The 60,948-nt window shown below is 46.3% G+C and overlaps 3 protein-coding genes across 20 annotated transcripts; 2 read left to right on the top strand and 1 right to left on the bottom strand.

Annotated features, from left to right (window-relative positions):
* The first annotated feature begins 1,820 nt into the window (after positions 1-1,820).
* On the top strand, positions 1,821-7,545 carry MB (myoglobin). Its single transcript, XM_052790066.1, has 3 exons — positions 1,821-2,073; positions 5,758-5,980; positions 6,678-7,545. The coding sequence occupies exons 1-3, from the start codon at positions 1,979-1,981 to the stop codon at positions 6,822-6,824; spliced, it is 465 nt and encodes a 154-aa protein (XP_052646026.1). The 5' UTR covers positions 1,821-1,978; the 3' UTR covers positions 6,825-7,545.
* An 8,782-nt stretch (positions 7,546-16,327) lies between these two features.
* LOC128143126 (uncharacterized) lies at positions 16,328-39,961 on the top strand. Of its 18 annotated transcripts, none has more exons than XR_008235642.1 (10): positions 16,329-16,469; positions 16,570-16,748; positions 16,915-17,134; positions 20,094-20,182; positions 21,437-21,542; positions 21,752-21,956; positions 23,217-25,158; positions 26,772-26,823; positions 32,372-32,656; positions 39,850-39,961. XR_008235642.1 is itself a non-coding variant. In XM_052790063.1 (6 exons), exons 2-6 carry the CDS (start codon positions 16,741-16,743, stop codon positions 23,788-23,790), a joined length of 849 nt encoding a protein of 282 aa, XP_052646023.1. In that variant the 5' UTR covers positions 16,329-16,469; positions 16,570-16,740; the 3' UTR covers positions 23,791-26,336. The 18 variants fall into 18 exon arrangements, 1 of the variants encoding a protein (XP_052646023.1); XR_008235638.1 differs by adding an exon at positions 20,344-20,493 and having other exon boundaries at positions 21,437-21,956; XR_008235640.1 differs by having other exon boundaries at positions 16,328-16,441; positions 21,437-21,956.
* On the bottom strand, positions 38,949-47,332 carry RASD2 (RASD family member 2). The gene is made up of 3 exons (XM_052790065.1): positions 46,147-47,332; positions 41,839-42,118; positions 38,949-40,307 (listed from the first exon to the last, which is right to left on the bottom strand). The coding sequence occupies exons 2-3, from the start codon at positions 42,107-42,109 to the stop codon at positions 39,778-39,780; spliced, it is 801 nt and encodes a 266-aa protein (XP_052646025.1). The 5' UTR covers positions 42,110-42,118; positions 46,147-47,332; the 3' UTR covers positions 38,949-39,777.
* Positions 47,333-60,948: the final 13,616 nt, after the last annotated feature.

The raw sequence follows: 60,948 nt of genomic DNA, 5'->3' as shown, positions 1-60,948 counted from the left end.
GAGAGTCGACCAACTTCAAATGAAGTTATTACGGCAACTGAGTAGTTTCAGCTTGGGGAATATGAACAGAGCTTGGTGCATAAGCAGCAGCCTCTCGTGTACCAGGAACACATTTCTGTCGTGTCTGAAACACGTGTAAAACAGTAAGGTCAGTATTCAGGATCCTACCCAAGGGCGAGCCTGGGATGGTGCAAATGCTTGTTTACTGCTATAAGTACTCTGGGAGGGAGGCTGCAGGTATGTGAACTCTCCCATCTCAGCCCTGAGCTGTGGAGAACAACATGAGGAATGAGCTGGAGGGGCCCTAAGCTCCCTTCCATCAGTTTAGCTTAGTCTGGGTAATTGGTAGCGGTCTGGTGTTTGCGCGGGTAAATCAGGATGAAATCTTGGCCTTGAAGTGTTTAGGATGTGGATTTTGGGATGTGAAGCGAACTGGTGCATAGAGAAGGGGAAGACTGCAGGGTCACAGGTTGACTTGGCTGACAGAGGCTCGCAACATGTAATGGCCAAAATTCCCTTACCTCTAGGCTTGGATGCCAGCTGACACCTCCATTTGGCTTTTGCCACCTTTCTTACCCAAACTATTCCCTTTAAATTTGTGTGTTTCTGAGGGGTGTGAGGCTCTGTGCCTCCATCCTCCTCGCTGCCCGATTACCCTTGTAGGTGGGCACTTCTCTCCCCTTGCAAGGCTGGAACAACGTTCCCGCGTTGCAGAGAGTGGATGGGTGCAGAGGCAGCGACGCACCTCAGGTTCTGCAGTACTGTGGCAGGGACCGTGGGGTTGCATTCTCTTCTCCTGAGCCCCAAGGCAGATGTCTTCAGCCCTCGGTCGACATTTCTCGCCTGCCAAGGCCTGTGGTGTGTGCCCCTTTGGAAACGTCCAGAGGTAGGTGCATGCTTCGGGACAGCAGCGCTAGCTGGGCTTTGTTATTGGGCTGTGGTCTGACTGCAGTCACCCCCTGGAAGGGACTAATCACCCCGCTGGTGTGCCAGGCTGTTATCAGTCCGGACAGGGCTGGAAGAGAAAGGCTGGGAGATGTCCCAGGGCATACCCACGTTGTTTGTCAGCCCAGTGGCTTTTCCTCCCAGTACTGATATTTGGCTTGACAGAGGTAGCCTGAGACCTTAACCACTGGCTGGGTGCATGTTGAGTGAAGCCCTGCTGTGTCCTTGTGTCTCTGGCCTGCTACAAATTACCCTCCTGGCTCAGCTGTACGTCTGTTAGCTCCGATATCCAGGCTCAGCCAGCGGCTAATCCTGGGCGTTCCCTGGAGGCAGGCAGAAGAGTTCCAGCAGGCAGATGCAGGGGAACTGGCTCTCGTATAGCTTTTATCCCCTTCATCCCTCCTGCAGAGGCTGGTGAGATGACTGGGTCACTTTGAATATGGTTAGCTCTCAAGGACATGTCTCTTCTAACACTGTGCTCTTCCCTATTAGTAACTGGTGTGTGTTACCCCAGGGGAAAAGGAGAGTGAGATCAGCATGGGAAAGGAAAGGCATTTGGAGCAATGGAGCCGATGCTACCGGCTGTCCTGGCCTTTTCTCCTGCCTGCCCTTGGAAGGCCAGGGGAGAGGGAGGCGGGGTGGCCTTGCAGATGACAGTGCTCTTCAGGAATCTCCTGCCATACAGCTTGACACTGTCTCTGGGTCCTTGGGAACCTGGGGCAGGCTCCTGGCACTGTGTTTCAGCAGTGCCCTTTCTGTCTAGAGTGGGACATGTGCCAGTCCAATACGAAATGCAGAAATGATGCCATCAGTGGCACCCACAATAGCACCTGACCCAAAATAGCTTCCTAGAAAAAAATAGGGAGGCTGATTAGGTTAGACAAGCCTGAAAGAGAGCAAGAGGTCCAGCTGACGATTGACAGGTGTAGGTCTGTGAGCAGGGGCTATAAATCCCACGGGTGAGCTCTCCAGACACTCTTTGGGGAAAGGCAAACAGCTGTGGGGAGCACTTGGGACCTGCCTTCAGTGAACCATGGGGCTCAGCGATCAGGAATGGCAGAAGGTCCTGGCCATCTGGGGAAAGGTGGAGCCCGACCTCGCCGGCCATGGGCATGCAGTTTTAATGAGGTAGGCAAGAAGCTTCGGTCCTAAGAGTAAGGCTGAGGGCTTTTGATGAGAGACCAAGGAAGGTGTATATTTAGTATGGGGGCTTGTGTTTGGCAGTGTTTATTTCAACAGGCTGTTTTCTTTGTTATAGGTGGTGGGTTTTCCATTGCTATGGTTTCTGGGTTAAAAATTACTCACTGTGTAAAGTGGCTGTGCTTCTGTCTCTCCATCTGTCTATGGGTGCAGGAGCCGGCCAGTGCTGCTTTCAAAAGATGGTGGGACTTTATCACTCCCTCTGCCTCTGCTGGCAAAGCTCTGCTTTGCATCCTCATTGCCCAAGCACCACGGCAAGAAATGCTGGAGCGAATTGTGTGTCCTGGGCCTTCAGATGCTCTGCAGCAAGGATGTGGGGAGGCAGGGACAGAGGAGAGGAAAATCACCTCTGTGACAATTTTCTTGGAATCTATGATTTCACTAAAATTAACTGTGAAGTACCTGAGTGTTTCCCTCTCCTGACTTTAGTCTCACCTGCCAGAGCCCTGCCCATCCTGCTTTTTGGCCAGAAATCTGGGTGGTAACACTTGTCCACTTCCTGATGATGAATTTGAGGTCTGGGTGTGAAACAAGGCACATCCTTCCCCCTGCTTCCCTCCTTCATGATTCCAGTGTCAGAGTGGGAGTGCTTGTAAGGTCTCCGTCTGAGAAGACCCCTGCTCCCATGCTGTCCTTGCAATCCTGGCCCCCTGAGAGGGGAACACCCTGGGGGCCAGCAGCAAGTCACCGAAATGCAATCTGGAAGGGACCTCAGGGCTGCAGAGTGGGAAAAAACATTGGGTACGTGTTGGATCCTAGCCTGTCCTTAAAGACCAGCAGGGATGGAGACTGAGGAGACTCTCTCCAGATCTCCCTCTCAGCCTGTGTGCAGTCCGATGTGCTGGAAGGGTGCGGACAGTGAGGAGAGCAGTGGGGATATGGCATCCTCCTGGGGAGTTTCCTAGCCTAAGCACAGCTAAAGAAAGGAGCCCACACCACCAGGCAAATCCACTGAAAAGCTTTGGAAAGCTTTTTCAAAGATGAGCCAAAGCAGGGGGCTGTTTTATTTACCTTCTTTATCACGGCCCAGTTCAGCTGCCATTTGAAGGGAAGGGAGAGATGGGGGCAGCTGGGTGGCAATGTGATGGCTCTCCCCTCATGCGGTCCAGAGTGGGCATGCTGGAAGGGTAGCAGGAACCTGAGCCCTCCCCACAATCCATCTCTGTGAGGTGGCTACTTTGGCTCTGGAAGTGCCACAAGACTGTAAAAGCTGTTTCCAACTGAAAAGGTAATACCATTTTTCTTACAGGTACTGCAGGGCAGAGCGTGCCATTAAATAAATAGATGACACCCATCTCCCCTGTGACTTTGTGCTCCCCAGCCAACCCAGGTCATTTCATGTTCCTTCAAGGGTTTTTTGAGGGAGAAGAGAGGCAGGGGAAGCCCAGCAGCTCTTAGTTTAGAAATGTGTCTCAGTGTGCATTGTTAAAGACTTCTTAGGTAGATGTCACATCCTGGGAATATGTTTAGAAAATATTGATTCAACCAGATGTTTTCCAAAGGAAACAAAAAAATACTCCTTGGAAGAATTTTCAAGAGTCTTGGGAGTATATCATATTTGGCAGACATGATTCAGCCATAGCCAGACACAATGGAGGGAAATGTTTAGAAATAACTCCATCCCATTTCAAGGTGCAAGGTTTTTTCATCTTTCTGGGTGGGACACAACCTCTGTCACGGAAAGATACAGGATAAAAGGAAAGGCTGATGGTGGTGTGCTCCGCACCTGGTAGAGTACAGAAATCCTTTGGAGATCTTTGAAATGAAACGCCACCAAAGACTGGTCACTCATCTACAGAATCTTTTTGCCGCAGAACACCTTGTGTTTTCCACGCGCTTGAGGTATTTGTTAGTGTAGTTTAATCTATACTTACATCATACGGTGGAGAGTCTGGCCCTCATGGCAACACACTTAAGAGGAATGTCCAGTTCTAGATGGAACGCAAGCCCTGGTAGTCCCAGCACCAGCACACTCCCGAGGGCAGAGCAAGCGTGCAATCACTGTGCTGTGGGAGGGAGGCTGGTTTCGTGGCTGAGGTCCTGGGCTGGAGCTCCAGACACTGCTGCAGGTAACTTGGGTGAGCCGCTTCACGGATGTAAGCTGTAGGGCCCTGGCTGTAAAGACAGACATTGCTTTTGCCGGTGCTTCAACTAGTTGGATGATGCCCATCAGAGGGTATAATACCTGAAAATAGACTTGTGCAAGGGAGGTGATGTCTCTCAACACCTAATTATTAGACTGCTCCTAATCATCACAACAAGCAGTATCCCCTTTTAACCTCGACTCTAAGAGTCTGGCAGGGAAAAGAGTGAAATTTCCTACTGGTTTGGTTGCTAGTGGTGCCTGCATCCTGTCTCCTAGGAAATGCAGCAGGGAGGAAGCAGAGGGGACAACACTAGCCTGTCTTTTAGACACTCTTCCACCTTCTTGATTTCATTTCCATTTTGGGATCAGAGTGCCTATGTATAGCACTGCATAGCATGGCACCAGCATGCCTGAAGGCCCCGCGTTCTTGTTACCCACTTGCTCCCAAGGACTGTCTGTGAGGTGCCACAGTTCCCGGTGGAGGAACTACACTGCTGGCAGTGAGCTGGGTTGAGTTGGGGGGTGGGAAAAAAGGGCAGGAACCAAATTCCTCCATGTCTGCAATCATAGGGTGGGGGCACAGTCAGGTCTCCCATCCAGCTGGTGTTCAAGAACACTTGAGCTCCAGATGTGAGGGACCTGAGGCTGGAGGCTGCTCCACTTTTTTGTGTATGAGAAGCCTCTAGAATTTTCCTTTCTTAGTCAATGCAGAGGCGGGCTGGGAAGAGGGTCCTGATGAGAGCCAGGGGTCTACAGCTTGGCTCCTCAGCAATAGTAAGGCAATGAAGACAGGTGGTTTGGTTTGGTTTTTCCTTCACATGAATCCAAGAATTTACCTCTCAGTACCATGACCGGCCTTGGCTCCTGTCTCTATCGTAATACAGTTGACATAACCCAGGAACTGGTGCCAAATTGTTAGCAGAGCTATATAAAAAAATTGTGGACACTTGCTCTGTCGCTCTAGTTGGACATGTTTAGGGCAGTGTCTCTGTCGCAGCCAGAGGGAATGGAAAAACACAGCAGAGATCATGTTAGGACATGTGTAAGAGAATGGGATTAAAGTAGAAACAATACTCAAAGGGAGGTATGTCAGGAGCTTCTGCTCTCCAAAGACAAGAGGGTTTTTATCATTTGTTAACGATAAAAAGCAGCCTGTACAAAATAAATAGAAAGGAAACTTCTGCACACAGAGTGCCATCAGGTTGTGAAAGAACCTACCAGAGGAAAGATGAAAAACACTTAAACTAGATTCAGAATAGGGTCAGATGCTTCCCTGGCTTATATACGTGCTAAAAGGAGTAATTGTGAATGGTGGTAATTTGGAAAGGATCTAAAGTGTCAGAGTTCCCAGGTTGAAGTAGCCTCTACTAGCAGGGACTAGCTTAGAGCTTTCTTTGGGGAGAGAAGCGGGTTATCACACCTTTGCCTGCCCATATACTCTGAAATACCTGGAGCAGCTGGACCTCAGCTCTGGTCTGGATGACACCTCTCTCAAGTCTCACAAGTCCCTCTATTTTTGTCCACAGACTCTTTCAGGACCACCCTGAGACCTTGGATCGCTTTGAAAAGTTCAAAGGCCTGAAGACCCCTGATCAGATGAAGGGCTCTGAAGAGCTGAAGAAACATGGACTTACCGTGTTTACCCAGCTGGGCAAAATCCTGAAGCAGAAGGGTAATCATGAGTCAGAGTTGAAGCCCCTGGCTCAAACCCATGCGACCAAGCACAAAATCCCTGTCAAATATCTGGAGGTATGGAAAAGGGCAGGGAATCTTGGTGTCTGATGTGTAGTGAATGTGTGCAAGACAGCTGTGTGAGAGCTGCGCTTTTATTTACTGATGGCTAGTTGGACTTCAGTGAGCTCTCCCTCCAGTCCGAGGTCTCTGCGTACAGGCAGGAAGAGGCACAGAAAGGGCTCATGGTATGCGAATGGTATGTGAATATCCAAGTTTAGATTTCCCATTCCAAACACCACATGCAGTCTGAGCAACCCTTGACAATAATAAACCAGCCCAAGCAGCCTCTGCATGCCTGGGAAACTACATTACATAAGAACTGTCAGTGGCTGGACACGAGGGACGTACAATTTTAGAGTAAGCCCTGGAGGATCCATTGGAGACCAAGACCCACAAAACTAAGTGTTCTACAAACACAGGGCATGAATTTTCAGCCTTAATGGATGAGGCAGACAAAGAGTGGGAAGGGCCATGGTCTACTCAAGGTCATGAAGCAGATCAGCGTCAGAGCTAGGAATAGAGCCCAGTTCTTCTGCCCAGCCCAGGTTCCTTGCATGCTAGACCTCAGTGTCTCTCCAGAGACTGTGGGAAGGGCTACTGAATTAGCTCGAAGATATTTCCAGGCTCTGCAACCTATTTCTTAGTCTGGCTTTTCTGAAAATAAACCTTGAGTGTCCCTTCAGTTTTTCTCTCTTTCTTTCCTTCCTCACAGTTCATTTCTGAAGCCATTATCAAGGTCATTGCTGAAAAACACTCTGCAGACTTTGGGGCTGATTCCCAGGCTGCGATGAAGAAGGCCCTGGAGCTGTTCCGAAATGATATGGCCAGCAAGTACAAGGAGTTCGGTTTCCAGGGTTAGCACATACGCACAGAGGAACACCATGATGGAGGCCTGGCCATGCATCTTAGAGTAGCTTCCCCAGCACTGTTTTGGACATCTCACAATTGGTCACCCAAGATGTGTGGGAAAGCTTTGATGAGAGGCCAAGAGTCACTCCAGGCAGCGTAGGGGCACTCAGAGCGATATCCATGATAAACCATTGTTTCCTGGCTTCATGTATACAAGACAAATAATCTGCTTTCTTAGGAAAAATAATGTAAGGGGTTATCTGTAAGCTTCTGCCTATCCTATCCCCTTTTTCCTTCTCCCTCCCCAAAACCTAGTCTCATCTGAGAGGGGAATGGCATGGCCAGAGATGAAGGGATGTGGAGGAACAAGGGGAGTGTTGAGGTGTGTGGTGAATAAGAGCGTGAAGGGATGACTCAAATGGTTTGAAAGGGATGTCAGGATGGGAAGCAGGGGCACAGTGTCCCATTCCTCCCACAGGAGGTTAGCAGGTTACTGTGGAGAACTTCCAGCACAATCTTACCTTGCTTTGTAGGGTGAATGCAGCCAGTCAGTCTCCAGGGTCTGCCAGCTCAGAAACTTGCATTAGTTGCTAAACTCACAGCAAAACTATAAAAAGCAGTACTCCCTGCGATCTGTAGGTTTCTGGTAGCCGCTGCTACGCATCTGAAGTTCTATTGCACTGGGAAGTGAAGTATGTGTTTCTCAGAAAAATAAAAATTCCTGCACCAGTGTCGTGTGTTTGCTCCTGGCTTTACAGGCACTGCAGTGAGAAGTGGGGGAGATGGAGAAAGCAGAAAGGTGTTTTGCATACGTATCCAGCTGCACCACATCATGCAGTGTCAGTCCATGACTTCAGCGGCACGTGGCATCTCTGTCAGCCAGGGGACTCGGGGCACTCGGATGTCACCATGGGGTCATGGCCTGGTTACTGGACTTCACAACACGAAACAGCAGCCTAGACTCGGTGCCTCGGAGCTGAGAGAAGTGCTCCCTGACTAACGGCCATGGCCACTTCTGTGATGGGGGGAACGTGGTGAGGGAAGGCCCTTTGCTTATGGGGAGGTAGCACGTGCAAGCAGCCTCCGGTCCCAGCAGCAGCACAGCGCGTTGCTCGCTCCAGGCAATGGAAAGCAGGGCTGATTAGCCCGGGAGGAAGGTTGCAACGGCAGCGTATGCTCTGAAGACCCAAGCTTTGGTCTCTGTACCGTTCTGCATTTTTGCTGAGGTGCCTCTGCAGTGCAAGCTGCACTGTGTTTACAGATATATACCCATGTCCTGTGGGGGAGCTTAAAGGACAGACACAGCGGCAAGGCACCTACCTCTGCCCCTTGCCCTCTACCCATCCTGGTACCCCAGTGAGGTACAAATGACCAAATTTTACTGAGGTGGGGGAGAGGCTGAGGGCCACATTGTGCCTAAGGCTGTCCAAGGGTTAGTCAGAAATGGTCGGAGCCTGAAAAGGGGTTTTGAGTGCAAAGTCTTGACCTGACACCCGGGTTCACAGTGGACTAGCTGACTCTTTGGGAATTGTGCAGTTTCTCTGGCTGGACCTAGTCGGAGGGGCAGTTATACCCCACAGTGAGCACTGGGGCCCTCATTCCCTCCTCTTCCTCCATCCCCATCATCCAGCTCAGGGCCTCAGCAGTAGGGTGCTGCAGTCTCTTCTGAAATATGCACTCATGCTGTCTCCATGCAGAAAACAAGGTGGATGAGCAGCATGCTGTCTTTCTGTGTATTTGCACAGGGTTGAGAGCGCTCACGGCAGGGTCACATCTTTGCACAGCAGTGGGATGCTACAGAAGCAAGCAGCTGGGTCGTGACTAGGGGAAATGCGTGGAGTCGACGCGGCTGCTCTTTTCTGGTATGGAGAAAGTAACGTGCCTTATCTCATAGAGATAGTGTGAGGGTAAGCATGAGAAAGAAAAATGAGGTGCTCAGTATTAGAAGCTACTAGCAGGGTCTGGTTCAAAGCACCCCCTGCTACGCTGTGTGTAATGGAGACAGAGGAGGAGCCACCAGCTCCCTTAAAAATCAATCCTGAACCAGCGTGATCTGCTGCGTCTTTGGTCAGGGCAAAGGCCAGAAAATTTCAGTCTCTGAAAGGAGAAGGAATGAATTCCTTCCCAGAACAGAGCATCTCTGATTTCTTGCTCTTTACAAATCCTCACTTTACCTCTGGGAGCTTGCTTGGGGTTCCAGCCTTTCAGAGAGGGTCACAAAAGCATATGCTGTCACCTAGATGAAGTTACAGCCAGGTGGTCCCTGGCTTAAGCAACTTACTTCATCTGACTCCAGTCTAGTCTGTCTGGCTTTGCAGGGAGGGCAACCTATTTAATTAAGGTCTAGGATTGCCTGTCCAACACAATAAGATTTCCTGCCAGTGACAACAGGCTCTGCTTTAGGATTAAAAGCTCTGCTAGAGCAGCTGCCTCTGTCAGTCTGAGTGGGACTGGAGTCGTCTCTAGATATTTTTATGTAGGGCAATGTGGTGGAGGAGGGAGGGTTTGCATATATGTTGTGCCTAGCTACTGGTTATTAGGTACCTGGAATAAATGTGGGTCCATTGGGAGTGCTGACCCTTTGCACTGCCTGCCCTACCCTGCTGTGTCAGTGTACTAGGGACTATCCTTAAATCTGTGTTGGTCAGATGTGGGGCCTGATGTAGGTTTTCTGGTTGTGCTGATGGCCCAGTGAAGATGTGCAAGCTGAGATGAACCAGCAAGTTCAGATACCAGTAAGAGTGGAGCTATCCCCAGCAGGCTCAGTGGGTTGGGATGCTTGTGGTGAAATCCACGTGTCTGCACCTTTACTACTCTGGGTACCGAGTATGCCCTTGGCTGCAGTTCCGACATAGTGTAGCGATATATTTAATTCCCACACAGTGATTCCATAAAGCTTCTGCAACAGCCCTTGCTTTAGGGACAGGGGAAGTTTCCTAGAGGAAAGGGGATGCTGGGGAAAGGATTTTTCAGCTCCATGTTACATTGATTCAGTATCTTTGTTGGAGTCACCCTTTTCACTGTACTACTAGCACATGTGGCTTTTCTGGTTCATGTATGGGACAAAGTCCCTTAGTGGAGATAAACCATATCAGCATAAGCCCAAAAATTTTCCTGCCTCCTTTCCAGGAATAGCTTTACATAAGGAGGATGGGTCCCAGGGGCTTGTGCCCAGCCCCCCTCCCCGTTAGCACTATTTGGTGTCACATACACGTTCCTGGTCACACGATGGGATGTGGAGTGTGTGGCTGCCAGCCTCCTTGCTCTAGCACGTACATACTGACTACAGCCAGGTCTGGCTTATGGCTGTCCTATGCTTTCCATGCATTCCTGCAATTTCTTCTATGCTAATAATGCTGTTTCTGGCAGCAAATGGGTTATGCACCTGCATCCGTCCTTAGGTTGAAAAACATCCTTGCTGCTTTGCACTTGACATACTATTCTTCTCCTGCGGCCACGGTTTCCATTGCATGGCAGAGCTCCCTCTGGCACTGAGCCAGTGACCTGTCTGCGTTCTCTCGGGCTTCGGTGTCAGATGCCGGCAACTCATCAGGATCTCAGACATGGGGAGCAGGCCCTCGCTTCCCAGGCACTCTGCAAATGAGCCAGTCAGCCCAGCCAGGGTGCAACAATACTGCAGGCTGCGGTGCCTGTCCCCCTTGTCTTTACCTCTGCCTGCTGATCCTGCCTGGCTCCGAAACGCCTGCCAACGTCAAGTGGCATCAAGGAGCAAGTGCTGGGGACCATATTATTAAGCCTGTGATCTGTCTCTGGGTCACCTCAGTGGGAGAAAGGGATGGGGCTCCAGTGACTAATTATGTTAAATATTCAGCACATTAGCATGAAGCTTGTGGCATTCTTCATGTTTGCGTCTCCCTGCAGGGCTAGCATGAGGAAAGGGCAGCGAGGTTTCCAGTCCACATCAGTCACTGAACAGATATGTCTGGTTTCTGGGTATTGAAGCACAGACACTGCCTAAAGGATGTAATGTCTATGTGACACTGTAATTTAATAAGGAGACTCAAATGCTCACCTACACCACATGCTTGCAGATGAGGATTATTTTTGTCATGATCCCTACGTTTTCTACCACCTGGCCAAAATCTGTCCCGTATGTCATGCCACTGTGGAAAACAAACCAATGGTGGAGCCAAGTGTTTCTTTAATGTAGACTTGCTTGCCCACAACGTTTTTTTCCAGAAGGTGCATGGCCTCAGAACATGCCCTCCTCCTTCCTGGATTCATTCCTCTCAGGTTTGCTCAAGGCTGCATCCTTGCTTGTTCAGGCTGCGCAGGGCTAGACAATCAGAGTCTGTGCTGCTTCTCAGACTGAGCACACACACACACATGGATATCTATACACAAGCACCAGGTTAACAACACACATCATTAGCAAAGCCCCTCTGTACAAATCCTTCAGATTCCAGAGTGCATGTGTGCTGGTTCCTCATTTGAGAGGATGATATATATTAGTTCTCACATTGTGCTTAAATGAAGTGTGGCTGTGAAACCAAGTTTTGTTAAGGTCTAACCAAGTGAGAAGACAGACTGTGCAAGGACATGGCACCTGGAGAGTACTGGTAAGTAGGGGGCTGTTAAATTTCATGAAGGTGTGCTGGCAGAGTCAAGGAAGCCACCTGGAACTACAGTAAGTGAGAAGAGAAATCCCAATCAGCCTCTTTTATCCAAGAGGCTAATAAATGAGCATTTATGAATATGAAAGAGTCAAAACAATGCAGCCTTCTTGACCAGCACATAAATCCCTCCCCTGTGATCGTAGGCACAACAAGCCCATCTCCCAGTCCTGTGACTTCTAAAAAATCCTTATCCAAATGTCAGTAAAGGTGACCTTGTGGCTTTTTAAAGCAGTACTTTATAGTTACTTGGCTGCACTGTACCAAAGTCCTTTCCCAGTTTGGCTTTCATGCCCTGTAAATATACAAACAGAACAGGCTGCCTCCGCCTTACCCTGCAGCCCTGTAGAGACCACCCGCGGTAAGCTATATGTCAGACAGAGGCAGGTCTGGGGCTCTGTTGGGCAAGGCAAGGCAAGCCCTGGCACAGGGCATACCAGCGTAGCTGGGTACAAGGCAATGTGTATTTGGGATGGGGAGGGTATTGGGGTGTCCGTCCCTCCCCCCATGTCCCAGGAAAAACATTTCATGCTGAGAGAAACAGCAGTTCAGTGGCCCTGAGCTGGCCGAATGGTCATTTGGGTTATGCCCATGCAAATGTAAATGCAAGTGCTGCGAGGTTGGTGGGGACAGCCTGGACATGAGGCTATTCCTCTTCATTTAAAGCACTGGCTTGCATACATGTCATGGGGCTGTGGGGCTGGTTTACTGGATTTGCCCAGAGCTGCTGAGAGGAGGCTGTTGCTGCAGTCCCACAGTTTTCCAGTTAACTACCTCAGGTATTAAAAATTAGTGCAACACAGATACCCTTGTCTAGGAATTTGTGAATTTCCCCAGGCTGTAGGGCTGAGAAGGGGGCTGTAGCTATGCTGTTATTGGTATCCAAGAAGGCTACTTTAAAGCTAATATTGGCATGTATATCTTAGCTGCAGCCTTATGTCTGGAGTAGAGCTTAAAGAAAATTATGATCGTTTCCAGTTTCCCCTCTCCAAGGAAAGCTCCGTATGGATGCAGCTGCTGGGTGCCTGATCTTATTTTAGATCATCCTTAAAACAGGTTCAAATGTTCCAGTGACAGAATAGCTTTGGGTGGAAGACTTTCTGGATTATTAGCACTTAATTCTCTGTGTCTCCATGCTTAACTTGTGGATCTCCTTTTGCTTCCCAGTGTGTATAAGTAATGGTGCTTTTATTCACTGAAGTTTTTCTACCATCTCCTGTCCTCTCCCAACATGTCTATCTGTTTCCTTCTTCAAGCTAAATTCCAGCATCCAAGCTCTCACCAAAGGGGTGGAAAATTCCTGGAACTGATACCCTCACTAAGATCTGGGATTGCTCTGCCCAGGGCTTGTATGACAGCAGGCTTGTCCTCTTGGAGAGCTTTTGGGTTATCTAGAGAGTGAGCTGATATGGTGTCAAAGTAGGTCTGTATTTTTTCACTCACTTCTCAGCTGGTTGAGTAGTCTGGTGCCCTTTGAGGGATGTAGTATGTCATGGATTAACTGTGAGCTGGTTGGGGAGGAAGGAGAAGAAAACCAACAGAGCTTTGCCTAAACCCTGCAAAATTCTGTCCCTGCAGAATCTGTGGGAGAGCCTGCACTGAGCAAAGGGTTTGTACCAGATATGCTCAGACAAGCTGTACAAAGATGGAGGAGAAGCAGGAGGGCATGCCATATGCCACCCTTGCGGTTACCCCCCTCTGAGGGCAGATGGGTCTGTGGGGTCTTTAAGGAAGAATGAAAAATGAAATGCAGCTGGGACATGGAGGCACAACCGCCTCTCCCCAAAGGCTATTTACTGCTATCAGTGCCTTCTGAAGAGCAATAGCATCATTCTGACAATTGTTCTGCTGTAACGCGATGGAGGGAGCTTCCTAACACAACCTGGTAATCTGTGTGGTTTCGTATGGGAAGAAAGATGGACTTGGAGTTTTCTCATGGTGTTAGCACTATGGATGTGACTCTTTCACAAAGCTGGCCCATAAATCATGAGAAAGAAACTTTTTGTGCATTTTGGTTTTGCCTTGATAATAGCACGTATTGCTAACCCCCCAGCTAATTTCAGCATGTCACATTTAAGCTGCTGTCCCTATGTCTTTTGCTATGTTCCCTCCACAGCTGAAATGATCCCTCAGTGCATAAAGTCATCAGTATTTTTCGTTCCAGTCAAAATCCTCTTTCCTGAAATGGAGTTCTTTGTAACAGTAACAAATTGCTAGCTCATGACAACAAGAATCATTAGAAAATAATCTTTAACATATTTCCTACTATGGTTTTTCTAGTTCAGCTGTGCTGTAGCTTCCTTGTCTGTTTTAGATCAGAAACTTGTTGACTGTGAGTCTCATCTGGGACAAGCTCTGTTCTGGTGTTTAATGGTAATTAAGAACTCTGTTTCATCCAGTTTAAAAACCTCTCAGTCTATAAAATGCACTATATCTGAAACAGCACCCTTCTCAAAATATGCCTGAGTTATTTGCTATGCTGTTTTTACCCTAGACCTTAGTAGAGACCTATCTGTGCTTTCCATCTACAGTACTGTGCAATTAGCCCCATTTTACAGAGGGTAAACTGAGGCAAAACCAGGCACTAGCACATCCATTGTTTCATGCTTTGGTCATTCAGCTGTCCACTAGGCCAGGCTGCCAACTGCATGACAGGGGATGTTTATGAGCTTCTTGTGTAGGAAGACATGTGAAGTTGTGCCATCAGCGAGTAAGCAGTTCTTGCTTTGATGTGGTTGCATTTCAGCAGTTGTCAAAGGACATCCTGTATGTAGATGTTCAGTTGAAACAGTGGTGTGGTGTAAATACCCAGATAGATTACAGATGCTGCATGCAAAGCAAAGCAGTGTAAAGACCTTTGGGCTGAACTTGGAATGAAGTGCTCTGGAGATTAATGAACTATGCTGTCACTGCTAATCTTCTCACTTCCAAAGAAAAAGGCCCTGGACTGAGATAATAAAGGACATAAATATCTAAAACAGGTTACTGGCAGAAGTGAGGTCCCTAAATCCAAGTGTACGAACCTCAAATCCTCCTGTGTAATTCTTTACATGCTTACATTTTCATCTGTAACCCCCCCTCCTTGATTTCTAGCATTCTGTTTCTGCTATGCCCTGATCTTCCATCAGCTTGGGTGGGTCTAAGCCAACCAGTGTTCATCTGCCTAAATTAATTTAGGATCCTCAGAAGTGACCTTCCTCTGCCGAATCTGGCAGAAACCAGTCATACTTTGCCTACATTTGACCTCCAAAAAAATGCAGTTCCAGCCACTTCCTTCCAATAGTGTGGTTAGTGAACAAGGTTCAGGTGCACGCCTGTTATCATGTGGAACACTCAGCTCATACTCTTCTGGTCTTTTAAAAATGAGCTGTGCCTTGCAGTCCATTTTGGAAAGGGCTTGCATTCAGGAGACCAGGTCTGGGTGATGAATCCCTGCCTGACTTGGGTGCCTAGGCTCTAAAGGAGTAGGCTTTAAAAAAAGGAAAAAAACAGAGTTGGGTTTCATACTGGCTGTACTTAGATAGCCCTCCCCACTCAACACATGGCTGTCTGAATCCTTTCTGAACGACCAAACTCTCTAGCGGTGTGCTGGAGTCCTGGGCAGGCAAGTAGCTCAGCCTTCATATTCTACTCCAGCAACCAGGGCTGTCTAAAAGCCTTCATACACCTTTGAAGCTGTTACTATCTTGACTGGACCACTCCTTCCCAAAGGGAGTCTCTTTGAAAAGTAAAATGGAGAAAGGAAGGAGAAAAGATTTCAGTGCCTAGCATTAAATTACATACTGCAAAGCATGAAGGATCTGTTTGGGAACAACAGGCTATGTGACACCCTGCTATATGGTGTTCAGAGAGTTTGGTTTTTTTTTCCTGTGAGCTACGCTTGCAACTTCCCCTCCAACCTCAATGACAGTAACATCTGGACCTACCCGCACTCACAATTCTCTATGGAAGAGAGCTAGTGCAACAGGAGAAAGAGGTTTTTATTTCCTCATTGCTCCGTTTTGGGGATAGCTTGCAGCTGTGCCTGACTGGAAGGAATTTACAGATCTCATGTATGATGGTCGAGCAACATTTCCTTTCCTAACTTCATCATGTCCATGTTCATACACATAGTGGCTCATAACTGGGAAGTCTTCAGTTCCAATCCTTCTGGCAATATACAGTGGAGAAAAAATAGATAGAAATGGAAGCAATGCTTTTTCTTTCCATCTACAGTCAGGTTGGAGATGGACAACACTGCATCCACCTCAGTAAAGGGGTTAATTATATCTGTGAAGAAAAGTGTGTTAGAGCCTCTCAACATTAGAAATAATAGACCAAAACAGAGTAAGTGCTGCAGAGTACATCATCCTTTCAAGTGCTGGTGCTGGTGAGATAAGAGATAATACATACTAGAGAGTATATATTGAGAGAGAGAGAGATTGAACATACCTTGCTTGTATCTTGAGGGCACAGCATCTTAGAAATAAATTTGATGAATAACCTTCCTTCAGGCATATAATTTCACTCCTGTTGGGAGTGCTTAGCTTACAATTAAATCTGTGATGAGAGAGTGTGTGTGTGGGTGTGTATGTATGTATAGCAAAGCCTATGGTTAGCACACAGAACTAAATGTTTTGTTCTGGAGCCCCAAAGGTACACAGCCTCTCAACACTCATTAATTTCAGTGGGGGACCTTTCAAAGACCTTCATTCATACAGCAAACTTTTCGCCACAGCTCGGGACCACTCATTTAATTCTGCTCATGATACAGTAGAAACTTGGAAACCAGCTCTGCATCTATTCATCAGGTGCAGTATGAGCCCCTTTTATTAATGCCTTTTGTGGCAATAGCTGTAATCTATTTAAAGGCCTAAGGCTTCGAACTGCAGTTCCCTGCAGCAGAGGTAGTAGAAGCAGATATCTGCGGAAATGAGTCAAAATGAACTCGTTGTGTTGCTGCTCAAAGGCCAGGCTCCATCCCAATCAGCGAGAGTTACCCAACTCCTGCCATGTGAAGATTGGCTTTGGCTCCTTCTTTGGTGGTTTGGAGCTTGGAGGGAGGCTAGGTTTCCTGGGGAAGTCTTGCTGCAACTTATAATCCCTGTTTCATATTCACTCTCTTTCATTTCTCCCCCTTAGAGTGCATTCCAGGAGAAGGAGACACTGCTGTTCTCGTGGCCTAGCTCTGCACCCTCAAAGACGTCACGGCTAAATTCATGGGATATGACTGCCAGCCTCAGTCCTATGTTAACAGCAGCAAACTCATTCTCAACTCAGCAGGTGATCCTTAAACATGAACTTTAAAGCTGCATGGGTGGGTAAGTGTTGCAGGAAACCAGAGGGGCGTGGGCACATCCTTTTATAGGAGAAACTGCTGAGATGTTTGGGGTTTTTTTTCTTTACTAACCCCTTTATTTATCTCTCATCCTCTGCACTAGACTGATTGGTGTCAGAGCTGTATTTATCTCTCATCCTCTGCACTAGACTGATTGGTGTCAGAGCTGGCCAAGTGCAGTGTTTCTCTGCTTGGACTATAGCCTGGTGAGATACCATGGGAGGGCTACTAAGAATTCTGGATAGTAAAGGTTTGGCTACAAATTCCTGTGTAAACCAAGACTCATATTCATCAGAGTTGTTCCCTGTTAGGCTATTCTCATTGGAGTGAGACTGGAGCAAATGGAGAAAGGAGCAAAAGTTGCACTAGGTATGCACTCTGTGGAGGCTGAGTGGTGTCCTTGTGGTGTGTCCTGACCATGTAATGATGTCAAGGGTCCCGCAAGGGTCCATACTGGGACCAATACCATTTAATATAAATACTATTTAATATTAATGGCATAGAGAGTGAGACTGAGCGCATCCTCAGCAACTGTGCGGATGACACCAAGCTGAGTGGTGCAGCTGATACAGTAGTTGGAAGGGATGCCATCCAGAGGGACCTTGACAGGCTTGAGAGGTGGGCCCATGTGAACCTCACGAAGTTCAGCAAGGCCAAGTACAAGATCCTGTACCTGAGCTGGGGCAATCCCCAATGTCAGTACAGACTGAGTGATGAATTGAATGAGGGCTGCACTGCAGAGAAGGACTTGGAGATAGTGGTGGATGAAAAATTGGATGTGGGCCAGCAAAGTCCTGCTTGCAGGACATTGGCTTGCAGCCTGGAAAGCCAATTGTATCCTGGGCCGCATAAAACGAAGCATGGCTAGCAGGTCAAGGGAGGTGATTCTCTCCCTCTACTCTGCTCTCATGAGACCCCACCTGCAGTACTGTGTCCAGCTCTGGGGTCCCCAGTACAAGAAAGACATGGACCTATTAGAGTGGGTCCAGAAGAGGGCCACAAAAATGATCAGAGAGCTGGAGCACCTCTCCTATGAGGAAAGGCTGAAAGAGTTGGATCGTTCAGCCTGGAGAAGAGAAGGCTCTGGGGAGACCTTATTGCAACTTGTCAATATATAAAGGGGGCTTATAAGAAAGATGAGGAAGACTTTTTGCCAGGGTCTGTAGTGATAAGACAAGGGGCAGCAGTTTTAAACTGAAGGAGGGCAGATTTAGATTAGATATAAGGAAGAAATTCTTTACAACGAGGGTAGTGAGACAGTCAAACAGGTTTCCCAGAGAAGTTGTGGGTGCCCCAATATTGGAAGTGTTCAAGATCAGGCTGGATGAGGCTTTGAGCAACCTGATCTAGTGGAAGGTGTCCCTGCCCATGGCAGGGGGGTTGGAACTAGATGATCTTTAAGGTCCCTTCCAACCTAAACCATTCTATGATTCTATGTTTCTTTTCCCTACTGGCTTGTCACTCTGCTTTTCCACTGTGTCCACCTCATCAGTGCCTGGATGAATGTAATGATCTCACCCTCAAACAGGAAACAAGAAATAAAGCATTTAAGTACCATGCACAGTACTATAAAGTACTGTAGCATCACGGCTGCAGCCTTGTTCCTGTAGGCCACATACTGACATGGAAGTTATAAGAACAAATGCAATTTATGCTTGCTCAGAAGGAAAAAAAGTGTGGCTGAGAATCAAATTTTTAAGCCCCTAGTTTTTGCATAGCAATAGCAAAGTATTTTTGTTTGGGAGAGGTGTGGGCCACAGGGAAGAAAATAGCCACTTTTTCTCCCAGAGTAGGTTCTGTATCTCGGTTTTGCTAGTCCAAAAGGGCTTCTCCTGTGTTTTACCAAGCTTTGTGAGGCTAATTCAGGAGACATGAGCTACTGTCAGTATGATACAACCAGACTAAAGAGCCACCTAGACTAACCAGGGACAGTTTTTCCCTTGCAGCCACGCTGTTGGTGCACATCATGCTCAGCTAGGTGGTGGTAGAGGGAACCATGCAGTTCACAACCAAACAGCAAACATCACGGGGGGGCTCAGAGGAGGAGGCTAAGATCACATGATACCAAGGTTTGCTCCACTCTTGAGTTGTAGACCATTGTGTCCTAAGAAAATTCCTTTTCATGGAGTAATTAATGCAAAACCCCAGTACAGCCTCAACTAGTTGTCATGACATCACTTGTTTGGTTGTTTTTTTTTCCTGAAATATGTTGGAATAATTGGGATTTGGCTTGTGACAGGGATAGGAATGGGAAATATGTTTGCCCACCCAGGCTGCAGAGAAAGATTATGAATGACGTACCAAAAATTAGTCAAGTAGCAGTTTGAGTCACAACTGGTACCACAGCACAGCAAACTCAAGAAGCAGTCCTCTGGGGAACTGAGCAAGGAAAAATGAAAAAAAAGAAAGAAAAAAAGAAAGAGCTTTAACTAGGAGTGACTAGTTCTAGTTCGTTCTTCTCTTTATTTCCTTGGGATGTTGTCACCTGCATTACTGGAGGAGATATTGTTTGGCCCAAGTATGAGGGACTTCTTGCTCCCAATCCCCCCAGTAAATCCTAAAGTTCTTTTCAAACCAAGACAGCTATTAAGCTGAGACCCCTGGTTCAGACTCTTTCTCCCACTCAGTCAACTGTTACTGCCCAATGCCCCACGTGTGAGACAGCTGCCCACGCAGCAACTTCTAGCCAGATGTTGGACATCTGGTTAGACACTGGAATGAGAACTGGGGTGGAGGGAAGGACATTTTTATCTTCGGGTTCAGCCTGCTTCTTGACCACAGACATAGCAACGGGCTATGTCCGTTCCACATTCAGATAACTGGCTACATAATTTCATTATACAGCATCTTTCCTAGCTTTCCACAAGACATCATTTGTCTGAAAAGGAAAGAACGAACGTCCTTTCTCAATGAAGAACTTTCGATCTGTTTGAGGTATTACTTTTATTATAATTGGTGAAGGGCTGACAGTGTGTTTGGACAAAGCACAAGGCACCAAAGATGAATAGTCCCAGCTCCACAGAGACCTAGACAACCTTGCTGAGCTGGCTTGTTCTTGCCAGTGAGGGTTGCACCATGACCATTTCCCAATAAGGTAAAAGTAATCTGCTTCACTCTACACTAATGTGAAAAAATGAGATGAGCATGACTATCATTCCTTAAGCTACCTGCCTGTTTTCTGCTGGAGGTTCACCTTTGCATTGACATAACTGTTATAGAAGACCACATGCAGTTTTGTAGAGCAACTTCTAATGTTCCTCAAGAAAAGCTGGGTGTTAGCATAGCCTGCCTGAAATGCCATTGTTGACTCCTGCTGTTTCTCTTCTAGGTGTAACCTGCGCCAGAAAAGGCCATACACTTCAACAACAGACAGACTTTGGCTCATTTGCTTCCAAATGCTACGTTCTGCTGCACAAGGTAATGTGACATTATTTCATTACATGACTTCATACACTCAACGCAGCTTTAAACTGTACAGAAGCAACACCAGTCAGACACAAAATAAACTCAAATGGATCTACTTGTTCTCCACACAACTCCTTTGAGCGGTCGTGAAAGACAACACACTGTATCTGTAGGAATAGGCACCATGACACAAAGGACTCCAAAGAATGATTCAAGCAGATAGAAGGTGTCAGGATAAGAGGCAGCTTGGCTTCGATACAGAGCAGCCAGGGAAAGGAGGTGAAGATTCAAAAAAACTGAATTCAGTTGCAGATAAAAAAAAGGTATGACACAGTGAACATTAGCTTGATTATGAGCTCAACTCAAAGTTTATGGACGGAAATTCTTTAGCTGTGCTATATTGAAGGACAGACAAAATGACCTCAGATGTTACAGAAGATCTCTATTACTTTCTAAAGAAAAAAACAAATCTGTTTTTCTAGTTTAAGATCAGAAAGGCCACTACAGCACTTCTGGTGACTGTTGTTAAGAGTTAACCCAGAGAGGACAGAGGACTGGATGCAGACAAAGCAGGAGATGTGGAACAGCTCCTTATGTTTTCAAAACATGTGCATGACTATGGGATGTGATAATTTCAAGGTACAGGAAAAGAAACAAAGAGATGAGATATTCCAAGACATGAGGTTCATACCTAGCTCTGCCAGAGTGTATATGTATGTCTGTGTATCACTATGCAGCACACAGAGCACAAGAGTTCCTACGAAGAATCTTACCAGGACTTGTCTAAGGCACATTTGCACTGATGTCATAAAGAACAGAAATAGAAAGTTCAAAGGCTTCTTCTATGGGGAATTTTGGAGTAAATGTTGCAATTCCCTTCACTGTCTCAGATTTTAAGGAAAGGTTTTTATGTGAATTTGCGATGGGGAAGGAAAGGCAACAGAAGGACAGATATTTTCTCTAGGGAGTGCCATACCTGATGCCATGCCATATGGCAGCCCATATTACAACACTGGGCTAGGAGAACTGTAACCTCTCAGAGGAGCTCAAACCCAGACTTGGATCTTAGTTTGATAGGAGGCTGCTCTCTGGTCTAAAGTAGCCTTTTCTTTGGCAGAAACAGCAGCACCACCTGGGAAACCTACAGGCAGGAGGGAGTTTGCCTTCCCTGAAGAACTTGAAACAATCTTCTAAGGAGATCAGAGAAAAGAAACTGCATGCAAGAGATTATTTTCCATAGGTCTTTACCTCTCATGTTTATTTCAGAGTACACAAGCAATTCCTTTGCTAAATCTGACTTAACTACATTGTCATCTTTGAAGAAAAGAACCAGAAAAAAAAAAAATCCAAAGGAGATAACTGCACTTGTAAGGTACACCAAAGATGCTGGTGCAAAGATGAATGTCGGGTGAGGGGTGCCAAGTTATACAGATGATGTTGTGGTCGATACTGTCACAACAGACTTCCCTCCACGTAGCAGATATGATGGGTTGCATTGCCACATTTGCAGTCAAGCCAAACAGCATCAAACCATTCTCTGGGAAGAGAAACTTTCAAATGCAGGTGCTCTTACTCTCTCAGCCTTGACTCATTGCATTGAGTCCAATGACTAATAAGGTCAAGAACAATTCATTCAGAAATGAAGGTACCAAACCTTTCTTTCAGTTCTGCTGCTGCACTTCGGGGCTATGCTTGGAATAAAGCTTGAGAACTCATTTTCACCATCTTCTCTTCCCGAGCTTTGGGATCCTCGTCATTTCTCTGAATGTTGGCTGAGCCCTCTGAGGTGAGCACAGAAGATGGTATCTGCCTGACAGCTGCTCGACAGCTGCTCAGAGACTTTTATTTTGCCTCCCTTCTTACTTTGACCAGAATTCCCCTGCCGGGCCATGGAAACCTTCCTGTAACACTGCCAAGGCAAGCTGCCCGTAGACGAAGACCTTACTGCTATCTAATTTCCCAGTTGAGAATTTGCCCACCTGGCGTATGCAGCAAAGGAGCAGTTACTCAGGCTTTTAGTTACCAGCATACCACCGGGCTTCACAGTGGTTAAAGTGGTTTTCCTTGAAAAGCATGAGGTTTAACAAACCGGCATTTGCTAATTATTTGAACCATTTTTTTTTCAGAAAATTCCTCCCTGGTCCACTGGGAAAGCTGCATGCCATGCTCGGTCCTGGGGGGAGAAACATGGCCCCAGGTGAGCGGAGCTGGTGGAGGGGCTGCCATGTTTGCACAGCCGTGCTCCCCTGGCTTGGGGTGCGCGAAGGATGGGAGGAAGGCACCTCTGTGCCCCGAGTGCAATCGTGAGGTGCTTTATTTCAGGGGACCACTTTCAACCCAGCTGCACTGGGGTCAAGACAACTTTCTTTTTTTTGCCGTTGCTAAAAAGGTGAAAAGTCCTTCCCTAGCATTTCAGCTCCTCCCTGCCCCCCCAATAACCCAGTCCCTCCGTGCAGAAATCTGCAGTTTGGTTGCACCCTGGAGGGAGAGTGGCGTGGGGGCCTGGCCCTCGCACGGAGCGGGACAGCCACCGCCCGGGCAGGGGGAACGAGGTCCGCGGGGGAGGAAGGCCAGCCGCCGGCCTCTGTGGACTGTCACTGGTGGGGAAGGCGCCACAAGATGGCGTTCTGCCGCTTCCCGCCCCTCACCACAGCCACCCCGGCGAGCAGCCGTGGCGGCCGCGGGTTAACAGGCCCGGCGGTCACCGCGGTTCTTTGTGGGGTTTTTTCCTCCTTTTTTTTTTTTTTTTTTTTTTTTCCCCCAGCCTCTTCCAGAGACAGCCTACGGAGCTATGCAGCAGTCTCTGGGCGAGGCGGGGGGGGGCTGCGCAGCGCTGCGGTGCCCACACATCCCCGCCGGCCGGCTGCGGAGGGCAGCTGGAGCCCCTCTCCCGCACACCAACCCCCGCGGAGGGGCTGTGGCGAAACAGAAGCCCAGCGAGGCTTTTAGGAGGCTGGTTGACTTTGGGATAATGGTTTCCCACCGTTTTGCAGACTCCTAAATGTTTCTGAGGTTACTGGCAGCATGCTTTTCCCTTCTCTTGCAGTAATCACAAGGTGGCCCCCGGACAGTCGGGGGGGAGCACCCACAGTGAGGGTCAGCCGGACCCCGATTGCATGCTGATATCCAGAGTGGCTCAAATCCATATTATGCGTGGTGAAGGCGAATTGAATCTCCCGTGTCCTCCTTCGCATCCTCTGGCCCCTGCTGGCACCTCCGCCCGCACCGCTGGCCTCTCCTGCATTTGTGATTGCCCTGTACCATGGCTCACGCACTGGGGGATGAGGAGCCAAGAAATAATGAGGGCTGAAATCCTGGAGAAACCTGGTGCCAAAACAGCTGGACAACTCCAGCCCAGCACTCCGGCAAAGCACGCTTCTCTGGGAGGATTTTCGGTTCCTGCTGGAGGCCTGGGAAGGACGGGGACCCTCACCTCCATCCGACTCCAGCACTCACTGAAGAATGGTAATCCTGAGCCGCTAAAGGTGGAAAAGCCCAGAAGAAAGATGTGGCACTCAAACACCCCAAGTTACCAGACCTGCCTAGCATGCACCTGCCCCAAGCAGCTTCCCCTTCTTGTCTCCATGTGTCCTGTTGTCTTCACCACCTCCAAGGAATGACTGCATGTGAGGAGTGCAGGGATCTCTGCTGGGAAGAAGGATCTGCTTTGTGAAGTCTCAGCCTTTTTTTCCTCATTAGAGGTCATTTATTTCATGTCAGGACTGTTGGATTGTCGTGGTACTTTCTCAGGGGTGTAAACTAGATCATTGCACTAACCTCATCTTAGAAATTTTCACGTCACTTTATCATCCTTAAGAGCACTTAAAAGCTCACAGGGCCTGGTTTTGGGTCTTCTGTAACAGATCTTGGATCCACTGAATTACAATAGCACGAAAGGCTTTGGGGCAAAAGATGGAGTGGAAAATGTGATAGCTGTTCTGTGATTAAAAAACCAAAAACAAATAGCAGAGACTGTTCTTTCTACACAGGGGGTTTCGTGTATAGGAGTTTACTAACTCAGTTAAAAATAAACCAGCCCCAAATTGACTGACATGAAAAGTCAGTTTAAAAAAAAAAGAGAGCTTATAAACTGTAGGAAACAAAATGATTTTTGGAAACATATTTTCCCTTAATTGGACATCTATTTCTAGATGGAGTCATTTGTGTATGGAATCCAGCCGTATGGCTTTTGTTTGACAGTGAGATGATCAGTTCCTCGAAGTGTGAACGTCACGTGGAGAACCCCATCAGTGCCTTAAAAAGGATTCCTGCCCTAGCAGGGCTTTGTCAGCAATGTCAGAGGGTGCGGAATCAAGCTGTGTTGTAATCCCTAATTGTATGTCATCACATAATGACCTTTTAATGGTAGTGATGGCTTTGTGGGTTGTAGTTAGAGCCCCAGGGAGGGGTGGACTCCCATGTGCTGGGTGCTGCAAAGGGCAGGTATAGCACAGAGGCTGTTGGTTTTACAGGCCTTACAGGAAAGGCAAGTTGATGTGGATCTGGGTATAGGCAGGACAGGCAGCTGCCTTGAGCAGCAGTCTGCTGGATAGACATAAGGCAGCCCTGCTCCTGCAGCTGACCTTGCCTCTGCCAGGACCCTTGAGGAGGGCTGGGGCTCCTGACAGACGTTGGTGGTGGGGTGATAACTAATGCTGGGAAGAGCAGCCACCGCCCCCAGTACTTTCTTTCCTCCAAATGACTGCAGGAGCATCTACCCCTACTCTTAAGAGCTCTGCCAGCCCTCCATCTCCTTTTACATTCTCTCTTCTTAACTCTTTCCTTCCCACAGCAAAATTGACCTGTCCAGGCTCCTCATCCCGCAGATGTCAAAGCTTGTGAGACTCTAATGATAGGGCTCTTTTAAAAGCCCAGTCCAACCAGATCGCAAGCCTCCCCGATCCCCTTCCTCCGCTCTGATCTCACTGCCATCAGTGGAAGTCGTGGGTGCTCAGCATCAGGCATGCCCACTGTTGTTTGACTTCCAGGTATCTCTTGGGATGGGTATTTGGTCTCCCCTGTACCCTTTTGCAAGTGTTCCTAAGCCTCACACAGTGTCTATCTCAGCAATACTAACAGCCTAGTTTTGCAGAAGGTGGAACTCATACCATACAGCTAAATCTCTGTCCCACTGCAGATAGGACTTTCCCTCCTTTTGCTCCAAAAGTCCTGACTCCAAATGCACTGAATAACCACTTAGCAACACAGATATTTCTGTCACACCCCAGTCTGAGGCATAAATTCCTGTTCTTCATCTTCAACCCCATTTAACTGGGGACCCTCCAACCCCCCTCCCGACTCCTTAACATCCAAATTAACCCTTCACAGGATGGTGACCACAGCTCCAACTCCCAGGCACGCTCAAGCTTTGGAGAGATTCCAGTTCCGATCTTTGCAGCTCAGCACCATTTCTAGCTACCGCATGTCACCTCTCCTTAGACCAACCTTTAGCAAAAGCCTTCTGCATCGAGCTTCCAAGATGTTGGCTGTCAGCATGCAGACATGAAAACCAGCCTCCCACCTCCCTCCCCCTTCCTTCCCTACCTCTGTATCATACTGCAGAGTCTCTTGGGCTCCTGCCACATGGAGCTAATCCCATAAAGACAATCTAGCTATCTCTGGCAGATGGATATTGATCACCTGCCTTCACAGGCACCCTCCACAAGTAGCATAATTTCCTGGTATATTCCCCCACCCCCTGACCCTGAACCATTTCATTGGCAAGACATCACACAGTGCTCCTAAAATCGACCTACCTTCTCTCTTCCCCTCTAGTAAACAAGACCATTTCTTTTTTTACAAAAAATAAAAGCAGCCATGAGTCCTTCAAGGGAATGATGTTTTCCTCTCCTTCCCCCTCCACCTACATGGCATGAATCTTAGGCTGTATTTCACATGTTTGATTTGAAGTAAGTTTCTTACTGCTGGCAGAATCTGCCTCCGCGCCCTCTCTGCTCATTTGGTGAGTGACACTAATCAGCGGTGTGGGAGGTAGGGACAATATCAGGCACTGAGGTGATTGACTAGCCTCACTCAGATTGTACATGTACCCCAATGGGTATGTGAGGGTGAAATAGGGTGGATCTATTGATCTCTTTGTTATCACTGCCCATCACTGGCACAGTTCTTCATTGAAACTAGTAGTTCACTGAGTGGAGAAGAATAAACAAAGCAAGTTTCCCGCCCCAAATCCCTATTTGGTGAACATTTTAAGGTTTGGGTTTTTTTCCCCTGTTAAATGAGCAAATGCCTCCATATTAATCACAATATGTAATCGACATGAAAAATCAGGCCCTGCTGGGCAGGGAAAGATACTTTGAATTATCTCAGCAGGAGAGCTGGCACTAATTTACTGCTGTTGTGCTCCAAGTACTTCTGATGCAAAAGATGAATGGAGCTGAAGGTTTGTAACTTAACTTGCAACTACTGATAGGCTTTTTGCATAACATCAGCGGGGCGATGTAAATTGGCATGAGACCCTTGAAGCATGGTTAGTCAGCAACCTAGTCCTGTATGACCTGCCCTCATGCCCCATTTTCTTTTCTTTTTGAGCAGTCTTCCTTCCCTCCTCCCCACCACATTTTTTTTTTTGCCTCTCCAGAGACCTACATGTAGAAATGTACTGCTGTTTCTCTGCAGTACCTTCCAAAAGGGTGAGTTTCATGCCTGTTCTAATTTATTTCCATGAGTTTGCCAGTAGGCCATTCTGTAAACAGAGATAGAGCTGAAGGAAGCAGACACAGCTCTGTTTATCAGAGAGATGTGAAGGATGATGATGTTTCACACTATGAGCAGGTTACATCAGAGATATTTCCAAACCCTGTAACCTTTTCTACCCTGCTCCTTGAATGGTACTGTAGGCTACAGTTGTACTAGAAAATTAAATGTAGGATCTTTCTCTGGCACTGAAACCAACTGGAATGGAAAGGTCTGCATTCACTTCATTAAACCTCATTACCCTCCAGAAGTGGGCGGCTGCCTGCAAACCCCTTAGGAAGAATTGTTCCTGGCCTGGGCTAAATCAACAGACTGCTTGAAGGGATTGTCTGGGAGGACCCCTCCTTGGTCCGGGTCAAAACTGTGCGAGGGAACGTACAAACAATTTAACAGAGTGGGTGATTCAGTTCTGGAGTCTGGGTACACACCCTGACACCATTTAATGTATTAATATAGTCATGGCCAAGGTGCCTCTTGCCTTTGAGCATTTGATTTTGTAAACCCTCTAACACAACCGCCACCTTCAAAGCCCTTTTTTCTGTGTCGGGGTGAGAGGTGACAGTGGACCAGAGAAGGAAAGATGGAGGCAGCATAAGCCCTGCTGGAGGGGAGAAAAAAAGAGCAGCAGGCAGGAATCTCCCATACAGGATCTCCCTCTTTGCAGGGCAGAGACTTGTGTCGCTCCACCTCCTAGCAGGAAAATACCAGAGACTGTAATCACCCAAGTGGGAAATGCTCCCAGCTTTCTTGGTGGCATCTGTTTCTTAGTCTCCCCCTGCCTGAATGTGCATTTGCTGTTTCTGTGAGGAGACAGGAGGTGCGAAGCTGCGCTCCCCAGGCTGGGGAAGAAGTCAAGGCTTCTAGCCAAGGATGAGACCTGTACTTCCAATAGATAAGTTGCCACTTTAACCACTGTTCTTTAACCAGCTTCTCAAGTTTTCTGGTCAGATATAAAAGAGCAAGTCTTTGGGGTATTAGTTTCCAGTGTCTTTGGTTAACACTTGAGATCAACACCTCCAGCTTTTTGGGCTTGCATCAGATTACATGCTAGTATGGGCTCACCCTGGCAACATGTTCTTACAGCAAATTTGGAGGCACAGGCTTTTGTGATACCTTGCATGGGCTGGTGCTTTCACATCAACCCAGCAAGTCACTGGTGCCCAACTACTACTGCTGGCCTGATGTCAAACCCCAGACCCCAGGAATAGTACTCCTGGTCAGTTAGTTAGAGGGGACGTCTGACACGGTCATCTCCTTAGACATTTTTTTGTTCATCTGAGTTTGCTTCCCAAAGTCTCCTGTTTTCCTCAGAATTACTTCTGCTTCAGTTGAAACTAAAGGCTTATTTTTCTTTTCTTTTCCTGTCTCCTTCTGAGAAGGAGAGTGCAGCCTGCAGACAGCCAAAGCCTGAGCTCAGGAGTGCAGTGCTGGAATGCCTCTCCTGGGTCAGGGTGTCCATTTCCTGACTGCAACAGCCTATCATGTCACACAAGCTCCTTCATAATGCGTCAAACTTATCTTTAAAAATAGTCAGGCTTCTTGTCTCTGGCCTCTGGAGCAGAGGCAGAAAGTGAAACTTTTAAAACTGTCTCAAAGAAACATTTCCTGTCCACAGGACAGACTTCACCTGGTGACAGCTCTGTTTGCTTAATTTTTCCCAGTTCCTGCACGCTTCTTTGCGCATTCTCTTCTCTGCCCCTTCCAGGCTCCAGAAAGTAAATTCACTCCAGCCGTTTGGGGGAACCTGAAGATTAACTCTTGCCACGTCTTGGCCTGACCTTTTTCGATATACTCAGCTGCTCCCTCTCAGCCCCTCCTGGCAAACAGGCAGGCAGTACATCCCACCACAAAGCAGTTTCTGGCTAAATGCCCATATTCAGCTGGAGTCATGTCAAGGCATGGGCCACTTTGACGTTTCCTGTAACAGCGGACAACTGTTGGACCGGTTATCATGCGTCAGGCCTTTGTGAGGTTGCTGCCTTGCTGGCATAGTGTCAAAGACCTGTGCGTCCCTAAAGTCACCCTGCTAGCTTGTTAGTGTGGTGCCAACATACTCTGGTCCCTCTGAGGCTGCTGACCCCAAGCTCTGGGCTCAGCTGTGCTTTTCTGTAAGCATCCCAGGATCAAGCTGTTTGAACATGGCACAGTTTACTCAGTGAGCCTTGCATAACTGGCCTTGCATAGCACTACAAAGCTCCCACAGTGCTCTCTTTTTGACTTCTCACTTCTGAAGTTAAAGTAATTTTGGCTGGCTGTATGCTTATTTCTGGGATGGTCTGTGGCTGTGCCCCACAACAGACTTGTTGGAGCATGCTATGCATCTGTTGGAGCATACCACGAGTCCCTTTTTAGGGTATTCACCCAGGCTTCCTTCCTCTGCAGACCAAAACAGTGTGTCATGTCTGGTATGGGACACAGGATAAGCAGTGTGGCATGGAAATTCAGAAAGACTTCTGTCATCTAGGCTTACTCTTTACAGTACAGTTTCTAATGCTTTGCCTGGCACCACTGTTTACTTGCGTGAAGAAGGACAAGCCAGGGGAAGACCCTCAGTTCTGGCAGTTCTTTGTCACTCTCTGTATTGTTGCCATAGCATGAAATGACATCTGATGGCTTTGTGAGATGGGATACAACCTGTTGCAGAGAAGAATCACTGTGACATGTACGAAAAGCCCTTGTCTCCTCAGCCATCTCCCTAGAAGTGCCAGAAGGGAATAGACTGGAAACTACATCTGTGGAGACTCTGGTAGCGGGCTTGAGCATACCTTCAAGGTTATGGACTAAAAGCCATCAAGCAGGCACAAACATGGCACTGCAGTACGCAACAACGTGCAGGTGGTGAGGACAGTCAGAGCACAGGGGCTGACATGCAAAATGGGGAATACCTGGCAGTGTAGACACAGCTCAACAGAGCCATTTGGTTTCCTCTTGATTCTGGCTAAGCAGAAAAAAGAGGAAGCTTTCACCTGAAGTTTAGGAGGGCTAGAAATAGCTAGAAAGTGCTATCTTTCCCTGTCTGGACTTTTTGTGAAAAGCTAGAGGGCAACAGAAGAGGACAGGACCTTTCTAGAGAAGAATGGCAGCTGACACAGGACTTAGAGCTAATTTAGAGATAATTTTCCCACTCACTTGCTAATGCTGTTCTTCCTACTGCCTCAAAGTCTTGGAGCACCCCACATACCTCGAGTCAAAATCAAACTGGCTCTTTTATCTGTTCTTGCTTCAGATTCTCCTATAGCCAGTGAGGGAAAAGATAGAGGTAGGGAACACAGACCCAGCCAAACCCAGCTGGGGGCACAGATGACACATTATTTTTGGGCCTCCAGTGTCTCTTTTGCTTTAATTCCTAGTTGTCAAAAAGATACCATGGGAAAAAAATGAAAAAAACACATTTCACTGTGGAATACATTCCTTGTCTCAGTTCTTTTAAGAAACAGCAAGCTTCTCTTTTTTTTTCTAATGTAAATGAGTGGGAAAGCAGAAGCCTCTCAGACAGTTCTTGTTATACTAAGAAAACCTTCACTACTCAAGCACCTCTCATGCAGAATCACTCATCTTTTCAGTTTTCTCTTTCAGTGGAAATTTGGTTCAGAACAATGTTTCCTCCTGATAAATCTCAGTCCTTAAATGCTCCCTCTTCACACAACCAATTTGGATAAAGTTGAGAAAGTGCTGAAGTGAGCCTAAGCACATCTCATTTTCAAAAGTCAATTCAGAGTCTGAAGTCTCATGGAAAATCAGCAAAACTCAAGGCTCCTTAATTAATGAGGTGCTTTCAGACGTTTTCCTCTTTGGCAGAATTCTTGTCTGAAAAGAGAAAAATACATTGGGGAAGATGTGTCAAGTCCCAAGAAGAAGGGATAAAAAACATCCCTGAGGCTCTCCCTTCCACCAAGGGCGTTCACTTTTTATACATCTGCTCACTGTCTAGCACAGTAAAGTGTCCTGCTGCTGCTGGGATGCTCTGCATCAGCATCATCTGGAAGGGTTTTACCATGCATCTGAGGGCAGACTTTTCTCCAACAATCGTGCTGTGGAGGGAGGAAACAAAGTTTTAGGATACAGTGAACTGTTTTGCCAAAGCCTTGCCAGAGGTACTCCTCTCTGGGAGGTCAAGGACAAATAACAGCTCTTGTGTGGGCTACAGCAGTACAAAGGGGCCACTGAGGAGAATCTCTGTCGTCTCCATGCTTTTTCACTACTTTCGACTTTAAATTTTGTGAGTGGCTAAAAACGTCTTCTGTTCCATCAATTTGTATTTCAGAGGTGGATAGATACCCTGCTCCTAGCAGTATATGACCCATTGCTTTCCCCTGAGAGCTATGGGAGGTCCTGGCATGGCTCAGAGGCAGGAGAGAAGGAGACATCCCTTGAGGCATCACCTGGTCACTAAAGGAAAGGGCAGTCAGCAGGCCTTTGCCATGACTTGGCAATGTCAGCACTGCTGCCTCACTTCCTCACCCTGCCCAGGTTCAGTTTCATGACAGCCGTATATAAGGCAGCTCCGCTGCTTGTCACAGGACACAGTTCAGAGTTAGGTCTGAACTACCCCGAGCCATGGCTGGCTTGGGGCTCGCACAACCACAGGACCACCAACATGGCACAAAGATGCTCTGTCTACCTAAGAGATGGCTCCTTGGCAAGACTGCCAGGAACCACTGCAAGGAACCAGTGCAAGAATAATAAAGAATTTACCCATCCCATGAGCATTTTGGAAACAGTGCATAACCCTTACATCTGCTTTCTCTGTTTCAGTAAGTCCAGCTGAAAGAAGAGCACTACTGAATTATACTAGGTCATGGTGCTGCTACGACCACAATGTAGTCGTTACAAGGTCTCTACAGAAATAATTAGCTCTCAGATGTTAATTGGGAAAGTGGTGGATTAATATTGCATACAGCAGCTCTTTCTCACTTTAGGTTACAATCGATAGGGTGCTCGTAGGAAAAAGGTAGATAGCCATTATAGGATAAGACAGATGCTGTGAAGCACAGGGTTGATATGGCAGATGTAGTTAATGACTAAGATTCTGCCCTGGCCTTTGTGTACATTGGGACTTTCTATTTGTTGTGCATTTGTATATTTTCTGGTACAATTGGGTCCTGATCTGTGGGCAGGGCTCCATAACAGAAATAAATACCACCATGACTAATGACAGACCTTGTATAACTGCCCCAAACTCAACAAAAGTTGCAAGCAGTCTGAGTCAGTGCCATTGTGTAAGGGGATAATTTCTGCTTTGGCAGTGTTGTGGCCAGCTGGAATTGTTCTCTCTGATAATTGCCAATCTGGATTTCTCCCAGATGGCAGCATCTCATAAAGAGTATCTGAGAAGAGCTCCGGTCTGCTCTCTAATAAGGCTCCACGAGAGAGCTGTTCATCCCTGTCACCCGTTATCCATTGCCTTAGGCAAGTCTCCTGTCAATTTGCAGAACAAGTTGTTACTCTGTGTTTATTTTTCCTTTTTATTTTATTTCTTTTTAGAAACTTGTATTCATTACCTTGGCAATGAGCCACCCAGCATGGAACAAACTGTTTTGTGACGGAAAAGATGAGACATTCTGCTGTGGACCAGCCAAAAGCAATGCCACTGATCTTCCCTATGCCATCCTCTAACACCCCCCCGGTTGTGTTTAACAAGGCTGCGTTTCCCTGAGGCACGTATTTGTCCAGCAGAGAGAGAGAGTGAAAGCAGAGGTTATGCTGTGCATCCACCCAAGGGTCGCTGAGTGAAAACCTTTCTGCAGCACACTACTCTTTAGCACACAGGTATGTAGTGACTGAAGAGCAAGGGGATAGCCCGTGTGTAATTTTAATCCTGAGGCTCCTGGGACTTGCCAGCTCAGCAGATGCTGAGGAGGACAAGACTGTAGGTAGTGCAGAAATCAGGGATTATGCAAAATGTAATTGCTCTCCTGTGTAGCTGGCACTGCAGCAGCTCAGCTCCTGGTTGAGGTGATATTTGTTTCTGGTCTGCCTCTTCACCTTTTAACGTGTTTATCCATCATTGTGGTACCCAAGTGCCTTGCAGTCTGGAAGGTGTTTATCCTCTCTCAGCTCTCCTGTGAGTGCTGCTGGCCCTGTATCAGGGATGGGAAACCAAGATGCTAATTATGTAAAGAGTCTGGAAACTGGTGGGGCTGTTCCTAGGGGCTGTTAGATCTCTGACCTGAAGAGTAAGACAGAAACCCATGGTACCTAACACCCAGTTATTTTACTAACTTTAACTTATTTTAACTCTGAAGCTCCTGGGAGCTTTGCAAAGACATTGAGGAACTAGGTGGGATCTGTCACAGTCCTGATGTTAGCGGGGTCTGAAATTCAAGATCCGGCTTCACTGCTGGGACTGTGTATCTTGTGTTTCTGTGTTGCTTTGGTTCCCAGTCTAACACAGAAAGATCACAAGTCCCAGTTTAGCAGAGTTGTGCAGTTTTCCAGATAAGGTCTCAATCTATGAAGGAATTGTTTCTTGGAGCCAGAATTTTATTCCCGCTGCCCCCCCCCCCGCCCTTTCATTCACCAAAACCGTAGAGGTTATTTTCCTTTTTTCTTTCTTTCTTTCTTTCTTTCTTTTTTTTTTTAAACTTCAAAATATGGACTCAAGACATATTGCTAAAACCAATCTAAAATATTCAGTGCTCTCATGTGCGAGTTGATGTTCTATACTAACTGCTGAAAGCCAAATGCTTGTAAGAGGACACTCTTGAATAAATACGGTCCATCTGAAATCCGTCTTTCAAGAGCCTGGAGCAGAGGAATGGGCTGGAAAGAGGGAGTTTTCTTCCCTCTAGGTCAGAGTGATGTGAAGACACATTCAAGTTGGAAATTTTTTTCATTTATATTCTTTTACTTTGCTATAAGATGTCCTGAAACACAGTGACCTCATCCTTCCTTGTCTTCATGTTTAATCTGAACTAATCTTAGTTATCCATTGCAGCCAAAGCGCAGGACACGTTTGCATAAATCATTCATCAAATACTTCTGAACAATAAACAAATGCACAAGAAGAAGGAGCTCTTTGCTGCAAACAGTCTGGGGATCTTTGTGGAAATGGTCTAAAAAACAGGGTCTGATGTAAGAAGTCCTGTTTCTATTGTTAGTGGTCTGACTGGAGGGGACTAGTGAACTACGAACCCTCCACTTAGGGGGTCGGGAGCATGTGGTGAGGACAGGCAGTCTGAGGAAATTTCTTTGAAGCAGACTTGGGATCAGGCTCCATCACAGAAACAAGTGTGAGGAATCAAAATAACCTACTGTCTCAGCCAGTCTAGCCCACTGCCAACACCAAGTTACCCCTGTTGGCTATGTAGATTTCAACGTTTTTCCCAGTGTTTTCCTAATGGGACTTTCATGACATCTCTTAGAAAATTTTCCAATGGATTCCACTGCCCCAAAGTCTGCCCTGCTCTTTTGCCTACAATTTCCTGCTTAATGCTCTTGTTCCCACTGAGATAGATATCCCACTCTCCAACTCTAAATAAAGTGCTGTCTCAGTTGTCATCTCCACCTTTCAAACACATCTAAGGCTTTTCGGCCAGCCTCTCTCAGACTTTGTTTACCTACATGGCACAGAATTATCCCTTTCAGAGTTTTCTTAAGTCTTAGTCAAGTCAATCCCTCCAGGCTCATAAAATATTTATTCTTGGTAGTTCTTGGCCTCCTTCCAAACTGTCAATAACTTTCTAGGAATGTGATGCCTGGGACTTAGGGTGGTTCTGCATGCTATGGATGGCCAGTGATGGTAGGGGCAAGGAAAGGTCTTTGGCTGATGTTGTCATAAGAGCAAAAGGAAATGTTTTTCTGGGAAGTCTCAGGCTCTGACTGTACCAGATGGTGGCCTGTAAAGACACAGGGAAGAGAGAAGTTGGGCAAGGCTCATAGCTAGCTCTAACCAAACCCGAGTACAGAAGTTGGGTTTATAGCAGTTTGCGATGTGTATTCCCCATGTCAGGTACTGTGCTGGGAGCAATGCTCCAGTTTACAGTCATATCATGGAAATTACTTTCTTATCTATGGTAGCATATCCACCCCACAGCTTTACCAGACATATTGAGTGGTCTACGAAGTGGGTCTGGCTGATGGTCTTTGTTTCTCCACATAACAGAAACTGAAGGGAGGAGAACTTCCCATGAGGACTCAGAGGTGAAAGATCTAGGGCAGAGCCACTGCTACTCATCTTCCCCCCTGCAAATTCTCTGCTCTTTCTGAGTGCAGAGAAGAGGCTGTTGCTATAGAAACCAGTGGGGAAAATGTACATTATATCACATTTTATATATTTTTCCAAGGAGACCCTTTATTCTGAGCCTGCCACCATGTAATTTTACAGAAACAATAATGCTAATAAAACCCCCAAGAGTGGTAATGATTTAAAATCAAATCATCATCACTTTTACTTCAAAAACACCTCTGCCTATAACCTTCTACCCTAGCCAAGACACTGGGACAGGGCTAGCAAGGCAGCCCACAATATGGTACATGACAGGAGGGTCATGTATATGCTGCTAAAGCAGCAAAAAGTGTGATGAGAGGTGTGGGCTGGGTCCTACACAGCGGTAAGTGGTGGTTAACATTTGAGGAAGTACAAAAAAACTAAATAAAATGTCTTTGGATTTGACTTTTATGTAGAGAAGGATGAAATAAAGGTGAAAGGTACATTTTATAGCATACACTCTAGCCTGTCTTTTCTCTTCTTTATCCACCCAACCTCCTATTGCCATCCTACCTTTGTGAGCCCCCTTCTGAAGCTCTTTTCTCTTCTGCTGCCCTTTTAAAAATTATCGCACCATTTCCTACTTGCCTTTGTGATAATAGCAAGCCCTTCAGCCTCCCAGATAATCAGACCTATTGCACCCTGGGGTCTCAAGGAGACAATGCTCTTTGTGAGGCTGCACCATGAAAGCCTCTCTCTAGCATCAGGCTGGCCTGGTGGCAGCAGTCCTCCTGGGGATCCTTCCGAACAGAAGCCTACTTTAGTCCTCTGGATGTCAAAACAGGCTTTTGCTCTGCCCTTCCCACCCTCAATTTATTTTTTACTTAATTCACCATGACCACCATTTCCTTCCTGATTTGTACTGACCCTGTGGCTTAATTAGATTTTTGTTATTATTTATAGTAGCTCCTAATGTGTTGACTTGTAATTTCTTCAGGACAAGGACTTTCTTGCTGTGTAGAGCAACGCACAAAATAAATTTCAGCCCTGTCTTGTCCCACGGCTGTGACTGATCCTCAGTCAGGTGTATGTCCCTGCTCCTTGTCCTGAAAGTAAGTATGCGAAAAACATCAGTGAGGCTTTGTATCACTAATGCTAGGTTTTATATACTGCAGTGTAGGACAAGGTAGCTATTGGAATACAGCAACTTAATTATGCTAGGTAAGACCAAATAAGGGTACACCTGCTTGCAGCATCTTTGCCGGATGGATCCCTTCCTCCAGACTTGCCCTTAGTCCTGTGCATTTTCATGACTTCTTGGGTTACAGTAAGTTCTGTGCAGGTCCCTTGAATCCCAAGGGGGAAAAAAAAAAAAGTTGTTTCTCTTTCCATTGCCTCCAAGGCCTGGCTGTAGGTCTGCTCTTTGCCCCTTTCAGGGTCTTGCAGTTTCTGCACACACGTAATTGACTTTCCCATGAACCCCTTCCCTGCTCTGTCTTACAGTCAGACACATTCAGCGGTCAGCACGGAAGAAACAATTCCCCTTTCCTCTTCCTGCCTTACCTTATACCCGCTGTGCAGACAGGTAGCCTTGCTCTCTGTTTTCCAGTCCCAGCCCTTTTCACAGAATGTAATGGTTGCTAACTGTGAATAAACAACTGATACATATACTGTCTGGTTTAGGGGCTGTAAGCACTTCTAGAAATCCCAATAATATATGAATATTAATAGAATTACTGTAATGATATAATAAAAGCAAAAAAATAAATGTCCTCAGGAGCATGATAATCTAACTTCAAAAGCAATTACCATCAGTAACAAAATGCAGAGAGAAGACTAGGATTAGTTTAATGAGATTACTTGTTTATTGCCATTTGTTTCTGTGGGTGACTGTAATGCTGCTTCACCTTCATTCCCAGCCAGTTTCTCAGATGCTTCTCACCCTGAGCATTGGCAGGCCAAGCTGGACTGTGAAGCTGGGGCTCACTGGCCTTCCCATGGGATCCAGCATATCTCTGTGAGCACCTGCTCCTTGGTCTCCCGCTACCCCTACTCTTGTGCCCTTGTTGTCACTGCAATGTTTTTCCATGCCCTGTGGCTTCATATCCGTGGTGGAAAAGGCAGGAATGGGAGGACATGGAAAGGTGAGGAAAGCTGATGTCTTTGTGGAGATGGAAGGACAGTAGGGAAAATAATTGTAAGGTCAGTGTTGTAAGACAAAGGCAGAGACTTGATGATTATGAAGGTTCTTTAAAAAATCAGCTTTATCCAGCAGGCTGGGGAGAGCGGACATAGGGTCAGTAAGGCAGCACATGGTCTATAGTACAAAGAGTTCTCTTTTAGCTTCCTGGAGCCCCTTAACCCAACCAATGGCCAGTGCTCATACCTTTCTCACTCAACCCTCCCCATGTCGCTGTGGCATGTGAGTCCCAGGGCTTGATCACTGGTACATTCAGTACTCATGCACTTGGGTGGAGAGTGTAGAGAGGTAGGCGTGTGGTCAGGGGGACCAAGACTCATCCATCTGAGAGGTGCAGATGGTAAGATGGAGAGACTGCTGAGAGCAACAGTGATGTCTCTGCAGAGACCACGTTAGATTGCACCAGGGATCAGCATGCCAGCTCTGTGCATGAAGGACAGAGTTGTTCTCTCGTGTTGGAGGCAGCATGGGAAAGAGTAACTGTCTGCTTCTGCTTGTGTGGATAGCTGTATATATAAGTTAACGTTCAGATAGATAGATAGATAGATAGATAGATAGATAGAAATATGTAGATATAGACACAGTTCTGTTCCAAACAGACAAATGTGTAGCCCCTGGTGTCTGGAGGATGTAAAAGGCTCTTCCAGAACTTACTGGAGATCTCATCAGGGCTCACAACCCACAACTCGCTTGCCTAGCTGTAGCTGCACAACAAAAAAATAGGACCTTCCTCATTATTCTTGGAGAAAGTAAAAAGGACCAGGACGCAGCTAATAAATAAAACAGGTTTAATCATAAACCATCTACATATTTATAGATAGGGAGGGGGATGTGGTCTGAAAGGTGCTGCTCTGGCAACAGGAATAAAAGAGCAGTGTATTTTACCAGTCAATATGCAGTACCAATGAAGGGTGGAGCTGATAAATGAATATGGGATTTTGAGGCCCAGAGGCTAATTTTTACAGACAACCATCATTCTTGGTTTCCTGTCAAATTATAGCATGAACTAGCTCACAGCTCTGCCTAGGACACAGCAAGGCAGATACAGCCAAGAACAGAATTTGAGGGTGAGGGAGCGACAAGATACCTGAAGGTTATTTTGAGGTATATATAATGTATATACTTTACTGTTGTGTACAGTCTTGGGGCCATGCTTTGCCCACAGTTATGTGTGCACACATCTCATTCCAGTCAGCGAGAGTGGCAAGCTCACATCTGAGAGAATATATTGGGCTTTGAGGGCATACAGGAGCACGTCGAACAACAAAGCCAGAAGCAGAACAGGGAGAGAGCTGAAGACAAGGAAGCCTGGACTGGGCTGAGAAAGGTAAGAAGTGAATGGACAGCCAGTTCAGCCCTGTTTGGACAGCCAGCACAAGGCTTCTGTTCTGAAGGACTTCTGCAGGTCAAAGGTTTCCATCAAGGCAACCTTTATCAGACAACAGGGAAAACCATGAACAAAATGACTAGAGGCATGTTAACAGAAGAAATGTGATGGAGCTGGCCCTACAACCGTTCAGTTCTTAATTTTGAAGGAAAACCCAGTCCTGCCTCTGAAGTGGTCTAAGCCTACATATGAAACTGGTCAGTCTCGGCTGATACAGGCAGAGGAAGGAACCATTGCTCTGGTGGCCAGCAAGGCAAAGGGTGGCATTTGTACTATAGTATTCAGAGCTGGTGTGGCTACTTTGAGAAACAATATCACACCAGGCTTGCAAAGCAGTCAAATGTATTGGCTTTTTGCAGAACAATTTCACTTTCAATCAATGTACATATTACATAGGTTTACAGATGAAAAACACCTTTCACTGCTAGAAAGTAGACACTGTTTTGATATCAAACGAATGCACTTGCCGTCTGATTTTGCTAAGAACCCACCCCCACACAATAAAAAACCAAATCCCAAATAAAATCTATAATACAAAACAACATTCATGTCAATGTCAAATGATAAGTGTCCCAGCAAACATAAAATCAAGTTCTTCTTAACGCAGGTCCCCTCAGAAGCGAGTTAGTCATGTGTCCATGTATAGAGTCCACTCCCAATCTGGGAAACCTCAGTTGAGACTGCTGCCCTTTGAAATGCAAGTCCCATTTTTTTTAAAGGAGTGCTCCACACATGCATGCACACAGACATGCAGACACACACGCACACACATAACCTCCTCTCTCTTACCAAGAGCTGCATGCTGCGTAACTGTTAATGCCTTCTGTGCATTTTTGACCTACTTTGTAAGGATGAGGTTGAAATGTCTTTACTTCTCAGGTCTGTATTCTTTAAACAAAAAGGGGAATGAAGAGGAACTACATTACAAAGACAGAGAACTGCACTCATATCTCAGGCATATGATTTTTCCCAGTCATTTACGAGGACGATGTTATTTACATTCGTGACTCAGCAGAATCTGCAGGAAGAGTTATCCTTTCTCCATGTTGGGTTTTCTTGATGAACCCCATGAACCCATTCTGTGCTTCCACAGACCATTTTTCTTTAAGGCACTGCATGTGGATGATGACTTCAGACAGGAGTGCAAACCCCCTTCACTGGATTGTGCATTTCTCCCTCTCCCTAGACTGACCTTCCCTAAGAACTTTCGATTTGATATACTTCAGGTCACTGTTGACGCTTGGCCGGCGAGCAAAGGGAGAGATCATGCCGTAGGCATCCATGTCCTTGACTCGGCGCATCCGGAAGGATTTCTGTTGGAAAGTGTCACCATACTGGATGGAGATTTTCCTGTGGAGGGAAGGGCTCATCTCATGAGGTAGCTTGGCCATGCTGAAGAGGACATAGAACATCTCATCCACATTGGTGTTCTTCTTGGCTGAAACTTCAAAATAAGCGCAGTTTTCGTCACTGGAGACAAGGTTCTCGCCTTCATCTGAGCGTACCTTGCGGAAGATTTCACTGTGGTCATTTTTGTTGCCGCAGATCACCATGGGGAGGTCAGCTGATTCCTTGGTCTTGTTCTTCAGGCAGGATTTGACCTCAAGGATCTGTTTCTGGAGCCTCTTGACCTCATCGAAAGATTCTCTGTTGTCCAGGCTGAATACCAGGATAAAAACATCCCCTGCAATTAAAGAAAGATACTGTAAAAGCTTGTTGGCTGCAGCCTGTGTCAGAGGAGCTAATTTTAAAAAAGCAATAGGTTTATTTGCCATCTCCTCCCCATATTTTTTGTTTGGTCCTTTTGAATCTATTCACTCAGCTGTACTTTAATTCCAGTTCTTTTAATTCAACTCCCCACACCTTTCTGTAGTGCTATGGAAAAGACTTTTGGCTATGATGTTATTTCAGTCATATCCGATTTTGTTCCTAGGTTGCACTGGACTTGCAAGTTATTGTCCATTTTACTCTCTTTTGTAAGCATATTTCTATCTCAGCTCTGCTGCATTGCTTTTCTTTTTTCTTCCTTTCATTCATATCTCCATGTAAAATACAGCCTGTTCTGACACCAGGAAGAGTGGAGAGCTAGTAGCCACTCAGCCTTGGCCTTTTGATTACACAATACACAAAGAAACACCTGAACTGAAGATTTACAGCTAGTCAGACCCAAATGCCTAAGTTAGGAATGAGAGGTTTCCCAATGTGCAGTGCTCTTCTGTCATTTCATTTGCTTAAGAGAAACAGACCATGGAAAAAAAGAAATACATAAATGACACAGATCCCCTGGCATTTCCTTTTGACATTTCCTGACTTACATTTCCTTTTGCAAATATAAAATAATGCAAATTGTTGCCTGTTGAATGACTTTCATGTGGAACATGCTAAGAGAGCTTTCAGGGACAAAAACTCACATCCACATGCCAGAAACTGGCCCTAGGACCTCACTGAATGTGGACGCTAGCCTGGTCAGACGTGAACGTCATGTTTCACTGGCTAGCTAGAGGGGTAGATAGCAAATCCAGAAAGCAGGTTTGTTGTGAGCTGTGGCTGAATATATCTCCACTGTCATTTTCAAAATTAAAGAATACTTCTTAGCTCACAACAGGAAATGCTTGACAATGAGAATGTACAAAGCGAGCCCACCATTTTCCTTTTTTTCCCTTTAACACATTTGATTAACCACAGACCAAGGAGAAAGGGTAAAAGTAGATCCTTTTACTGGAATATCAAATCAAGGGAATCAGGCTGGAAATTTTAGGGAAAAAAAAATCTTTGAGATTTTCTTGGTTAGAATTCCTTCCCTGTCCATTTTACATTTGTTTTTCACTGCTTGTGTCTTGTAATGACATGCTTATTTTGTCCTTTGTTGCTCTTTATGCCCATGATATTTTATTCAGCCATTTATTTGTGACAGCAATAAAAAATATGGAGCAGGAGGGGAAGGTAGGAGGGAAATAAACTAGGGTGAAACCTCAATTTTGAACCTTCACCCAGTGGATGACTTCTCTGTGGCCAATGCACTCCCTATAGTGCCTGGAGCATCCTGGCTGGGAAATATCGCTCTAGAAAAGTGCATCTTACAACAAAATCAATCAGTCCCCTTAGCTACCTCCCAAGAAATGGTCATCTCCAGGCTACAGTTTTCAAGCTAATGTCTATCCTTATAATCTTTCACCCACTGTTCCCCATCTGCAAACTTCCCCCCACTTTCTCACCTGTCAGGATGGAAAGCCTCCTCATAGCAGGGAAAGGGTGATTCCCAGAGGTGTCCAGGATATCCAGCTGATACATGTCTCCCCGGATATTGTAGACCTTGCGATGAAAATCCTCAATGGTGGGAGTGTACTGGTCCTCAAACCGACCGTTGAGAAAGCGTGAGACAATGGAGCTTTTCCCCACCCTGGAGGCTCCCAGCACTACCATTCGGTACGAGTTCTTGGCTGGCACATTCAGGGTGCAGTTTCCACCAGACATGGTCTTCATCATTGCTTTGTCCTGAAAGAGGAAATAGCAGAGTTTAAGGAAAGACCAGAAACTAAATGGAGGATGGAGTAGGGCAGCTCCTTATCACAAGCTTGTCAGAGTACTCTGGAGCACAGTCCTGGTTAGTAGACCAATGGTCTGTACAGAAGTCTTTTCACTGGAAATGCTTAATTTTTTCAGTCTCATTTCCAGGGAGTGGTTTTGGGTTTTTTTTTTGTTGTGTTTTTTCTTTTCTTTTAAAGTCATATAAAAATGAAGGCATTTACACTGAAAATAGCATGGTTTTGAACTGTAATTTGCTATTTCATTTCATTTAAACATTAAGGGCTAATTTTATCAGCTGTGCTTCAACTTAGACACCAGGTTCCTTCCCACCATTTGCGTCACTTAGACACTACCAGATTTTTCAGTAGAGCTTGGTTCTCATTTAGATACATAAACACAGAGGTCAGATTTCCCAATATACTGCATCCACTGCAGCTGCCATTAGAAGCTAGACCGCCACTAGAAGCCTAGATCGCTTTGTTTCATTGCCTAAATAGGAGCTGTGCATAATACTCATTTTCTGAGAGCAACCAAAAGTCGGACAGAAACAAAAATCATGCTTGACATCAGTGGAAGCTAGATATCTCAGTAACTTTAAATAGCTGGTCCCATACAACCGTCATTGCTGATGCAGGGAGTTTGAGCTACAAAATAACACTGGCCAATGATAAATTCAAAGATCTGTGCCTTTAGCGACCTTTTAGAAACCAGATTTTAATCTTGCTGTTTGGACTGGTAGTGTGGGAACTCCCTGTCAACAAACTATCAGCATTGCAGCGGGATGGCTGGCAATGGATGGAACTGCAGAAACGTAGATTTCATACGACTTTCAGTCTTTATACATACACAGCTGTTGTGGGTGTCACAGTCTTCACGGGTGCTAAGTACAAGCAGGAGAAAAGATGAAGGCCAGCCATCTTAAATAGCTATTAGACAAGATTTCCAACCCCTGACAACTAAAATGAGTCTCAAGACCTTGGAGATTGCATTTTGACGTAGCACTCAGATGCAGAAAACTTTGATGAAAAAAAAAGAGGGCTGCTCAGACATTTTTCATGTACCAGTTCAAATTAATTGTGTGCTGAAAGGAAAAATATAACCCCTGTGTGGGGAAAGCTAACCATTAAAGCAAAGGAGGCACATTTTTGACAGAGTTTATTTTAGTTACTAGGATCTTATTAAAGAATAATCAAGTTCCCACTGTGGCGTTTATTTAACTTAGGTGTTGTTTATTTAATATTACAATGCGAGTACTTTATGTACACTGAAAGATCATTTCTGGGTCCAGATCTGGATTCCTATCTTTCCCTCGAGTGAATTTTATCTCCCAAGCTTTTATGTAGCTGACACTTACCTCAGTCAAAAGCTTAAAATCTTTTACTTTGTTTAACATGTGCTAAGAACCAAAGCAGCAGTGAAGATACAGTCACTGCTAAATAAAGAAGTCTCTGGAATTCTGATCCAGAATCATTACAAGCGCTGTGCAATAGCCCAAGGCAACCGCAAAATGCTATTATTTATTAGTATTGCTATAATTTGCTGCACGCCAACAGCACATTCAGCCCTATCTAAAGCACAGAAGAAAATGCAATGCTTTTCTCAGAGTAGCTTACACCCTGAATTATAGTCAGCGGGCAGGACAGCATAATATTAGAGCCAGACAGTAATGTCAGAACATAACTTTGAACGGACACACGCATGCAGAGTTATGGTACTGTTAGAATTGCTGTGGCGGAATGACAGCAAGGAGCACACCTGGTATTTGGAATGGATTTTATGGGATTTTATTTAGAACAGGACCCATCTCCAACACTGCAGAAACACCAAATGCAATCTCTGAAACAACACTGCCATGTACCCTGGCTCAGCCCTTTCCTACATAGCCAGTCAATACTGTCTTGCATCCATGGGCAGACAAATGGTGACGGAGCTGCTTTGGGATGCTTCCTTTCACCCTCTCGGGCTTTATTTAGCTGACAGAGAAAAGCAGGGAGATAGATTTTGTGAGAAAAACAACAAACTTCTCTATAGCCCAGGTTCAGTATTTAGAAATGAGTCAGCTCTTCAGACTGGGATGGACCAGTGGAGCTACATGAGGGACTGCGTTGGTTCACACCTGCTGAAGATGAGTTTTGTACAACTTGGTGCAGCAGCACCTGGGAGTGAGCACAGTTACGCTTTTTAAGCAAATGCCTTGTATGTCCTGTACAGAACGTGCGCGCTGGGGGATCTAATCCTGGTCAGCAGCTTTACAAGCTTTACAAGCCAAAATCCTGCAAATTACACTGCTGACTGACAGGTAACCACCGAGCTGCTGGTGATTAGAGAAACTCCCGTTACACAGCAAAGGAGGTGGACTGTGTCACTGCAGCTGCTTGGAGGGTTATTTTTGCACTTTTAGTGCACTTCTGTCCTCCACCTTGAAATGCATTCCACTGCTTTGGACCTCAGTTAATGCCACTATATACTGAACAGCTTGGAGAAGGAATTGCCACCACAGCTACCCGCAGATGGGGAGAGTAAGGCACAGGGAAGCTGTCTGACCACCCAAGGTCAAACAAATGGTAAGCGTGAATGCATTCTGGGAATCCTACCTTTCAACCTCCTTCTCCTTCCCACCTTGCCTCACCCTTGCATCTCTGGTCATTAAACCACACTGCCTCCCACCCCATCAAAGGCAGAATCCTATGTGCGGACACATGCTCATTTCAGGAGACTTTGCCCCAAAGATGTAGATGTGCTGAAGGGGAAAAAGGGGTGTGAGGACATGCAGATTTTAGTGTATTAAATAGTCACTTTATGAAGTCCTTGTTCCACCTGTCAAGGCATTCAGTCAAGTGCTCTGGTGCTTTCCTGACTGCATTTCATTTCACATGAAGTCAAAAGATGCTTTTCAGCACTTTGATTCATGGGGTTGCCACTCATCTCATCACCTCTGCTGCAAACCTGACTCAGAGTGTGCCGTTGAACCGGGAGTTTATGTTTGTGTTTTGTGCTCTCTCTTCTTATCCCCCCACTCCAGTTTTTCTCCAGTTCAATACAATCTGTCTTATTTCCTCCTCAGAAAAAGAATGAAGCTTCAGCCTTCACACTCAGGGGTGGGAGAGAGCACAGGGACTGATACATTGAAAAAGATTAAAGGCAGAAGAAAGGAAACAGAAAGAGACCACATGTTCATGTACTAAATAAAGCAAAATCAATCAGAAGAGAGTGAGGAGACAAACAACCTCCAGCTGGCTTTAATCTACATCTTTTCCTTCCAGTTTATTAAATGCTTAAGCATAGATTAATTCCCAGTGGTACCTTCTGCTTTATGCACTGGCTTGTTGCTAGAAACTTTACATTAGTATTTTATATTGGTACAGCACTGGGATTTAAAAATGTCAGAGAAATGTAGGTAATGAGTATTATCTGCACTTAATAAAGGGAAAAGCTCATATGCCCAGAGAAAGCTGAAACAGCTGTCCAAAATCAACATTAAAGCCCATTTCTTTGGACTCCCTGTGTCGTCTTCTACCTGCTAACCACCACTGCTTGTTTCATAGGCAGACAGTGGAGTGAATGACAATGCACCTGCTTTTGCATGCTCTGAAGAGCACTTGTCTGAATTCCAGTGAGGTGCTGACAAATTTGATCCTGAGCATCTGGGGAGAGATATCTAAGGAAGACATTCTTCATTCAACCTGCCTACAGCTTTTACGCCTTAGTTTTCCATCCTTCCATCAGGGGGTATGATCCCTACCACTCCCTATCCATGAACAGGCTTCTGACCTACCTCTCTTGCACTCCACAGTCTTCAGCTCTGTTTGCCATCCCAAAGTAATTCACTGCATCCAGCTAAAAAGGGCATAGACAGAAGCAAACTGTACCATGCATAACAGACCTGTCACTTGTTAGTCACTGCTAGTAACCCTGTAATTTTCATGCACACCACAATCACTCCTGTGGGATGTTTGTTTCCTACTTTCATCCCAAGCTCTATGTTACTTTCTTACCTCTCTTTCCTTGGAGGAGCAGTCCTGGGTCTTGGTGCAGTCTGATGAAGCTGATAATTTTAATCAGAGGCGGCGGCTGCTGCTGTAAAAGGTTGTTGTTCTGCGGATCCCACGTTGCTTGCTCTGGGCTCAGTTCTTCACCAGTATTTCCTGGGAACTTAGCAGGATTGGGAAGGACCGCAGGGCTCCAGAGGGCGTTCCCCCATGGATGGTAAGTACTGGATCAGGCGACCGACATGGGCTAGAGAAGGGTCTCCGAACCAGTGATAGCTTTTCCCTTTGGTGACATGAACTCTTCTCCTCACAGCCTCAGTTGGAGAGAAGGAGAGGCAGAGTCTCTCCCACTCCCACTGGCTTTTCTTCCAAGCTTCGTAGGCTCTGCTGGTGGGAAGGGGTCTCTGGAGCAATACCTAGTTGTGCAGGGTCCTGGGTGCATCCAGCCGGCCCACGCTGTCTCTGCACCACCTCAGACCCTATGGGGAGAAATCAGTGGGGGCATGGAAGTTGTCTGTGGTGAACCTACACTTCCCCAGGTCTTGCCTGGCACACCCCCACCACGAGCTGCTTTTCTTCTGGTCTGAGATTTGCTTTAAAATATTCTCTTTCTAGGACAGAAAGGGCTTTTCTTTACATTTGCCAATTAAGTCTTTCTTCTTCCCTCCCTGCCTTTCTCCCTCTCGCTCTCACAACTACTGGCAAATTGCAGATTTTCCTTCTGTAGGACTCACAGATAATTGGCTCAACTCCTCCCTTGAAGTCAGTGTCAGACACAGGGGAAGGAGGGGTGCTGAGGGGGTGGGATTTTGTGCCTATTGAAAAAAATCTTTTCTTTTTTCCTCTAAACAGAAACTTCATATGCATTGCAGACTGCACGTTCCCCGTCTTTCCACCAGAGACCTCTATGTATGCATGTGTGGGGAATGAGTTAGCGTATGTGTACAAGAGACACAGAGACTTCACTTACTTTGCAAGCTGTAAATTCATAAGCTGTTTCTAAAGGCTCTGTACTTCCGTGCTGATCTTTTCTGCTAGACAGAAGCAGACTGACTCATTTCCCAAGTAGGGGCTTTCTGTCCATAATTCCTGTAATTCTTTTGCCGTATGGAATAGTTTCTCCTGTTCCCTCAACCTCGAAGATGTTACGTTAGGATTGCTGGTTGGTTTGATTAAGAAATAAGAATAATGTGTAACTGCTGTTCTTTTTGGAACATTTAAATAAATGAAAAACTAAACTAGAGCTGGGTAATAAAAATGTAAAAAAAAGGTCAAACAAACTGCAAGTGTGGGGAACCGAGGGTCAGAAAAAGAAGAGAAACAAAGAAAAATTAAGGTGAATTGAAGGAGTTTGTTCAAGCCCAAATGAAAAATCGTGTCTGCAGTTTATTTCGCTTTTTTTTTTCTCCTTTTTGAGCTGAAGTAATAGTTTAGATCTACAAGTCTATTTTAAGAGATGTCAAAAAGATTGATTTTGAAACATTTGAAATGAAGTATTTCAGCATTTCCCACTTAAAACTCCTAATTGGAGGAAAAAAAAAGAGGAAGAAAAACACTTTGAGATTTTCAAGATATTTTGACAATAAGAAAATGGAAGGGAGGCACGATCTCCCAAATCCGAATATAGTTTCAGGTCTCCCACAATTCTCTCTCTTTTTTCTTTGAGCAAATTTACTCTTTGTTGAACACAAAGATTCCTCCAACTACCTTGTCTGTTTCATCTCCAGCCCCCCCCAGCGATTCTGGCAACTTTTGAGGAATTCCTGAGATGCTTTGCTTTTTCTCCTCCTTCTCCTCCGAGCACAAGGAGGTTTCTGTTGTCACTCTCAGAATGATGCTTCCCTCCTTCGCCCGTGCTCCTGGCGCTGCACAGCGGCCCTCAGCAGACATCGAGTAGGGTACCGTGGCTGTTGCAGGCACGTGGTCTGACATGCCTGTACGTCTCTCTGTGCCGACAGACTTGGAAGGCCACAACACATGCTATGAGATGGGTCCTGCTGTAACCGTCTGCAAGAGGCAGCAGCTCCCGCTAAGGTCAGGACAGAGCAGGAGGTGGATTTGGGGCTCCCAGACTAACACAAACGCGAACTAGCATTGATCGAATTTGGGAGGCAGCAGCTCCTGCAGACAACTTTAGATTTGGGAAGGAAGGGCATGGCTTGGCACAGCACCACTGAAACACTGCGGTAGTAGTGAACTGGTCATGACCGGAACTGAGCTCTTTTTAGAGCACAGTACCAGGACTCCTTTGTCAGCTCCTGAGCCTTTTCTCTTTGGCAAAAAGTAGAGGAGTATTTTTATGGCTCAAATAAATTTTTGAAATAAGATAAGATGCTTTCCATTCCTAAGTCATAGCTTCACATCAAACCTGGACCAAAAGCTGCCATCTTTGGTGTCTGGTCAACTGTGTAGCTTAGATCCAAACAGAGCGACCAGCATCCTGGTATCATTGCCATGGGAAGAACTGCTGCGAAAATAAAGTCAAGTCCTGTAGTGTTACAGAGAATAAACTCCTCTTTCATTCCTATAGCTCACAAGTTGAGTGTATGAGTTCTCTGCCAAAAAAGAGAGAAGTGTAGTCATCATGGAGACCTTCTCATCAGCCTGGAATCTCAGCCTACTCAAGCTCTTTTGTAAACCAAATGCAAACTCTTGCCTAGCTGGCTTCTCCCAGCCCAAACTCCCACTCAGCTGTCTTCTCCAGCATTTAAAGTAGCCAATCGAGTTCCTCAAATTATATCAAAATAAAATAGAAACATACTTGACTAGACACCTTGGCTTTATTTGATCTCTTAGCAAACAGCTAGTAAAATAATAAATTACTTCTGAAGTAAGCCTTTGAAAGATAATTGCTAACTATGAACCTTCAGAGGCTTGAGAGGTGTTGCTGTAGCTTTTTAGGTTGGGGGGGGGGGGGTCCTCTTTTTTTTCTGGTGTGCTCCTAGTTCAGCAGTTGACAAAAAGCCAGTCTTTCATGCCTTCCCTCAGGGCTCAGGACACCAGAGCTCAAAAAAATCCCTGCTTTTTCAGAGAAGACATCCTGAGGGGCTCTGGTGGAGAAGTCATGTTATATCTGCCCCCATCTGAGAAGCAGGGATGGCAGCACCTCTTTTTGCTCTTAGGGTTATAAAGGGAATAAGTAAGTGGATCAGAAAGACAAAGTCACTGCCAAAACAAGAGAAAAAGTTCCCAGTCTCAGCAGTTTCCTCTGGTTAGTCAGACACCATCAGCCTTTCTTAGAGCTTACAGATATTTACCAATTTAAAAGCCAGGCTTACAATGAATTACTCTCTGGAGGCATTTCTCCCTCCTACTCCTCCAGTCTATAAAGAAAGCCTAAATGAGGTTTTTATCTGGCTAAGGCCATCTCAGAGCATGACAGGCTGTGGCTGCAGAGAACCATCACCACTACGAAGGGCTGTGCCTGCCTCGCTGGGTGACGCTGGCTGTGGCTTGTGCTGCAGTCCTCGAGTCTGGGTGTCCAGTGTGAGAGACAAGAGAAACAGAACGTGTGGCAGATGACTTATATCAACTGAACAATATGGTTTATATAGGACTAACTGAAAGCAAATGACCTTGTTGGTGCAGCGGCTCATCAGCACATACAGCTCTTTGATGCTGGCATGCGGGTCCTGCTGGCTCATCTGTGGGGCTGCCTCGGCTGCGGAAGGTGCTGCAGATGTTGCAGATGTGGTTGGTGGACAAGACAGCTGTGCTTATTTTGGCTCTGCCTAGACTGTGGCTGAGCAGAGAGGGAGGACCTGAGAGGCCAAGTCAAGGGAAGGGGAAGAGAAATGTTGCAGGGAGAGGCTGGGTAGAAAAAAATTCCCCAAAGGAATGGGCAGAGACAAGGGGAAAATAACTACTGATGTGTGTTGCACTAACCACCTGGTTCCGAGTGGTGAAGACCTAAAGTGAAGTGATTTGCTCTATGGTGGGACACAACTACTCCTCAGACCCCTCAGAGGAGCTTCCTCCTCTCTGAAGAAGCGGAGGCAGCACACATGCTGACCATGCCGGCACCAGGATCTGGGGCAATGTGGGCTCGTGGGGCAGAATTGTCACCATCATGAGTAATTTATACCTTCTGCAGCTCCGGGTACTGGCTACGGCTGGAGATGGAGACTGTTGTGATGGGCTGATGCAGCAGGACCAATCTGTTTCTCTCCACCTTAAGGCAAATGACAGAAGTGACAATCACATGCCGTTCATCTCTGGTCAGAATTAGTTCAAGACAAAAGATGTTCCAAGGCTTTTGTCTCCTCTTCAAAAGCAAATGCAACAGAGATTAAATATTTAAACCAGCTTTTCTCTCTCTTTTCCCATTCATTTTCACTCCCCTCATTATTCAGTAAAGCAGGCTCATTTTTCCACCCCCTCACCTTCCCTCCCTCCCTCCCACATTCACTTCTCCTGCTTGGTGCCCTTCCCTTGAAACAATGCTGAAAAGTTGGTGTTCAGGAGTCAGTAAACTGCAGGTACCAAGTCATATTCTGAACAGCAAGTAGATGAGCAGCCACAAGTATTACTGCCCCTGCATTACCTGTACCCCCCGGGGTATTTAAACTCAGTGAAGGGCTTGCCAGGGGTGTTACAGTGACTGGGAAATAAGTAATGATCATCAGTTATGAGTGAGAACAGTAATACTTGGGAGAATACAGCTGGAGAAGACATACATTTGAGAAAGTGGTGGTCTGACTTATATTCTTGGTCCTGCCACAGAATTTGTGTATGACTGTAATTTCTCAGCATCCCAGGGTGTAAAATGGGTTAATAATATTTACTGAGTTCTCTGCAAAATGGAAAAGCATTGCTTTGCTGTGAAAAACATCCAAGTCACCTCTTATTTGCTGCATTTGCTGTGAATCATTTTTAATTACATTTTAATGAAATATTTTTGAGAAAAGACTGCATTTCTAGTCCCTCTCCTTTCCTTTTGCCACTGAGACAGCAAGTCCAGATTTCATCCCCAGACACGCATACACCCTTTCATTTTCATTCCACTGTTGAAACTTTTTAAAGCTTTCCCCATCTTTGAAAAATTGCTAAGAAGCAAATTAAAGCTTAAAAAAACCTCCATTATTCAGAAAAGCTTCAGGGTAGAACACGGGGAAAAAAAAACCCCAAAGTGTACAATTAATTTCTTTACCGTCAGCAAATACCAAGGGGGGGTTGGGTTATAGTCTCCCAGGCCCTGATGGAGAAAAAGCCACCCCCACCACATCCATCCGTGTAGGCTATGATCCTGCCGGAGCAGAAGGAGAAGTCGTGCACTCGCCTGACAGTGACTACGGAGTGCTGTGTCAGCCTTTCAGGAAGGAGCGGGAGTAGGTACACATCGCGTCTTTCGGTCTCTCTTCAGCATCCCATTTCCCTAACTGCTCCCAGGCCCTGTGTCCAGACAGATAACTCCACACCCGGGAAGGAGCCAACACATGTCTCTCCTGCTGAATGATGCTGGTAGGAAGGGGTTCATTCAAAAGGCCCCCAAAGCTCTCCTCTGGCTGGCACCATCCCAGTGCTTCCAAAAGACAGAGAGGGAAATGATCCCTTTTGGGCCATTTCTAGAGCTGTGTCCCCACTGCTGTCACTTGGCTCCCCAAGATATGTCCTTACTTGTCCTCTTTTACCATCCGTTCTGACCCCCTTACCAGGGCTGATGATTGTCTCTGGAAGATTGTTACCTGCGATGGGAATATGAACGGCTAAGGAGAGCAGAGGAGAAGGAGGAGTTAGGAGAAGACAAGGAGGACTGGGGAGGAGAGCCCTGTAAGTTTTCACAGAAAAATCTCTGATCAAAAGCACAATGAAGGCTCATTAGATACAGCTGAAAACAAAGACAAAACAAATGGCATAGGAACAAGAGGAGATGCATGAAAAATGCATGAAATGGAGACTGACAAGCCAGAGGTCTCTGCAGCACACATGATGCTGCCTATGACCAGCTATTCTATTTTGGTCTCCATTAAGAAGTAGCAGTTACAAGTCTGGGCCTGGCCACTATATGTGGGATCAGCTGAGTCCATATAAACACTCCCATTCAGAAGCCCTCCTTGCCTTGCAATCTGTCAAGTGCAAAAAATTGCTTCTCTAAGGATCTGGTTTCTCACATTCATTCATACTCCACCAATACCTTCCATCTATACCTGTGCCTCCAGAAAACAGGAGAAAATTCACCTGTAAAACCTGATGATCTTTACAGGTACATCTTTCTAGCACAATTCTGCCAACACCGTTGTCCATGCCTGGGAGACAGGCTTCTCTAAATCCACTGCTGCTCCCTGAAGCCATGCAGGTGTACTGCGCAACCTCGAGCTGATCACTTGGACGATTCCCTTGGTTGTCTTCCTGGAGCCAGAGCCCGAGCACCGAAGGTGTCTTGTACTAAGTGATCTTCTTGGGTGGCCACCCTGAAGCTTCGTGGTGGCTCGGGCTCTCCATCTGCATGATTCTGCGCAGGTTTTGTTTGGCGCTTGGTTTCACTGTGGTTACTTACAAGAACAACAGCGACATGGTGATGATCAGTGTGAATTAGGACACTGTGTCCTCACACTGGGTTAATTGTTTCTGTGCCCTCTTCTGTCTAAAGGACCAGTCCAATGCTAGAACCTGGGCAATTACAGCACTTGTTCTTTTTTTACTGTTCCTTTCATTAAGAAAATAAGAAAGTTTTGGGGACTGAAAAATGCCTCATTCCTTTGATCTGAGAGATATTATACAACTTTATTTATAATCAAAGGAAGCCAGTGAATGGGAATCATTCTAGAGGGAAGAACAGGTGAGAATGACAGATTGTTCTTTTATATTTCTTTTTGTTCTTGTTCTGTTTCCCCCTCTCAGAGGACTGCAATCACATACTCAAGATCCAAAGTGAAATCCATTATAATAATAATAATGGTAATACTATGTACTCTTAGTGTAACTTTTTTTGCTAATATCTCCACACGTTCTGCAAATATCTAGGAAGCTAGGCTCAGTCCCTCCTTTGGAGGAGGAACATAAATATTTTAGCAGTTTACAAATAGAAAAACTGAATGTGCATACAGGTTTTAAGCAGTTACTCCCAGGTGACTCAGGGTGAGCATCTCCAGACATGAGCTCCCTCTGCCTACACTCCAAACTAACTGAAAACTGAGCAACCATCACTAATGAGCTGTTGAGCATGAGTTAATTGGTCCTGTTGAGAGATTATATAGCTGTTGGCCAGTTTAGAGCATGAGCAGATGAGTTGTACCTGTCTGCAAAGGGCCATGCAAATAAAAGCCTTGAGGCTGCAGGACTGGAAATAGAGTCCTCATCTCCTCGTCCCCAGTCCCGGGTATCAGCTGTATGGCCAGGAGCTAACACAGCACACAGAGATGTGTATATAACAAACGCTCGCTGCAGAGTACCAAAACCTTCCAGGGAAGTATAGTTAATGGACATGTCGATAACCTCAGCTGCGCCCTTGAAAGGAACCAGAGCACAAAACTGCTTTGGCCCAGCTTTTAGGAGGCAGTGTTGCCTGCTACAATTGCTCCACAAATACACATCAGGTCCTCAAAATCATGAAACAGACTTAAAAATGGCAAGATTAAAACAAACTACGTAAGAGGAAAGAAGCCCTCAGGGTGCTGCAGGGTTAGGTTTTTCTCTACAGCAGAAATGACTAGCATCTTATTTTTTAACTAAAAAATCAGAGCTCAGACTAAAGCTTCTGCATTTGTGCATATTTACTGACAGGGGCCAAATTTGAATGGTTCCCTGTAGTTAATGTGAAATTGGAGAATTTTCCTGAACCAGCCTGGTTCCTCTGCCCACAAATCTCTCTGATGATCTGGAATCGGGAACATTCAGATTTTTTCAGTGACAGCTACAAGCAGTTCTTGTTTGTATGCAGCCAGCAGTGATGCTGCCTGCTTCCTTAGGGGCAAGATTTCAAGGCTGCAGAGATCCACCCTGAGCCTCTGCCCTGATGCCCTGCCAAGCAGAAGCAGTAGGGCAACACCAGCCTTTCCTTGCTGCAAGCCAGTTTCCTCTGCTCAGGCTCCAGGCTGTGCTAGCCCGGCACCCAGTTTTAGCAATGTAAAAAGCTATCGTTCTGACATGAAAACCTGTCAAAGTGGCTTTTACTCTGGTGTAAATCACTAAGAAAGCTGCTGAGTTAAAGGAAATAAAATCTAAGGTGTTTTCACAGAATCATAGAATCGTAGGATGGTTTGGGTTGAAAGGACATTAAAAACCATCTGGTTCCAGCCCCCCTGCCATGGGCAGGGACACCTTCCACTAGACCAGGTTGCTCAAAGCCCCATCCAACCTGGCCTTGAACACTTCCAGGGATGGGGCATCCACAGCTTCTCTGGGCAACCTCTGCCAGTGTCTCACCACCCTCACAGTAAAGAATTTTTTCCTAATATCTAATCTAAATCTACCCTCTTTCAGTTTAAAGCCATTACCCCTTGTCCTATCACTACAAGCCCTTGTAAAAAGTCCCTCTCCAGCTTTCTTGTAGGCTCCCCTTTAGGTACTGGAAGGCTGCTAGAAGGTCTCCCTGGAGCCTTCTCTTCTCCAGGCTGAACAACCCCAACTCTCTCAGCCTGTCCTCATAGGAGAGGTGCTCCAGCCCTCTGATCATCTTCATGGCCCTCCTCTGGACTCGCTCCAACAGCTCCATGTCCTTCTTATGTTGGGGGCCCCAGAACTGAATGCAGTACTGCAGGTGGGGGCTCATGAGAGCCAAGTTTTCTATGCATTTGTTCTGGCTGAAGGCTCAGAGGACGTGTACAGGAGTATAAATTTACCCATTACCTTCTCCATCACTCTGCACGCTCCCAGCCTCCCTCTGTCCGGAGAAGCTTGCTCCTCTTCAGATAATCTCACAACAATCCAATTAGCAAGAAAACTTTCCGTCTTCAGCTCCGGATGAGACTACCAGATTATTAAAGGCTCCCGTTGGCTCTGACCTGCACTTTGCTTCAAAGCAGAGGGCAACTGCATCTATGAAATGAACAGAAGGGACAAATTTAATTGCTGGCAAACTAACCCATCAGGATTTCCACTCCTGATAGTGCTGGACTGTAGAGAAAAGGGTCTGTGGTTTATGTGGCAGGTCGAACAAAGAAAGGGAAGGGGACCGTAAGAATTTGTGCTGGAAATCACTGCTAATTAGGACAGGATGCAAAAACTTGGAGCTGCTTCATCTGCCAGGCTCTTCCACGTGGTACAGACCTAAGCCACACTGCATTTTTGTTCTGTCTTAAGGATCTGGCCCTTTTATCATACAGCCTATTTCTATATAGTGCCCTTCTTAAGGGAGGGAGTAGGGAAAAAGCATAAGGAGTTCAATTTTCTCCACTTTTGCACTTGAAGACAGTTTATGTAAGCACCCGGAAATAGCGATTCCTCCTTCTCAGTCTCTTTGAAAGGCACTTTACACTATTTTAATGCTACAGAAAGGAAACCAGGCACGTAGATTCATGCCGCACTTGCGATTCCTTTGATGAGTGACAGCACAGGCTTAGTGTTGCCAGTAAGGACTTGAAACCAAATTCAGCAGCAAAGGTAAAGCACTCGGGATAACACAGCAGAAGTGCCACAAACCATTCACTCTGGCACAGTCCCTCATCGGTGGCACGAGGGCCATGGGTACACACACCTCCCAGAGTCCTTCATCCTGCTCCACTGATGGAGCAAAGCCTTGGATCGTTCCGGGGTGGGCTCCCGCTCCTTCAGGCCCACGGCGTTGTTGAGACGGGGAGACGGATGGGAGGAATTAGGGACACAAGTTGGCATAGCAACCTCAGGCTCTGAGCTTTCAGGCTTATGCAACCACAAGCAGGTTGGGAAGGTGCGAAAGGGCACTTCCCTCCTCTCGCACACGCAAAGCCTCGTCAACCAACGCTTCACATCCTTGGCAGTTAAGCAGAAATCAGCAATCTGCCAGAACTTCGTGCTTCCCGCAAAGCCTCGCCCTTGCCTTGCATTTCCTTCTGGAGGCTTCACAAGCTTTTGGGCAACAGCGGGAGCCTCCAAAGCACCCTTCACCCCATCCGTCACCCATCAGAGCATGCCCTGAGAAAGGTTAGTAGCTCAGTGTTTTTGCCCACCACCAGCAGCCAACCAAGGGTGCTTCGGGTACAGAGTGCACTGCTAAAAATAGGAGGTATGACCCCCTGGCTGCTATGCTACAGCCCTTGGTGGCCGTCAGCACACCCAGCCTTACAAAACCCTGTGCTCCAGGCCTGCGCCACAGAAATGCAATCCTGCTGCTCCCAGGACAAGACAAAGAGGGTGTATGACAGCTTTTTTTCTCTCATTGCCAATAGGAAGCATGTAGGTTTTAGGCATTAAGCATTTTCAGGTCAACAGCTAAGTAGCTCTTCTGTCCTGCCCCTAGAAGCAAAGGGGAAAGGTGAAGAGAAGCCAGGGGTTTTGTTCGCAGAATGAATCTCCAAGAGGCTCTTCCAGCATATAGCAGTTCATGGGGTTGATCAGAGATCTGCTTTCATCTTGGCTCATTGCATCCTCAGTTACGAGTTTTTTAGACACCACTAGCAACTTTATCTATCATGCTAGACAAATTTTATTTGAGAATACTGAAAAGGGCAAATAGAGAATAAATCTGATGTCCTCGCTCTATCTGAGCTAATGTAAACTCTTGCCAGCAGGAAAGCTTTAAAGTAGACAGATAGGCAGCTTGGTCAGAGGTGCAAAAGGGCACTGCACTGAGCTGAGCATATGGCTGCTCAATAACCAGTGCAAATCCTTGTGGTTTTATGGTAAATCTCCTAACAGCTGATGAGATTCAAGTCATCCCAGATTTGAATCTGTGTGATGAGAGAAAAAAAAATTCAGTTTTATTTTTATTTTAAAGCAGGGAAAGAACACAAAGATAACAAACCAAAGTTTTCATGCATGCAGGGAAAATTCAGTAAACATCATTTGAATTAAACCTACATATTCGAAGGTTTGGAAGTAAAGGCAGGTTATTCCTATTTTCAGTCTGAAAAGAAATATTAATAACTTGCAAACCAGTCTCATGATTCAGGAAGAGCTGACTCATGTTTCAAAATGCTTGGCAAGGCAGTATTGACATTGCTACAAATACCTTCGGTGTCCCATTAGCACCTAGTCGGAGGTGCTAGGACTTCCTACATAACCGCCACATAAGCAAAAAGCCTTGGCTGCCCAGATATTAGCATTTTGCTATCCCTCAGTGCCTTGGCCTGCCAAACATGCCCTACTGTGTTTCTCAGCAAACCTGGCCAAGCTTCTTTAAGCATGGATCATCAGAGGGGGTGAGGAGCATTTTGCTGGGCAAAGCTTAGCCAGTTCACTACCTGCTCTGTGGCTGGACAGCTTTTTTCTTTACAGAAATCATCTCTAGCCAGGGTGCAGTTTTCCAGCACTCCAGACACTGAGCTTCAGGGCATTTATTATATGGGTTGCTGGAGCAAAGTGAACGTGTACACATTCTTTTGGGTACTTCCAGGCATTTCTCAACCACTGGACAGGAGGGAGCAGGGGAAGGTGACAGAGGGAGTTGGCAAGCTCATCCCAGCTATTCTGAAGGTATGGATGTACTTGTGGAAAGGGAACAGGTACACAAGCTGCCTGGAATGTCCTTTAACACCTCTTCCAGTCCCCTGCCCCAACTCCTGTTTCCCAGCTATCCTGTGTGTGGCCCACAGGACTCATGAAAATGGATCTGCAACGGGAAGGGAGGGAGGGAGGGAGGGAGGGAGAGATGGTCACACTTGTGCCACCACCTCCAGAGGGGACCGCTGCTCCTGCTAGATCCTTCCCAGAGCAAGCCCAGACTTGTTGGGCTCACAGTTAGGAAGGAGGTTATGGTCTGTTCACCAGCACCTGGGCAAGCTAATCCTTGGATGCAAGCCAGCCTGCTTGCAAGGTCCTCACATTTGGTGGCTTGGGTCTGTAAGCTTCCTTCAGGCTACCTTTTTGATCAACCCCATGTTATGACACTAAGATGAAGATTGCAGGTAACCATATGAATGAAATGTCACGTACTGCCACCTCACCTCTGGTTATTGCCGAAGGAAGCTAAGCAGACATAAGACTGCAGCACGTCAGTCCCGACTCCACTGAGATCACACAAAGTCTTAAATAGCCAAGAAATATGTTACAGCACAGTTTTTAACTCTTGCTTAAGCTAAAGGTTTTGCATTCCCTAACTGCCCCAGAGCTGCAGTGCAGAGAGGTCCTGGAATATCACCTGCATCTTGGTGTAGTGATGGAGACGTCCCTCAGCTTTATTCAAACTGTCAGACCTTGCTACCACACACAGACAGCATCCACCTTCCTCACCAACCACTGTCTGTCCTGAGAGACAGTCTGACACAGCAGGCCAGAGTTATAGAGAGGGGGTATTGCCTTTTGAGGCTGTGACAGAGACCAACGCATAATGTAGGCCAGGCTTACATTTAGTTTTCTGGCCGGCATACATGGACCGCACAGCCAAGCATGATTTGCTGCCTACTATTTCTCTCAAGTGTCTCTATAGCCACGGCTGCTTTGCATTTCTCCCCGCCGTGGCACCAGCAGCAAACCTAACCCAGCGTACAGACACGGTTAGGAAGCCAAATCCCAGGTGTTTGAGGGAGTTGTGGGAGACACAGTAAGTGCCTTTCACAGTGCTTCGTTGCTGCTGGAGGAAAGTGCCAGCTCTGAGAAGGAAGTCGACATGGGATAAATTTAAAAATGGGCTGAGTGGCTCTTGGAGGGGGTGCCTTGCTGGGGATGGCAGAGGGATGGTGGAGAGCTGCTCATTGTTCTCCTCCCCAGTGGCTACCCGCCTCAATCTCTCTGCTCACACAGGGATTTACAAGCACTCCATGCCAGCCATTTTCTTGAATTTGGCCTGATGGCCAAAGCTGCCTTCAAATGAGAGGACAGCCAAATTCTTTCACATCTCTGCTGCTTTCTGTTGTCTGCCATTGTCAGGGAGAGTAAAAGACGATCACGGATACAGTGGCCAAGCACAATGGAGTTGGACTCAGTGGCCGTGGGGAATGGCTGGCGCTTTCGCCATGAGACTTTTAAGGACCTCTGTAAGACAAGCAGATCCCAATTTGTGGTCAGTGCAGTGCTTGTGCTCTGCAAAACCACCCTTTGTGGTCCCTCTTTGGCCAGCAAGATGCAAGTGAGCATGCACTTAACAGAGCCCTGTTCGATAGTGCAGCCCAAGCATAGCACCATACCATTGTAGGCTTTGTCTCCAGTGGGATTTGAGGGTGCGGAGGGGGAATATTACAAATACTTCCTCTGCTTCGTGCTCCTTTGCCACTTTCCTGCACCCAAAACTTTCCTTTCACTCTCAATTGTTGACTCTGGCCAGTCCCATTCAAAGTTAGGCACTGGTCCACTCGCTGTAAAGCTCACCCCTTCTCCCAACACTCATTGTACCAAGTTGGGTACTGCAGACAGCAAGCGTCAGAGGGAAAACAACCTCATTAACAGAAATGGATTTTTCTTTCCACACAGATGGGCAGTGAATATTTTTAAACACAGTCTCAACAAGATGTGCTAATTGGTACCACTGTAACCCCACGGTCCTTTCTCGTAAGCAAGCTAAAGAACAGATGGATATTATTATGAAACTCCAGGGAGATGGATGGCTGCACAGTGAAGTGGACACACTTGTCCCTTCTCCAGTTCTCAGAAAGGACCCCAAAAGAACACTTAATTTCTGAAACCCAGCCTGCAGTCACAAGTAACCCTGAGATGTACACACCAATCCAGGTTCAAAAGCATCAACCATGTTTGCATCAGCAGCCTAAAGAAAGAAGGTATGTGTAGAAAAGATAGTAAGATCAAGTTGTGTAAAAAGCTGCTGAAAACAGCAAAACCCACAGATGCTTCCTGAGAGGAAAAACCGCAAAGCAACAGTGGCTAAAGAGACACCTAAGAGAAATAAGGGGGAGCAAATTGATCTTGGTTACACAGGCCATGTATGTCAGCCAGAAAACTAAACACAAGCAGTTTGGCCTGCATTCGTTTCTGTCATGGCCTTGAAAGGCAATACCTACTATTTACGTGACTCTGGCCAGAGCTCGAGTGTGGTCCTTTACCAGAAAGATCCTGGGGAATGGTGGAGTGTCCTGTGACTCCTTGCCTGGAGTCCAGCTTAGATCACCTTCTTCTCCCAGAGGGCCACATCTCCCTGTCCTCTCAGTCATACCCTGCCAGAATCCACCACAGAAATCTGTAAAGGGAGAAGCCTGTTTTTGACATCCCTATTTTGCCTTATTTAGAGCAGGGACTAAACGCAAGCCTCTGGGAGCATGACCTCACCATCACATCCCTGATGATTCAAGAGTTGAGGACCCCAAGTTCTGCTGGGGCTACTCCTCTTTGAAAAAAATTGGTACTGTTGAAAGTGGGGATGTCCATGATGCTCTCCCACGGACCCTGGAACAATGCCTTTCACTTCTCTCTGGCCTCTTGAGATGCTCATGTTGATACAATGATGATCTTTGTGATACCTCACCAAATCAAGGACTTATGCAGCTTTATGTATGAGATACCCATAAAGCCTTTAGGAGGTTAGGAGACAGTGCAGATAAATAAATAAGGAATGCACAGCTTAAAATGGGAAGCTGCCCATCTGACTGTCTCTTGGAAGAATTTTCTTTGCTTCTAAAATCTGACCCTGGGCAGCTCCCTCCCTGTCCTGAAGTCTGGAGCTATTTGTTGGTGTCGTTGGATGAGTGTTGCAGGACGCTGAGAGGTGATGTGTGATGCTGTCAGACATGGACAAAGGGGAGCATGCCCTTCTCCCAGGGAAGGACACAGCAGCACAGTGAAGAT

Source organism: Harpia harpyja, chromosome 6 (assembly GCF_026419915.1).
Source record: "Harpia harpyja isolate bHarHar1 chromosome 6, bHarHar1 primary haplotype, whole genome shotgun sequence".
Taxonomy (NCBI): domain Eukaryota; kingdom Metazoa; phylum Chordata; class Aves; order Accipitriformes; family Accipitridae; genus Harpia; species Harpia harpyja.
This window is presented reverse-complemented; position numbering and strand designations above follow the sequence as displayed.

What these genes read in the sequence shown, in the direction of transcription:
- MB (XM_052790066.1), top strand. Translation starts at nt 1,979, where the DNA reads ATGGGGCTCAGCGATCAGGAATGGCAGAAGGTCCTGGCCATCTGGGGA. An exon ending in GGGCATGCAGTTTTAATGAG is followed by an intron (nt 2,074 to 5,757) that starts GTAGGCAAGAAG and finishes TTTTGTCCACAG; the next exon opens with ACTCTTTCAGGACCACCCTG. An exon ending in TCCCTGTCAAATATCTGGAG is followed by an intron (nt 5,981 to 6,677) that starts GTATGGAAAAGG and finishes CCTTCCTCACAG; the next exon opens with TTCATTTCTGAAGCCATTAT.
- LOC128143126 (XM_052790063.1), top strand. An exon ending in GCTACGTTCTGCTGCACAAG is followed by an intron (nt 20,183 to 21,835) that starts GTAATGTGACAT and finishes CCTTTCTTTCAG; the next exon opens with TTCTGCTGCTGCACTTCGGG. An exon ending in TGTTGGCTGAGCCCTCTGAG is followed by an intron (nt 21,957 to 23,216) that starts GTGAGCACAGAA and finishes CTTCTCTTGCAG; the next exon opens with TAATCACAAGGTGGCCCCCG.
- RASD2 (XM_052790065.1), bottom strand. Translation starts at nt 42,109, where the DNA reads ATGATGAAGACCATGTCTGGTGGAAACTGCACCCTGAATGTGCCAGCC. An exon ending in GAGGCTTTCCATCCTGACAG is followed by an intron (nt 40,308 to 41,838) that starts GTGAGAAAGTGG and finishes CTTTAATTGCAG; the next exon opens with GGGATGTTTTTATCCTGGTA.